The sequence below is a fragment of the Saccostrea cucullata genome, unplaced genomic scaffold (genome assembly GCF_032062105.1).
Source record: "Saccostrea cucullata isolate Sc308-1 unplaced genomic scaffold, CSIRO_AGI_Scuc_v1 ctg455, whole genome shotgun sequence".
Taxonomy (NCBI): Eukaryota; Metazoa; Mollusca; class Bivalvia; order Ostreida; family Ostreidae; genus Saccostrea; species Saccostrea cuccullata.
This window is the reverse complement of record NW_026923574.1, coordinates 1-54583: the sequence shown is the minus strand read 5'-3', so window position 1 is coordinate 54583 and position 54583 is coordinate 1. Positions and strand designations below refer to the sequence as shown.

Below are 54583 nucleotides of genomic sequence, written 5' to 3'. Positions count from 1 at the left end.
TTTGGTACAACCGTCGTACTTGTACATGTGAATTCCTATGTAAAACTTTGCTTGTATATTGTGGTCTTGCCCTACTGCAGAGGGTCATGAGTGAATAATTAAACACGAATCTACATAACTCGGGGATGCTTTCATATACATGTAAATATGACCAATCATGGCTTTGCAGTTCTTGATAAAAACAAGAGGCCCAGGGGCCACAGCGCTCACCTGAGCACATCAGGCTTGAATTTAACCCCCCCCCCTCAGGCATTCATCATTTGAGCAAACTAGAATCTACACTAGCTGAGGATGATTCCATATAAATATCACTAGTCATAGCTTTGATGTACTTGAAAAGAAGATTTTAAAAGATTCCCCTATATATCCATATGTAAAATTTGGGTCGGCCATTTTGGCCCCACCCTAGCTCCGGGGGTCATGATTTGAAAAAAAATGAATCTACACTACCTGAGGATGATTCCACATGAGTTTCATCTTTCCTGGCCCAGTGGTTCTTGAGAAGAAGATTTTTAAAGATTTTTCCTATATATTCGTATGTAAAACTTGGGTCGGCCATTTTGGCCCCACCCTAGCCCCGGGGGTCATGATTTGAACAAACTAGAATCTACACTACCTGAGGATGATTCCACATGAGTTTCATCTTTCCTGGCCCAGTGGTTCTTGAGAAGATTTTTAAAGATTTTTCCTATGTATTCCTATGTAAAAACTTGGGTCGGCCATTTTGGCCCCACCCTAGCCCAGGGGGTCATGATTTGAACAAACTTGAATCTACACTACCTGAGTATGATTCCACAGGAGTTCCATCTTTCCTGGCCCAGTGGTTCTTAAGAAGAAGATATTTTTAAAATGCCATTAATTTTTCTCTAATTCATAATTATCTCACCTTGGGAAAGGACATGGCCCTTCATTTGAACAAACTTGAATCCCCTTCACCCAAGGATACTTTGTGCCAAGTTTGATTGAAATTGGCCCAGCGGCTCTTGAGAAGAAGTCGAAAATGTGAAAAGTTTACAGACAGACGGACAGACGGACAGACGGACAGACAGACAGACAGACAGACGGACGCCGGACAAAATGTGATCAGAAAAGCTAACTTGAGCCTTCGGCTCAGGTGAGCTAAAAACCCATATATATTCCTATATAAAATTTTTCTCGTTCACTTTGGCTCTGTCCCATCCCAGTGAGTAATGAATTAAACAAACTTGAATCTACACTTTGTGAAGACGCTACCAAATTGAAATGACCAAATTTACATTTTTCGTGACACAGTGGTCATTGAGAAGATGATTTTAATAACATGTCAGCAAATTTTCACTTTTTCTGAATTATCTCCCCCTCAATGGGAGCGCAACCCTTTATTTGAACAAAGAACTATATATGATCAGACCCAAATTGGGCCACCTAAAATCATCATTTTAGAATCATATTCCAATACCTTTGATAAATATTTGTTTTGTAGAAGAGATATTTTTCTCATTTATATACACTCATTGGCTGTAAATGACGTGAAATAATGCTATTTTGCTATCTAACGAAAAAATCCAAAAATGTGCCCTATTTTTTATTGTTTTTCTTATGAGAAACAAAGAGCACAGTGAAGAACATACATGAATTTTCTGCCACTAACTAGTATTTGATAGATAAATCTTTCTTAAAAATGTAAAGTTTGTTTTATTCTACGCTCAATATTTTCTAGAAGAAAAACTGCTTGAAAATAAGCAGTTTTATACAAAATATGCTAAAATGTCGGAAGAACTTTATGAAATCGTATTTATAAATCAACGGCATTTTGATTAAATTGAAAATAACCAATAGATGATGCATGTTTATCTGTACAAATAAAGCTATATATAAATTAAAATTACATTACAATGCTTAGTGGAAAGTTTGGTCAAAAATGGCTCAGTGATTTTGGAAGAGAAGTAAAAAATGTGAAAAGTTTTTAGACGTACGGACAGCTTGACTGACTGACTAAGGACAAAATATGATTAGGAAAGTGCACTTGAGCTTTCAGCTCAGGTGACCTCATATATAAATAAATAAATAATCATAATGTCCTATTGCGCCCCCACCCTTTCCCCTGGGTCATAATTTGAACAATGTAAAATCTACACTACATCAGATATATTTTCACCTAAGTTTTAGCTTTTCTGGTCCAGTGGTTCTTGAGATGAAAAATTTTAAATAACCCATTTTAATTTTTGTCGTTTCTTGATTATCTTCTCTAGGAAAGAAGACTCATTTTTTTTTTGCATTTTATGTTTTACATATCCCTTCACCCAAGGATGCTTTGTAGAAAATTTGGTTCAAATTAGCCCAGTGGTTCCTGCAAAGAAGTTGAAAATATGAAAAGTTTACAGACGGACAGACGAAAAGCTAGACGGAAGGATGGACATTGGATGATCAGCTGCGTCACTTTCTTCTAGTAAATTATACGTGCCAGTAGAAGATACCCCAGTAAAAGACTTCATTATCTTTCTTATTCCGACTATAGTCATAAACAAGGTCATTATCACTATCAAAACTGTGTTAAATATTGTCAAAACTAAAACATAGTTGTATCCGCTGATGTTCTGAACGTCTTGTCTTTGAATGGGTCCAGCACTAAAAAGAGAAACACAATGTTTCATTATGTAATTACAAAATTCGTATACAGGTTTCCGTACAAACCGATATATATGAGAATATTTTGTCTATCTTATCATGACCAAATTTAATTCATGATGTTCATGAGTATGGAATCCGGATAGGGCCATGCAGTTCACTATCGCATCATCGCACCATCGATAGTTGGGTTGATAATGCGATGACACGATAATGCGATGACGATGAAGCAATGGTACGATAAAGATGAATAATTGAGAATGCAATAATCATGGAAAGAATTATTGTAAAATCATCAATATATTCAGAAACTGAATCTCAACTCAAATCCAGCTATCATTTAAAACACGTGGGACAGCCAGAACATATAACTTACTTGGAAAAAAACGAAAAAGAAACTTTCATGTTTGTATTTTTTTTTCACGTCAGAAATCTACGGGAAAAAGTTATCGCAAGGGCATAAACTTGTTTCTTAGAAAATATTTACATTTGTTTATATCTCTCTTAGATGAACCTATTGAAGAGAAAACATGTTCAATTCTATATGAACTTTATTTGGGGGTCAGAGGTCATAGCACGATCGAATCGATCGGCGAGTTGATATCTTGTTTACATATATTTCTGTCTGTTTTCGGAACTACTAAGTTAAAAGCGATGATAAAGGTAAAATATCTGACACATATAGATATTTTTATTCAACAGATGTTCAATAGATCTTCCTTTGGTGTGAAGAATGTTTTAAAGACTATAATAATAAATAAAGCCGAAAAATGACTTACCTTTTCAACCCTAAATTTCTTTGAAGTTATGTTAAATAAAACAAGGGTTATCAACGCTTTTGACTTCAAATATATTAAAAAATCATAACATAGTAAGATTATTCTCGGTGGGGATCATTGTTCTTACATTATAAACACAGAATTCTTGAAATGGACTGCTGAACATCATTGTAAATGTCCAAATGTTGAAGCAAAACGAACTTTTAAACTAGACAAGTTCTAAGCCCCCTAGGTCATTGCGCGTCACAATATAGCAATGCAGCGGCCCGTTAGTGTAACAAACACAGTTTTATTCGTCTCAAATGTTGATATAAGCAATAAACAACAATGTTAAAAAGTTCACTAGGAAATGAACTTTTAGTTGGTACGTGATCAAATCTACTGAGAAGCCCTTCGGGCTTCACAGAGTTTGATCACGTGACCAACTAAAAGTTCATTTTCCAGAGAACTTTTTAACATTGTTGTTTATTTCTTAATTAGTTTTCCACTTTTAGCTGCAACTTAAACAATTCGCAAAAAGTCGATAAAAAAGGATATCAACTGTTCCTACGCCCTTTGAAGTGAAAACGTAGATGGTGAATATCTTGGGTATCTCCACTTATGTATTCGGATTTGAAAGGGAGTTAGCTGTAGTAGTTTGTCCCCTTTCTGATATTTAATTAAGGTTGTCGGCATGCATTTAAATGTTTTGAATGTATTACTTGATAAATAAATCTCTCACCAGTTTTTCTATCGTCCACTGGTTTCTCCATTTTCTGGCTAATTTCAAAATAGTTCATTTTATTACTTCCGTTTGATTTCCTCTCAATAGATCGCCATTTGCGTAATTAATTTTAAACACAGTTTCATCGAAATATGATATTTGGTTTATGAATATTTCTTTGAAATTTCTTTTGTGAATTTCAAACATTTAAAACAAACGAACATACACTGCTTTGTTCAGCTTTATCTAACATGCAGATAACTTCCGTCTCCAATTATAACATCTCTCAGCAATTTAACTTCTGGGACAAAATTTGCAGCTCGCGGTGGTGGCGTCAGTATATGGGTGATAATACTCGTGAAGGACGTCAAACAATATGCAACTTATTATACCAACTCTTCCAAACACTAATCTGTACGGTGAAATATCTGTCGTCTCATGTGATATAGCATTATACGCAAGATTGCCCCAGTCTGTCTGATTTGCACTCATATACGAGGGTCGTTAAAAAATTACGCGGACTCTGCTAGTATTTACTCTTACAGACGTAACGTAATTATAAATTTTCACAGAGATATGTATTTTAATGATTCCAATAATTTTTTGGCAAATCTTCTGTATTTTAAAAATTCTTCTATAATTATCGGTATGATGATATCGCTGATGGAGAAGTACGGAGAAGGACAAAAGATTTGAAACAAAAGCATGCAACAAAAATTAACTAGTTAATTTTAAAAAATTAAACTCGTTAATTTTCTATAATTCGTGATATTTTTTGACAAAGGTCACGAATGCATCTTTATATTGTTCAATTATTATGTATTTAGATTTCTGACGTGATATTTGAGGTACTAACTTTTTCTCCAAAGTGATTCCAGAGAAAACGACTGTGAAAATGACATCTCTTGAATTGACGGAGCACCACATTTGTTAAATTATGTGTAATGCTCAAGATATCGCCAACATAGATGCAAAATATGCATAATAAAACATGTAGTAAATTAGGGTATTTGTGACATTTGTCTACAAATAGCAGATCGGATTTTTAGAACGTTAGACCTCTGTAAAAAGTTATACGGGAGGACGGGAAGATTATCGACGAAAACTTTATCCGAACCGTAAAGAACGTGATTGAAAGTCACCAATGTCTTACTATATCTCATAAATACCTGCAGATTTTGGTTTCAAAAAAAATGATTTACCTGTTTAATAGATTTTAAGCTTAGCAAGAAATGGTGCATGGATGTTGAGTATAGAAGGTAACCCAAACTGTACAGGAACTCTTGGGAAAATGTTGAGAAAATGAAAGTTAAATCAAATATTTTTATAATGCCTGTGACGTCGAAGATTTTGCCGCTCCATGACTTAATGATATGTCCTGATAAATCCCCCAGATATTAGTTTACAACATTTAGATATGAAATTTTGAAGACCATATAAGTAAAGATTCTTTTATTTTATGTGTGACAATTTTGCCGTCAAAAATTTTTTCTGTGCGACAAGTCCGCTTGATTTTTGAACTGCCCTCATAGTTTTACTGCATGTCTTTAATTGTGTGATCTATTATGTCCACCATTACGTCAGACTGCAAAACTGTGATGTTCTCAACAAATGTACTAAAACATTACATATTCGTGCTCTGATTTCGGAAATGGTCCTGCAGTGTGAACTGCAATTCTTTTAAGGTGGCTCATTAAATCCAGAAATTATTTTAAATTTCATTACAGCATCATTTTTAATGTAGATGTCAAATATCCAAATGGAGGTATTGATATCATAAACATTTTTTAGTGAATTTTTAAATCTTTTTTTTTCTAATTTTAGTGTTTTATTTCAAATTTATTATTACCAAAATTCAAAACTTTCAGTGTCAATTGCTCTTCTTTAAATAAGTACACACAATGAAAATACTTCATAATACCTAATATCAATTGTATTAAAAGAATTAATTAAGTTCTCCTAAATAGTTCTCCTATTGTCATTTTCTTTTTAATCTGTGCATAAAATATTAAGAAAATTAGCTCTGAAGGGAGAAGGAGAGTATTTCAATAAATTGCATGTGTCAAATTGAATGAGTAATGTTTTAAGAATAAGCATAATAAATCCGTTACTTTGTTTGAATTACTGTTTACATCATTGCATGTTTCGACTATATTTAAAGCGATTTTAATGTTAAGGTCATATTATAAAGGTACCTGTACAATTCGTCCCTAGAGAAAAACAGCCGAAACACTAGAGATTTGTTTTTTGTGTAGTAAGTCATCAGAAAGTGGTGTAATGAGCCTCCTTACATGTTTTTTTCTTAGCTCAGGAAATTGTTCATGTGTGATATCTCTTTTCCTCACCTAACAAATATTATAAGCTGATACAAAGTCCTGATTATACTGACGTATTATAAGAAACAATAATGTGGATTTCTTACTAGTATTCTCGTTATAATGCTTTTTGTACTCCTATATGTCATACCACAGCACATGACAGATGTTTCGAATTCGTAGTTAGCATATTTTATTTCCTCATTTTTGTCTACGAATACACATCACACCACAGATAATGCACAATAAGTCCCATCTTGATTACCAGAATTTACTCCGAATTTTCTCCAGGTATCACTGATACTGGAGTTTTTAAAAATTATTTTCCTGCCATTGAATTGATTATTACTTGCATTCACCTGTGTTTACCCCGATTCTTACGTATATATCATCATGGGCTGCGTACGTGCTTTTGCTCTGCAGTTCTGTTAGATTTTGTGTTTAGAGAAAGCGTATCATCAGAACATTACGAAGTATTTAAATGAACATCGTTTTTTCCTCATCAAATACTGTAAACATATTACATTTGGTGGTGTATTCTTGTTATCGCTTTTGGCGGAAAGATACTCCCGCTAATTCAAGTATATCGCTAAATGTCTTAAACATTGATAAACATCGAATAAGAACATCAAGAAATATGCTAAATAAAATCTACGCTAACTTGTTTAAAAATCATTATCCGCTAAATATCGTACACGCCAATATAATACATTTACAGTAACAGGTTAAGTTTTAACACACTTTCATGGTCATTATCTGTAGAATAATTCCTTAGTTCTTTCTTACATAGAAAAAGAACCTCTGATTGCCGTTGTTTTTTTTCCGAGTTTACATTATTTGTAGTTTACTACTTATTTACTCGAGATAATGTATCAGCACTTCCATGTCGTTTTCCTGTCCGGTGTTCGATCTGGAACACGTATGGTCCAAGTTGCTGTATCCAACGCGCAATTTAACTATTTGGTCTATATCTATATCTATGGAGCCAGATAATCAAGAAAATCTGCCACTCGGTCAAGTTTGCATCCTTAATAGTTAATGCATTCAGTCGAAATAATCAACACATAATCTCCAAGATTTTAGATTTTTTTTTCGGTACTTACACAAGAGGTAGGACCACAGGCTATTAGATCTCTAAATCATGTCCTGTTCTTCCAGTTTTCGGAGGTCCTAGTTCATGTTTTTTCTCTTCAAATTCTGAACTCCGAGCAATGGTTCCTTCAAGGGTACAGTGTACGTCCTCTTTCAATTTGATGAAATGCCTTCCAATCGTACATGTAGCAATTTCTACGGGTTTACTGGGATCTGCAAATGAATCTACTCCAGAGAAAAAGTTTATAAACTTTAAATTTTGATCGGTTGTCATATTTTACTGACATCACTGAAAACTTATTCTAGATGAAACAAATGGAGATATATAAATGCAATTGACTATCCTCTGACGTCCTTTTAATTTGTTCACTTTCGGGATAGTCACAATTGAAACAGCATCCTACGAATCAAATACTGCTCTTCCAGAATTCTTTCTCACAAGGCCGCTTAACTTACTTCTGTGCCGATGCACTGTCTCGACACTTTCAGGTTTAAGGGTTTCTACTACCTACTTTTATTTGCATTTTTCTTTTAAGGACAGTTTCCATAAAAGTGATGTTTTGAATTATAGTTGTAGCAAATTTCATTCTTAATGCACCTTCATTAATTTGTAGCTCACTATGATGCGTGGGACGATTTACAGAATCATTAAGTCTGTAGAAATGTCTGTAGACAGTCAAACATGATTTTGACTATTTCTAGAACTTCTGCCTTCTGTTATTCTAAATGCATTGCCGAGGCTACAGTTTCTTGTAGCGTACTTAGTCTCATTCGCTTTAAAGAAAGGCGGAATTCCTCGTTACAATCACAGCTGTCTACGAATGTCTTTAGAGTGGCTGCCTCAACATAAACAGGGGGGGGGGGGGGTTAAGAAGGATGGGAAGGGGCCATAGGGTGTAAAATTCAATTTCAGAATATCAAAAGCTTTATGAGATTTCGCCTGGAAGGAAAGTTTTGCACAGAATATATTCACAGAAAGTATGAATTTAAGACCTTTACCTTTTTACCTCAAAATGAATGGAGGTCTTTGGCTACAGGGAATTGTGGTATAAAGTTATTTAAGGTAGGACAAAACACCCGTTGATTCTATTTTAACCTATGTCTTAAAAAGTACTGGAAAAAAAATATTATTATATTGACAACAATGAATGATCCCTGTAAGAAAAATAATATGTTTTTGGCATGTTTGACTCATATTTTGTGAAAATATCAGAAAATCCTAAAGTATATATTAGTCACTTGAGGGTTTACATTTTGGAATGTTTTTTATGCTACAGTCCCTGTAACATTCTACTTTCCCACCAGAACGGTGAACGAACGCTGAACGAACGGTGAACGAACGCATAGCGAACGGTGGGTGAACGATGTGCGAAGGCTGAACGCAACTTGGTGAACGATGTGTGAACGGTGAACGGTGAGTGAACGCAGAACGCGAACGGAGCGCGCACGCGAGATGAACGATTTATTCAGAATGCCTCCGATCTTTTCCTTGCATTGAGTTTATTCTATCATTCTATAATTCTAATTTCAGGCTCTTAAATATAAATTAACAATAAATGAATGAATAAATAAATAAGTACTTTAAAAAAATTTTGTTCTGTACATATATGTACCTATGTTTTAAATCGATATTTTTATAACACGATTTTAATTGCCGTAAAACGTGTTAGTTTCCAAACGCGTGTAGATTAAATATAAAATTAATCTATTTATATAGTAAATATGCTTATTCTTTTCACTAATAAAATAATGTGGACTTCTGAAGATAAAACTACTACTGATAGAATGAATTAATTACATTGTACGCGGTTGAAACAACCAAACATGTATTTCCGTGCCAAGGCAATTCAGGGTAAAATAACGGATTTTTTTAAATTCGCAATTATCTGTTGACGTTGACTGTTATCGTACTCTCGTTTTATTTAAATGCTAATGAAAAATATTCCATATTTATGTGCCTTTTGTATTCTTTTATGACGATTATTTTAGCTAACTTCTTCATGTATCTGTAGACATTCCTCGATCGTGATTATACTCGGTCAAGATTTTGGAAAGAGGCATTCAATTTATTTGTAATAGATTAAATTTTCAAAACTAAATAAGTAATGTGCTGTCATAGTTTTTATTAAACAGAGAAATGTACGAGAGAGAGAGAGAGAGAGAGAGAGAGAGAGAGAGAGAGAGAGAGAGAGAGAGAGAGAGAGAGATAAACCCCTCGCTTCTCAGGTATCTGTAGTATCAAATAAAAATTCTTATTATTTTTCCTAAATATTCCAAGCAGTAAAAATAATCTTTTTTTATATTTAAAAATCCATTTGACAGAAATCATTGGCTTTTATTTTCTATCATCAAGTTCACACAGTTCACAGGAAGTTCGTGTTAGTAGCGTGTTTGTCCTGTGAATCAAAATAATTCGACACAGTGGAGGTTTGGAAATCGCGTTTCACCGAACATGCCGAAGGCAAAGGGTCACTTAGTATTTTATTTTTAAATTTTCCCTATCATTTCTGATTTTTGCATTCCTACAGAAAAAAAAAATAAATAAATAATGGGAAAATATACGTGGAAGGATTAAGTTTTAAATTGAATTCGAAACATATTCCCTGCCAATTTAAAATATTACTGTCTGCAAAAGTTTATTCTAAAATACTATAAATTTGTTTGATGACTTTTTGATGTTGGTCTTAAGACTGGTTTTCTTGTGTTACAATACACATTAAATTTTTTTTAAATATACTGAAAAACTCTAAGAATTTTATTTCGAGAGAAAAGGCACCGGGGGGAGGGGGGTCTAAATTATACTTAATGGCAAACATATATTTAAACATATGTTTAGGTACAGTGAAGGAAGGGATTTTCCTGCTCTAATAATAGACTACTTTAAACAGTTGGTCTTTTCAAAAATTCAAAACCACACTATCAATTTAACTAGCTCTAGAGATATTTAATTAACTGAATATTTGCAGTACTGGTCATAATTCTCAAACCTTCGTGTAGTTTAAAATACGTATTACTGTAGAAATATTTTTTATGCATTCTTGTCCTGTAAAAGACTTGGATTAATTATCATACATGTACATCCATTAATAATTTGTCCTCTTTAAAATTACAACAAATTGATGCCGTGCATGAAGCATTTAATTGTACATTGCCCCTTTTTTAGTTTAATATATGAGCATCGCTCTACATACGTGTAGGTACTTAATGTGTTATTTTCCAGGGAAATTTCATGAAAAAAGTAACAGCTGAGTTATGAATAATAGAAATATAAATATCATAGATAATTTTTGCAATGAAATAATTATTCTTCAAACACGATATCAAAGTTATTTAATTAAAAACGTGTAAATCCTTACCATCAAAAAGATAAATCCTTCCACTTCGGAGTTCCGAATGACAATGAAAACTGGTGGACGCTGAACGCAAGGTGAACGCAAAGTGAACGGAACGAAGAGCGAACGTTGAACGTTTTGTGAACGGTGAACGCGAGTGCACGGTGAACAGTGAACGCAATACTGTGAATGAAGAGCGAACGGTGAACGCACGCTGAACGAACGTTGAACAAATGGTGAGCGAAAGAAAAAATGTGAAAGTAGAACATTTCAGGGACTGTAACTAAGTGTAATAAAAAAAGCATGTGACAGTCTGTTATTAAATGTCGTGTAACTTTTTATCCATGCAAAGTAGAGGAATGATATTTGGACACGTATATAAGGAGTCTCCATTCTTTATGTACTACAAAGGTCAAGATCATATCAAGAGGTCAAAGGTCAAATATTCTGACGTCATCTACTGAATCTTTTAGTTTTTTTGCCATTGAAATTTTTTTGATCACAAAAATATCTAAAACCGCCGGTTTAATTTTCTTAATTTTTACACATTTCATTCTAGGACCCATTTTGATAATTCTGTTGATTTTTCGTAAAAATTGAATGATACATTTTCTCTTTAGAAAACTTAAACTGTGTGATATTTACATATGAATTTTCAATTCCGACGCTACATATGTTCTTTTATTACTTAATATTTTACTTAAATTTTCCAGTATCAAGTTGACTTACTAGCTTAAAGCAACAAAAAGTATATCTTTATTAAAAGTATTACACAAATTTGCAAAAGACTAATTGATAATTCTAAAAAAAGGCTCATTCTCAAGTCTAATGTCTGATTTCACAATCTTCGTACGGGGATCTGATAGGCCATATATCAAACTATGTGGGCAAAAAATGTGCGGTTGAATTTCTTTCATATCATACCTAAAGAGAGATTTTGTATCCTAGAACAAAAAATCTAAGTTTCAGACAAATTGAATTTGCGGAAAAATTTGGCCTATCTATTGTGTCCTACCTTAAATACCATTGCAAAATCTCAAAAACTTCTCGAGATATCGCAAGAAATGAAAACAGGCATTTTTTAAATTTGTGACCTTGACTTTTGACCTCAAAATCTAAAAGGATTTAACCTAATCCAGTGGGGGTTATTGTGTAAAATGTCATTGCAAAACTTTTAAGGCTTTGCGAGATAATGTGTAAAAACTAAAGTTGGAAAAGACAGACAGAACTTCAGAGATACAGAAAGATGGGTCTTCAGAAAAAACTAAATGAATACCCCACCCACTTTCAACAGGGGACACTAATAATACATTTATGTAAATTCATATTCTTGTATGTTGATAAAGCTCCCATTATACTTTTAGCCTGAAACCTCATCCCTACCACGTCTCGCCCATTGTAAACGGTTAATAAAGACAAATCAAATTTAACCTATATTGACTGTCTTTTTTTAACAATATCAAGGAATACAAATAAAATTAAAATATCCTAATGCAGCCACAACGGGTTCTAAATTATTTGGCTGGATTAAACAACATCTCGGATTACAAAACATTTATTAGACCTAAGATCATTGAAAGTGATTATAAGTTTATTTAAGAAAAACCCACAATGTTAAATTGTTCTCTGGGATATGAACTTAGTTGGTCACGTGTTCAAATCCTGTAAAGCCTGAAGTGCTTTTCAGTAGATTAGTTCAAGTACCAGCTAATTTCATTTGCCAGTGAACTTTTTAACAGCTGTGTTGTTTATTGCTTATATTTACATTTGAGACGAGTAAAACTGCATTAATTAAACTAACCGGCCGTCGTATTGCTATGTGGTGAAGTGCAATGACCGAAATGTTGTTTGGTCTTGAATGTTTGTCTCGCTCCGACATTTGAATGTTTACATTAATCGTCAGCAGTCCAGACTAGGAGATCTCTGTTTATAATGAAAGAACAATGATCGCTTCTAAAAATAATCTTAAATGTCTTATTGCATGAGTTCCTTACATATATTTGAAGTCAAAAGCGGTGGTATCGCTAATTTTAATTTTATTACATAACTCTAACGGAATTTCGGGTTTTAAAAGATTAGTGCGGTTTTAGGCTATTTATAGTATTCAAAACAAATTTGCATCGCAAGAATCTCTTGATTGAAGATTATCCAATAAAGAATGGCATTTGTGTTTCAATCATGTTTTCTTTTTTGTAGCTAATAATTTAGAAATATTTCAAATCTACTTGCACCATGACATAAATATTTCGGCAAAATATCATCTCGCCATGTGATTCTGTCACGCTCTGACCTATGACCCCCCAAAAAAGTTCATACAGAATTGAATATATCTTCTCTTCAATTGTTTATCTAAGAGAAATATTTTCAAATGTAAATATATCCTATTTGACAAGATTTTTGAATACACAATATAAGGATTAGACCAGCTTCACGGTACAAGATATAAATAACATATTTTAGTGATACGAACTTGACATTATCAATAACTATTGCTCCATTGCCAAAACAAGTAATATGCCAGCAGAGAAATCGCTATTCAGATATATATCTATTCAATGAATAATCTTATATATCTTTTTAAAAGAATCAAAGATAGCTTACCTCTCTGTCGTTGAATTAAAAATCTCTTCACTTTGTTTCGTCACAATATCATAACATTCTTGATCTGTTCAAAAATATTTCATTTGAAAAATATGACACTCCTGTAATAAATAAAAAAAATCTTACCTATACTATGTGGCAATTTCTCTACAAACACATGGGAAACATTGGACGCATTTATGAAGAAGCCAAAAAAAAAATCAAGATACCTGTTTAACATGAATTTGTTTCTCATATCGCTAACGTGAAAGATATTAAAAATCTAACAATCCGTACTTGTGAATTGAGACCTGTTCAATCAAATGAAATAAGGAAAGTTTTTTTTGTAAGAAAAATGTAACTGATTTGACATTATACTGGTTTCAACTTATGAATTACATTTATATGCATCTGTTGATCGGTACGTCAAAGGACAGGTCTTACATTTAAAGTTTTGGTGATCTTGAATGCTTTTTCTCCCGTAATTGTATTCTGCACAGTGTCCTGTGTGAGAAAAAAATAACACATACCTTTTGACAATCCTTATGCAAAGTATACTTGAAAATAATGAAGAAGATCTTGCAAAAAAAAAACTATGAATAAGCAGTCCATTACTCAGTAGATTTTGTGCATGCATTAATGCATTTAAAAAAACGTACACGAATATGCATCAAATACATATTTCTATCTATCTACAGCCACATACCGATGATATTCCGGACAGGAGCACATACTTCGACTGTGGCATTAGCATAAGGGTTGATTACGCAGTGGTATTGAAAATTGTCTGCAGTAGAACAACTCTGCTCTACAACATCACATTGTTTTCGTTTAGCTGCAGCAAACCATTCTTCCTCCGTTTTTGGACATTCTTTTACGTAGGCGAGAGTAGGAATAGATTTCTCACATGAATTAATTGCCTGAAAGAAAAACAGTAAATTTTGTCTTCATCAAATGTACATGTAGTACTTTGCCTAACTATGACACGCCATTTAATGAATTATTTTCATTATGTGTGCATAATCTAGTTATTATTTACCGTTCACGGTAGCCTAGTGGTAGAGCGTTCGCTTCGTGATCGGGAGGCCCGGGTTCGATTCTCGTTCCCGGCGCCGCGTCAAACCTAAGACGTAAAAATAGGTAGCGACTGTTCCTTCGCCAAGCGCTCGGCATCAGAAGTGAAAGTCACGGGTCTTTCGGATATGACCTTAAAAACGTAGGTCCCGTGTCACGGTAGGCGCTGGCACGATAAAGAACCCTCACTGCTCAATGGCCCTGAGTGCCGAGCATAGGTCTAAATTTGAAGCCCTTCACCGGCATACGGTGACGTCTCCATATGAGTGAAAAATTCTCAAGAGGGACGTTAAACAATATACAATCAATCAATCAATCTAGTTATTATTCCCTGAGGATAATATAAGAAATGTTCATAACTACATGTAATAAATTAAAGGTGCCCAAAGTATCCATGATATTATGTTGAAGTTAGAATATTTTTATTATAAATTTAACTTTATTCTATAAACACTATACATAGGTAATCATTCATTGCAGACGTCTTCATTCTTTATGCATGTATGCGTGTTAACGTTTTTGTTTTTCGGGATTTTTTATACGCCTGTCTTAAGACGGGTGTATTATGTTATAGTCTCTATGTCCGTCCGTTCGTCTGTTAGCCTTTTAATGTCTGCATGGGTCATATCTTTGATACATTTAGGTCTCCAATTCTCAATCCTGTCAGTTGATACATTTTGGTTAGAATGTATGGCACGCACTAAAAGTAGCTAAGTCGCTCTGACCTTTAATTAAGATGCTTTAGCCAAATATGAAAAAAATCTTTTCGGTTTATAACTAGAAAGACCTGAAACTCATAAACTTGTCAAATTTATAAATCTCCGGAAAAAGGTGTGTCGCAACCTATGTGAAATATAAAAAAAATGTTCTTTAGTTTTTGACACAATCTTAAAATATAGGTAGTCATAGATTATAGAGCTTACCTCAACGAATGTTGTCTTTAAGTAAGACAAAGTCACACAATTAGCCAACAAAATGTGTTCATCCGAAAATGAAAAAAATTATGCAATTTTGATTTGATACTATGGAATAGACCTTTATAAAAACTTCAAACTACTTCATCATCATGAAAACATAATTAAAACCCAGCATCTGAAGCAAGTTTGAGAGTTTTATTTCTTGATACATCAGTTTGGTTTATATGAGCGCTATTGTTAATTGGTAATAGACCTGCACCCATAACTTTTACCAGTCAGGTCCATTATCTGAAAAATGTATGTCGAATTCAGCATCTGAAGTCCATTAGTGTGCATTTTAAGATGTATCATCCATGCAAGTTTGCTTCACACATTTCTCAAAGTTACTTGGAAATGAAACCTGTATAAAAAACTAACCTTTTCACTAATCCAGAAAATATAGGTTAGAATCAGCATCCGAGCCAGCCTGGTAAAATGCACCCTTAGATGTATAATCCATGCAAGTTTGTTATTAAAAAGCTCAGTTACTTGGAAATGAATTCTGCACCAAAAACTTTGACCTATTCACTCATCCGGGAAATGTAGGTCAGATTCAGGATCCAAAGCAAGTCTAGTTGTATACATCCTATGATGTATCATCCATGCTAGTTTAGTAATTATAGGGCTCATAATAACTTCGATATGAAACCTGCATCACAAACTTAAACATTTTTTTAACTGGAAAATGTAGGTCAGATTCAGCATCCGAAGCAAGTCTGGTAGTATGTCTCTTAAGATCCACGCAAGTTTTGACATTATAGGGCTAATAGTATCTGTTAAATGAAACTTGCACCAAAGACTAACCTGATCACTCAACCGGATAAAAAGGTCAGTTTCAGCATTCGAAGCAAGTCTGGTAGTATGCATCCTAAGATATACCATGCATGCAAGATTGGTCATAATAGGGCTCATAATATCTTTGAAATGAAACCTGCAACAAAAACATTAACGTGTTTACGCATGCGGAAAAGTATGTCAGATTCAGCATCCAAAGCAAGTTTGGTAGTATGCATCCTTAGATGTATCATCTATGCAAGTTTGGTCAACAGATGGCTCTCGGCTATGTTAAGGACCGATATGGAAAATGTGACCTTAGCACGTACTGTTTTAATATACATTATTTCTTTTTTAAAATTGTAACAAAGCTACTGAATACCCGTAGAAAATGTAATATAGTCAGGATTCTCCACATTTGGAAATTTAACCAAGGAGGAAGCTGCGCGAAGGTTAAATGTGACCAAAAACACGAAAACGTGTTAGTCATCCCAACCTTCAATAATCAAAGATTGATTTTTAATTTTTAAACTTTAACCACAGAAACACCAAAATGTTGAAATAGCCAACACTTTCAAAAGCTGAAAATAATTTTAAATTTAAAAAAAAAAGATTATTAAGCTTACTTCACAAATGTATCAAAATTTGCCCAAAATTGTAGTTACCTTTTGAAGGAATTTAAAGAAAAACTTTTGATACAGTAACCATGGCAATTTTATTCAGACTTTTTGCAGCCTGTTGTATGAAATGTTTTGTTTAAATATGACTAAATCTGATGATTGGGTAGTATTTCATTTAAGTTAACACACAAACGAAGATTTGGACCAGTGTCCCTTTTCTAAATATTCTATTTTTCTTTATATTGCAGTGTTTGTTTTAGCAAAACCTGGTTTTTCCTCGAGGCATGCGAGGTGTATGGCAGTCGTAGTATAAACACAATTAACTACTTAAGTCATTAAAAAGTAGGTGTCAGGACTGAAATGCAATAAAATTTAACCATGGCGGCAGCCGATTTTAATCATGCATAACGCACATAGATTTAACCATGGCGGGCCGCCATGGTTAAACCCCTTGTGGAGAATCGTGATAGTTATCCATAATGGACAGGACTTGGCCCTACACAGCACAGTTATATCGCATGTTTAGCTTTTTGTCACGTGACTTGTATAAAAATAGAATTGTTAAGTTGAATGAAGGAAATGGGGATAGTGCAAGGGCATACAGGCCTACTATGAGAAATCAAGGGAAAATAGATGTTCAAACAAGGGTTTTTTTTGGAAACTGAATTTATTTTAATTAAGCTGTTTTATTATCACAGAACTTAAATACTTATAGCATAGAATAACCCACTCTGTACTGTATGAAGTTTGGTCCCATCGATGGACAGTCACGCGGTGAATGCATAATTCGGATACTATATTTAGGTCATGAACAAAGATGGTGTTGCAGAAACTCGTGATTATTCCCTACATATCGAGAAGGACATTTAAATACCCTCGTTATGTCTAAATATAGAAACAGCTAAGTAGAGGACTATGTTTACGGCGAGTATTTCCTGCCTGAAACAGCAAAACACTTTAGTTATTTTTAGGGATGTCAACGAATATTCGAATATTCGAATATTCATTCGATGAGTTGATATTCGAATATAAATTTATGATTCGAATATTCGGATTTTAAGTACACAAGCTCTTAAAAGATAGAAAAAATTGGCAAGTTTTCTCAGAAATTGAATCAAATTCGTACTGTTGACAAGCAATATGAGTTAAAACAAAATTAAAAGACACTACTCTTGGATTACCCTAAAGGTGTGAAGAGTGTATCTATTAATAAAATATTTATTTTATCATATATTTAATTAGAGGTATAACAAAGTCCACTACTTTTAATTAGTTTGTATTGTTAAAAGGACAAATTTTTACAGTAAACACATGACTTCCTTGTTTATATATACGTCATTTAAAATCATAATCAGGAAATTAATTAGCTAAAATTAATTAGTATTAACTTTTCTCCATTAAATAATTGATCTGTGTTGTTTAAATCAAAAGGGGTTATCAATGTTTACTTTGTTAAGACGATTAATTAATCTGGAACTTCTGTAAATAATCCATTGCATTTTCAGAAAAAATCATTACATTTTGGATGTAAAATCTTCATATATTCCGTAAAATATTTCAGAATATCATTACACTGCATTAAAAACTCTAACTGAAATTTTATTCCAAAATAATGGGATAAAACGTTTATTGCTTGACAAAAAAGTGAAGATTTATAAATTGTACAATGAAGGATGAATTTATTTTATCGAATATTCGAATATATTCGAATACTGCTATCGAATATTCGAATATCAATTATTGACGATTTTGACATCCCTAGTTATTTTGCACGAAAAAGGTTGGAAGAACAAAAAGCACAATGGCTAAAGCAGCATTTTGAAAGATATACATGTACTGTAGACATCATTCAAAAATATTTTTCGTGAAATAGAACTGCGTCTCATTATCACACTGTTGGTGCTACATCCAAGACATTTCATTTGTTTCAAATCAAATCTTAGCTACTAAATAAGAGACCAGAATTATTCAAAATTCCAATAAGTACAGTATGTAAAAAATAAATTATTTAAACAATACAGTAACTTTCTTTTCCAAGACAAAACTAAATATAGTTTAAAGTCACAGCATACAAAGGAAAACAATTTTACCCTACATATAGTTATTACTTAATTAACTTCTTGACATTCCCTCTCTTTCAAAAAATATATAATTGCATTACACTACCATTACATATAAAAAAATAAGAAGAAAAAAAATATATGCAAAAAAATGATCCATTCTGGGACCCGAACCCATGCTCTGTTAATTGTACGAATTGGTAATCTACCAGCATATACACTAGACCATTTCGGACACGTTAAATTTCAAGTGTTATTTAGTGTACACATTTTGGATTTCGTTTGTAGAATAATTTTTATTCAATTTTTGCGTTTTTCAAAAATGTGCCTCTTTGAAACAAAAATCGGAAATGGCAGTTTTGAAGAAAATTCCTGCCTCTTTGTGTATATATCAAAATTTTTTTGTTTCAAGGAGGCACTTTTTCAGAACAGTGGGAATTCCCTATTCAAACCAGAAGTCTCTGTGAGACTGTAGCTCTACTGGTTTGTATCAAAAACCATTGCACTATTTTATGTATCTTTGTGTAGTCTACTTGTGTGCCAACTTATTTTGAAATCAAACTAAAACTGTAGAAGGAGTAGCATTTTAAAGGAATTTCACAGAAAATTCTATTTTTAGTAACCATGGTAACATCATTCATCGAAATCTAAAACCGATGCACTATTCTATGTATCTTAGTGTAGTCTACTAGTGTGCCAAGTTATATTGAAATCAGACCAAAACTGTAGAAGGAGTAGCGTTTTAAAGGAATTTCCTAGTAATTTCTATTTTTAGTAACCATGGCAACACCGTTCACCGAAATCAAAAACAGATGCACTATTCTATGTATCTTAGTGTAGTCTACTTGTGTGCCAAGTTATATTGAAATCAGACCAAAACTGTAGAAGGAGTAGCGTTTTAAAGGAATTTCTCAGAAAATTCTATTTTTAGTAACCATGGCAACACCGTTCATCGAAATTAAAAACCGATGCACTATTCTATGTATCTTAGTGTAGTCTACTTGTGTGCCAAGTAATTTTGAAATCAGACTAAAATTGTAGGAGGAGTAGCATTTTGAAAAATTGTTTACAGACAGACGGACAGACAGCTAGACAGATGGACGGACACCGGACGCATTACTATTGCATAAGCTCTTCTGATCTCTGACCAGTAGAGCTAAAAACGGAAAATCTGATATATTTTGCGGTGAGATTAATTTTCACATCATTTTATGGCAAAATGGAAGTTAATACGCAGCTTCCAAATATTGTTTCTCGTTGTGCTATAAATTGATGCATTTGAAAAGAATTAATATGACTTTCTGCAACATAAAAATTCTTCTTTTAATCTGCTACACATTTAGGGAAAATAACAAAAGAACTGCAACACCCTCTTTTAATATCGCAAGGGCATACCCTAGTTGAAATTATAAATTCAAGCTATTAATTCTTTCTGCATACTTTGTGGCTTCTAAAAAGTGCTGCTACTTTGACTATGATTCGCGTTTACATAGTTAAATTTTCAGGTAAATAAGCCAATGTCAAAATGTTTGATTTACCAAATATTTTGTGTACTTATAAAATCACGCCCTCTATTAAAAGAAAGCAGCAGCACTTTTCAAGTTAAGAAAAATATCCTTTAAAAATCGAAAAAATGGTTCTGATCTATTCGGTGTAGGCCCTTGCAAAAGTACGATTTTATGAGGCATCTCATTGTAAAATATACGTAACCTGTACATTAAAAACACGACATAATTAATAAAATACATTCTCTTGATAGTTAATGAATAATTGCACTAAACAAAGGATATACATTGGTATTAATCGACTAGTTGAAACCTGTAAATGATATTCCGTTCAATAATAAAACGCATTTTTCATTCTTAAAAAATTCTTCAGTCTGCCTCTCATAGCACATGAAATACGTCATTTTTACCCAAATGACGTCATGTTTACAAGTTCATAGCGATCAGTGCTTTGTTTATAACCAGCTACTTGGGATTTAACTAGCATTTTTTTAATGCATTGATTTTTTTTTTTTTTTGCTGTTTATTATTATGAGAAATACATAAAGTCATATTTTTTTGTGACGTCACAGTTATTTTTCCCGTATAAATTAGGCCCCTCCCCCTTAATTAATTTTTTGTGGCACGTTAAATTGTCCATGACGTCACAATTAAACGTCTATATAGCGTACAATGAATTTGAGCTCTGACCTTCCTACACATAGCTGAGCTTCAAGTTACTCGACAATGAGACCTAGACCAAAGACTGCACAAAAAATGTTAACCTGCTCTAAAACATTAACCTGGTCATAATTTTGCTGAAACTGCAACATCTGAAACTTTGACTGGTACAATGAAACACACTAGAAACGTCTTTCATGCATGTCTAATCAATATAGGACATATAAGTACTTAAAAATAAAATGCTCCAAAAAACTTCATCTTAACCCTGGACTCCGACACTGACGCCGACGCCGAGGGTATTACATAAACTTCCCGAACTTCATTGAGGTGAGCTAAAAATGTTAAATTAATGCAGTATTCTTGTTCAAAAATGTTAAATCAGGCAAAAAAAAAATTATAATATACTTCATAGCAATCTGTAATAAATGTTTTGTTATGAAAGAAATTCCATCTCTCCCATGGGCATGATTATCAAGCACTGGTCAAGAAGAAATTTGATAGCAGAATTTGCATGCCGAATAAGGGAGAAAGTAAGGAGTTTATTGTCAGGAGCTAATTGGTAGAGTGTTTCTGATGATGCACTGCTATATCTTTTGGGATTTGGGCAGAAGAAATTGGCCTGAAAATTTTTTTTGTAAAAAAATTCTTGATGGCTTGTTAAAATTTCATGATAAATTTGGTATAATGTAATTTACACAAATTTATGTTGCAAAATACAATGGATGATTAAAACCGTGTTAATATTGTATAATAATATTATTAATATAAGTAAAACGTGAAAATTTGGCGCATACGTATTTTAGCGCAAATGCAAGTAGGGATACATTGGCGCAAATAAATGTTAGTGCTTGCACGTGTCATTTAAACGTACAAATGTGATATTTTTTTTTTTTATCCCCACCCGTATTTGACTTTTTAGTTAGTCAAGCACGGAAACACAATAGCACTCCGGGCCCCGTATATAAGTAAACATTTGTCAACTTTACCGTGGTGTTGCAATCACATGGACGTGACACAATGTTAAAGTTTGTTTTATTTTTTTTTTTCATTAAAGGAAGTGGAGAATTATGACAATTTGTTTTTCATATCAAAACGATACATGCACCAAAAGAAAGTTACTTGGATAAACGGTGATTATAATCAGGTATTGTCTGCAAGCTCAATCGGCATGCTTGATTGTATTATTTACCTCGAGGCGATAGATGATTGACACACCGAGAAGCCGAATTTTGAGGGTGCTAATGAAAAACTACCAGGTTAAGAATTATAGTTTTATTAAATTATAATTTGGCAGAACTTCCTCGATCGAACCTACCATGTACAGTGCTAGTGTGTATATAAAATCCAACGACCCTTCTACATTACGTAATCGCGCATTCTGGTTTAACACACACACAAAAATAAATATTTAGAAATTTGTTAGCGCTCAATAAATTTTAGCGTTCAGAGGCTTTTGCGCCAAAGGAGCTAAAATTAGCAGCGCGCAAAATATTCTTGTTTTACAATATGAAGTCCCTATCTGGTTAAAAAAAAATGGCAAAAGTTTGAAAACGCTATTTTTAGGATAAAGGTCACTGTCAAGGTCACAAGGTCAATGACCTAGGTGTCACTAGACACTAGAAGTCTCATCTTTCACTGTTTAAAAGTTATGGCAAAGGATAAAGTTGACAACAAACAGACAAGCAGACAGATAGGAAAAAACAAAATACGCCCCGAATCTATCTATTCGAGCGCATAAAAATTGCAGAGTGCCATGTGACTCACTCAGAATTTTATAGTCTGAATATAGTCTAAAAATATTTTTTTTTTAATTTTTATTGGGCTTTAGCATAAGGAAGGATATGGAAATAACGAACAGTATTCAATCTCAACGTCCATTAAACAAATATACAAAATAAGAGCAGAGCAAACACGGACCTCCGAAACATCAGAGGTGGGATCAGGTGCCATGGAGGAGTGAGCATCCCCTGCCGACCGGTCACACCCGCCGTGTGCTCGTTGTCATAATCAGGAAATAACGGAAAAAATCCGTGGTCAATCATAAAAATCAATCATAAAAAAGTCATTATTAAACGGGTATTTGTTAAGCTTTAAAACAGTCAGTTGATAATTATATGATTTTTTTTTTGGTTTAATTAATACCTACGTACATCAGAGAATATGTATGCAAACCAAATACGATAAGGAATGGAAAAATCATTAAAATTTGTGTATCAAGGTTACCTAATTTTCTTGCACTCTTAACAATTTATGATTATTGAACAATATTTGACGGACGTATCATGCTGTGGCGGGGCACTTTATTTAGTTTTTTTTTTTTTTTTTTAGAAAAGATGGCATTTCTCATGCAACCTGAAACAAACAAAATAATTATAATCTGAGACATTAAAAATGTTTAACAATATTTAATTTCCATTGCAAGTGTGGATTTGCAATAAAACAAGGGTCTTTTTGTCCATAAGAGTGAATGCCAGTTTATTGGATACTGTTGTTATAAATATTTCAAAGAGCTCGGTAAACCGTTCACTTTTTGCATAAAATGGCCTTGTAGATACACATGTATGGCAGTTGATGTTCCATTCGAAGCATTACAAAAATAAAGACTTGATGTTTTCATTTCCTATTAATTTTTTTTTTCTTTCAAGTCCGGGTCTTGGAGAACTGGCTTTATGAAATAACATTGTTCTTGAATTTAAATGTAAACAGGTATAATTGATTAGTTTCAGTGAAGAAAAAAATATGAGCACACCCTCTAATCTAATAAAACAAAACATGCCTTTTAATACTCAGAAACAGTTCTATCATATACAAGTTTAGATCAGAGGTTGCACTCTATAATAAATATCAAAACGTTGCTTTGAAAATTGGCCGTTTTTGTAGACTTTTTCAGAAAATGAGGAAATTGACGCATTTCCTGACGTCAAAATGCATGGACTAGCCAGAAAATTACGTCATTTTATATGCAATCCCAAAGATCTAAGTCAGATATTCAATGCATTGTTAACTAAAAGCAATTTCAGATTTTTTTTTCAGAAATTCACAGAGCCCAAATGGCAAAGGGGAACCTTGTTCCTAAAGGATATGGAGTTAACGAACAGTATTCAATCTCAAAATCCATAAAACAATACAGAATAGGAAAGACTTAATTAAAAAGTTACTTCTGAACTAAGACATAAGTACATAGACAATATCCAGTGACCATGGAAAAACGTCGACGGGAGCTCATACCAATCATGCGCCAACTACGTAGCGAGGGGGCGCATGTCAAACTTGTGCGCGATAAATTAATTGTGAACGGTCGGCAGTATGACCCGGACAATCATAGCGACATGTACGCAGAGGAAGAAGACTGGGACACGAACGATCCTATGGACTATGATATGAACGCAAATAATAACCAGAGCCACGCTCCATCGCAGGGAACTGCAATGGGTTTCAGATAGGAGTGCGTGGCCGCCACAGCCGAGCAGCGTGACGTTCTTCATCGCGAGTGCGGCCGCAGCAATCATGTGACTGATCAACTTTGTAGAGGTAGAGAGGTCAGTGACTTCACTTCTAACCTTTCGTTCATAGTTTGGAATGTAAATAAGGGTATTAGACAAAAGCTGAAAGAAGGAGTTTGTAAATATTGTAAATAAGTATGATATTATAGTTCTTTTAGAATGCTGGATCTGTGCAGGTGATGAATTATGTATTAATTTAGATGAGTACAATTGTTACACTTTCCCTAGAAATTGTGGAAGAGGGGGAGGTATTGTCATTTTTTATAGAAACGTGCCCAGTATTAGTGTTAATATTATAGAATGTTTTTGCAATACTGTTATCTGGCTAGAAATTAGAAAAAAAGTCAAATATAAATGAAAAGCCTATTTATTTAGCTTCTTGCTACATTCCACCAGAAAAAAAGTACTTTTTATAAAAAAGAAGATGTAGATATTTTTCAGTATTTAGAAGAATCAATTTGCAGATTTGCTAGCAAGGGAAAGGTTTATTTAACAGGAGACTTAAATGCTAGATGTGGTAACTTAGATGATTTTATAAGGAACGATATGATAAATAAATCGATAACAGATAACATACAAGCTTTTACTGATTACGATTTAGATACAAACGAGTCTACAAGGAACAACAGTGATAATTTTGTGAATAATTTTGGTAGAAAATTGATAGATTTGTGTAAAACCACTGGTATGCGAATAATCAATGGAAGACATAAAAATGATCAACATGGGGGTATCACTTTTTATGGTGCAAACGGTATGAGTACTATTCACCCCTACTAATGTTATTGTGATATAAATTCAATGCACGTGGTTTAGGTTGATCTATTCAAAGGTTATAGGGTAGAACCGGTTTTATAAATAAAATTGGCAGTAAACATGATATTGCTATAGCCTGTTTCTTTTGAAAACATGTCCTGTTATAAATGTTTCCAGACCTTTCTGAAAGACTTTCATATTTTCAACTGATAACGGGTGGCTAAAGTAGGGGGTGTTAAAATAACAATATATCTTATCCTCTTCGGCGAAAATTAAAGCCCACTAGTGACCAATTCGCTGGTAAAAAATGTGCACTATCATCTACACTGACAAACCTTTGTTTGCCTTATATGGCTATTTTATAAATGCGCACAGAGGATCTTACCACGAGCAACTGACCAATCGTTGAATGAATAGCAACGTTTACGCCAAATACATGTTTACATTTTACTTCGAACACGTAGTTCAGGTCAATCTACGATCATGTTAATGGAAGTGCAAAATAAAAAAAAATGTTCTTACGAACAAAATACAAAGATAAGAAACTATGTAGTTTGTGTCTAGTTTAGAACATCAGCGCTTCAAGGGTAAGGAAAACGAGCAGCATCTTTTATGCATTTAAATGGACAAAACTTGGTTTACGTTCGTGATCACGTGTTCAGCCAGGGATTTCACCTGGCAATTGTATTCACCGATAGTACAACAAAGGAATTAAAACAGACGCAAATCGCTTGTGCAGTATCACTTTCAGAAACTTAGACTTAAGCCGTTTATTTAACAAATGAATTGTTTGTTATTACAAGCATGAAAATAATATTTTTAAAAATGCTTTTCAGTTACCATAAGATTTTCCTTTTTTTCAAGCGTAAAATTCCTGTAGTATTCGTAGTAACCCATAATGCAATACTCATTCAGCTGATTGGTCAGTTAAAATAATACTGGTGCCTCATTTGCTAATCTGACGCCAACAAATATAGTCCCGGTTCCCATGCAAAAAATATTTGTCCAAAAAGAAATTTAATTCATGACTGCAGAAAATTGTATTATAGAGAATACTAGCTTATGTAAGTTTGAATGAATGTAAAAGAGATCGATTGATTGAAGTACATTTCTACCTATATTATCAGCTGATTCTAGGGTGGTGAAAACTGAAACGTAACATAACTTTTCTGAGTACCATGCTTCCACGTGCTAGTCACTTCCTAACCACATTTCCGTGAATAATTTACCCTATCTCGCTGAAGTCTCGCTTATTCTCGCCAGAGCCACTGCCATAGCTACTCTGAACTCATCGGGTTTTATAATTTGCAGAACACCGAAAAATAAAAGGTTCCGAACACATTAGTAGGGGTGCTATTGATTATCTAATAACAAAGAGTGAAAACGCTAGTAATATTGTAGATTTTACTTTAGGAGATTTTTCTATTTTTTCAGACCACGCACCAATTATTTTTTCTATAGGTGGTGCATATAAAGAAAGTGAGGTTGTTTGTGGTCAAGAGCAATCAGGTAGAACGGTTTTTGTCCCCCGCTTGAAAAGTGGGGGATATTAATTTGGGTTTGTCCGTCCGTCCGTCCGTCCAGCTGTCCGTCCGTCCGTCCGTCTTTCTGTCTGTCTGTAACGCTTTCGTTTCCACACGATATCTCGAGAACCCTTTGAGCTTTTGCAATGAAATTTAGCACAGCAACTCCCAATGGACTAAAGAAGACCCCTATTGATTTTGAGGTCAAAAGGTCAAAGGTCAAGGTCATAAATAAGCAAATTCTGTCTGTTAAAACACTTTCGTTTCCACACGATATCTCTAGAACCATTTGAGCTATTGCAATGAAATTTTACATAACAACTCCCTGTGGCCTAAAGCAGACCCCTATTGATTTTGAGGTCAAAAGGTCAAAGTTCAAGGTCGTAAATTTATACATTCTGTCTGTGTGTAACACTATCATTTCCGGGCGATATTTCAAGAAGATTTTGAGCTTATGCAATGTAATTTTATACCAAAACTCCCTAGGACGTCTCTCGCCCCTCTCAAAGTGCCCCGCCCCGTTTGTTGTCCCCCGCTTGAAAAGTGGGGGATATTAATTTGGGTTTGTCCGTCCGTCCGTCCGTCCGTCCGTCTGTCCGTCCGTCCGTCCGTCCGTCCGTCTTTCTGTCTGTCTGTAACGCTTTCGTTTCCACACGATATCTCGAGAACCCTTTGAGCTTTTGCAATGAAATTTAGCATAGCAACTCCCTATGGACTACGGAAGACCCCTATTGATTTTGAGGTCAAAAGGTCAAAGGTCAAGGTCATAAATAAGCAAATTCTGTCTGTTAAAACACTTTCGTTTCCACAAGATATCTCGAGAACCATTTGAGCTATTGCAATGAAATTTTATATAACAACTCCCTGTGGCCTGATGAAGACCCCTATTGATTTTGAGGTCAAAAGGTCAAAGTTCAAGGTCGTAAATTATACATTCTGTATGTATGTAATACTATCATTTCCGGGCGATATTTCAAGAAGATTTTGAGCTTATGCAATGTAATTTTATACCAAAACTCCCTTGGACGTCTCTCGCCCCTCTCAAAGTGCCCCGCCCCGTTTGTTGTCCCCCGCTTGAAAAGTGGGGGATATTAATTTGGGTTTGTCCGTCCGTCTGTCCGTCCGTCCGTCTTTCTGTCTGTCTGTAACGCTTTCGTTTCCACACGATATCTCGAGAACCCTTTGAGCTTTTGCAATGAAATTTAGCATAGCAACTCCCTATGTGCCAAAGGTTTTCAGTTTTGTCTGAATTACCAGCAAACAATAAAAATATAATAAATTTGGAATGAATGAAGAATTATAAGAAAAACCCAATAAAATATGGACATTGGGAATAATATCCAATAAGATTTGAACAGTTACTACCCAAATAATGCATTCTCGTATGTACACTTTTTTTGTATCCAATAAGCAGTATCCAATAGGACTTGGACTTGATGTACCCAATATATAACCAAATGTGTGTCCGTCCGTCCGTCCGTCCGTCTTTCTGTCTGTCTGTAACGCTTTCGTTTCCACACGATATCTCGAGAACCCTTTGAGCTTTTGCAATGAAATTTAGCATAGCAACTCCCTATGGACTAAAGAAGACCCCTATTGATTTTGAGGGCAAAAGGTCAAAGGTCAAGGTCATAAATAAGCAAATTCTGTCTGTTAAAACACTTTCGTTTCCACACGATATCTCTAGAACCATTTGAGCTATTGCAATGAAATTTTACATAACAACTCCCTGTGGCCTAATAAAGACCCCTATAAATTTTGAGGTCAAAGTTCAAGGTCGTAAATTTATACATTCTGTCTGTGTGTAACACTATCATTTCCGGGCGATATTTCAAGAAGATTTTAAGCTTATGCAATGTAATTTTATACCAAAACTCCCTAAGACATCTTACACCCTTCTCAAACTGTCCCGTCACGTTTGTTTTATGAGTATTTATTGCATTACATGTCGCTATTTTTAGCGCAGGGGCATAAGGAGAGTTACTGCGTATAAAACAGGTTCTCGGCGGACTTTATGTTCTTATTACATCTATTAGAACTGTTTAATAAAGGCTAAATAAATCAAACACCATGGATTATGTAAAAATTTGAGAATATCGAACATGAAAACATGAATATATACATGTATGTGACTTCAGTTCTGCATATACTTTGCACCGCGTAAAGCGATTCCGTGGTCTAGTGGTTATGTCTCTCGCTTCAAATGTGAGAGGTCCCGGGATCGAATCTCTGTCGAATGTTCATTTCCTTTTTTTTTTTTTTTTTTTAAATACTTTTTTTTTTAACTAAATGATAGTATTCAGCATGTGAAATGAAAAAATTATGAGGTTATAAAATCATCATTACAGTGTGATAAATATTCCATATAAAAAAATCTTCTATACACAAAATAAAGATAATAAAGAATAAGCAATCAAATCTTTATATGAATATTGACATACATGTATTTTATTTGCTTCAGTATACATGTATACATTTAATAATTCTACAAATTCAGTCAGGGGGAGCCGACTTTTTCCCTAAGCGGGGGACACGAATTCTCTGAATTAGCTTGTTAAATCAGTAAAATGGGTTGAAGAAAATGTAACGCAGATAAATACTACCCTCAATAACAACTATGAGTTGCTTTCTGATTGTCTGATTCATTCGTTTGATAGCACAGAAGAAGAAAATTAGTGTGTTGAAAATTTTAGTAAAACACTATGTGATTTAATTCTACCATACTGTAAAATTATACAGAGTAATAGATCTATTAATATGAATAGAAATATTAATTCAAAACATACTGAAGATAAACCATGGTTTAATGAAGAGTGTAAGACAAAGTACATAGAATATGAGACAGCTCTAAACCATTTCAATATTCAGAAATCTACTGATAATAGATTATTATTAGTTAATAAAAAAGCAGCTTACAAGAAAGTTATGAAAAAATGTAGACACAATTATGAGAGACATCAAAATAATAAAATCGAGTATATTCGGAAGTATAACCTCAAAAAATTTTTACAAATTGTTTGAACGTAAGAAGGGGCAAGTAAGTTCAGATTTATCGGCTAACGATTTCTTAGAACATTTCAAAACCTTGCTTGAATGAATACCGAAAACAACAGGAATAATGAATTTAATTACGTAGAGACACAATCATCAGTATACTGTGAATTAGATCAGGAAATTACGGAACAAGAAATTGAATATGCTATTGATAAATTAAAACATGATAAAAGCAAAGCAGAAGATTGCATGATTGACGAATTCTTCATTCATTGTAAACAAATACTCATGCCTATTTTATGCATGTTGTTTAATAAAATCTTTACGTCAGGCCATTATCAAGAGAGTTGGGCTACTGGGTGTATAGTGCCAATTTTTAAGAAAGGGGATAGTAATAATCCTAATAGTTATAGGGGAATTACACTTGTTAGTTGCATGGCTAAATTATTTACAAGCATATTAAATAATAGACTGATGAATTGGGATAAAGAGTATAACATAACTATAGACGCGCAATTTGGATTTAAGTCAGGTGCAAGTACCATTGATGCAATATTTGTTCTACAGACATTAGTTAACAAATTCTTAAGGAACAAAAGAAAACTTTATTGTTGTTTTGTAGATTATCAAAAAGCCTTCGATTATATCAATAGAATTAACTTGTGGCTTAAAATTAGTACTCAGGGTATTCAAGGGAAATTATTTTGTATTATTAAATCTTTATATGATAATATTAAGGCATGTGTAAAATATAACAGTTTACTAACAGAGTATTTCAAAATTACGTCTGGTGTGTTACAAGGTGAAATTTTATCACCATTATTATTTTCTATGTATTTGAATGACTTTGAACGTCACTTTATTACAAATAATTGTCCATCAATCGAACTGCAGATGATAAATATATTTTTACTGATGTATGCAGATGATACTGTTTTGATATCTGACTCAGCTGAGGGTTTACAAAGAATGTTGGATGCATTATATACATACACAACGGAGTGGAATCTATCTGTTAATGTTGAAAAGACAAAAATATTAATTTTACCGCAATAGTCGTAAAATACTGGAAAATGAACGTTGGATATACAACGGTTGCAATGTTGAAGTTGTTAATCAGTTTAATTATCTAGGTATGTTATTTAATTATAATGGAAAATTTACTGAAACACAGAAACATTTTTCATGTCAAGGTAAAAAAGCTATGTACGGTGTAAATAGTAAATTCAGGGACTTGCATTTTAATGTAGAAACACAATTAGCTGTATTCGATACTTATGTTAACAGTGTTATGAGTTATGGAGCTGAAGTATGGGGATTTCACAAGGGTCAAGACATAGAAAATGTTCACTTAAATTATTGTAAAAGAGTCTTAAAGGTCAGACAAAGCACTAGTAATGATGCAGTTTATTGTGAATCAGGTAGATTTCCACTTATACTTGAAAGGAAAAAGAAAATTTTGAAATACTGGGTGCAATTAAAATACAGTGATAATTGTATATTACAAGCATGTTATCAAAATATGGTTGAAAATTATGATGAATGGATTGTAAACATTAAGAAGGAATTCCAAAGGCTTGGTTTAGCTGACATGTATACATGTAATAGTGATTGTATTGATAATATTACTCTGAACATTATATTTCAAAGAATGTATGACTGTTGTACACGTAAACAAGAAATTATGGCAAGAATTTGTAATTCTCCTAAATATTTTCTATTTCAACATTTAGTGGAAAATGTTGCATTACAGGCTTATGTAAGAAAACCATTGCATTCTAAGTATAGAATACCTATCAGTCGTTTAAGGCTATCAGCTCATGATTTAAGAATAGAAAGGGGAAGGTATAGTAATATAGAAAGAAAAGATAGAAAATGTGAAATATGTATGTCAGGTGAGATAGAGGACGAATTTCATTTTGTATTAAAATTTCCTCGATATAAAGAACTTAGAAATAAATATATTAAGTGTTATTATTTTAAAAAACCATCAGTATTTAAATTAGTACAGCTATTGAGTTCTACAAATACTAAAGAACTATGTAACCTGGGCAAATTTTTATATTTTTCTCATCAATTAAGAAATGATGTTCTAAATAATAATTAAATGAAATTGTTATGCAATTAATACATGTATATTGTATAGACTGTACAAATCTTATGTTTGAATACTGTATACCTATGAGATGTAATGTCTCCGGTTCAAATAAAATACAAAAGACTTGAAAATGTGACGTAATGGGCTTCTTTCCAATAAAATTATTTCGAGCAATCCAATGAATTGCCCTTCAAGTGTTTCAAAATGAATAGGTACAGGTACATGTACTACATAGTACATTACATATCATATTCGTATAAATTAATTTTGGTTGTAATGCGTCGTTTGATTGGATAAAAATTAATCTAAATTATATAACCTAGCTTGCCTACGTCATAATCATATCAATTCGCTTGAAGTTACGCTTATTATGAACAGTTTGAATTTGTCTTTGTTTCCATACATATTGGTTGAAAATTAAAGTGTAAGAAATGTTTTGTGGTTTATAAAGCTAAAACTACTCCAACCTAGATTATAAAGAATAACTTGGGTTGCTATTTAATTCATTCCATTAATAAAGCATATTTTTGCCCCTGCTGAAAGTGATGCAACGTTGTCAAGCCTGCATCAATAAGACGGGGTCTAATTTATACGGGAAATGTTTGCTGCGACATCGCACAATCATCGCTATTCCTTTTACAATTAGAATACTAGAAATTGAAACAATTTGCAATCAGGTTACAAAAAAATAATTTCGGTTGTAACAAGTCATAGGGTTGCATGAAATAATTAACCTAAATTGTAAAATCTGGTTTGCTTACGTCACAATGACTTATCATCAAAAACGTATCAATCCGTTTGTCGTTACATTCAAAATATGAATAATTTGAAGATATTTTAAGGGAGAGTCTGTCTTGTTTAATACTTGACGATAGGAAATTGAATTGTTAAGAATGAATTAAATAGCAATCAAAGTTATACTGCTATAACCTGGGTTGGAGCAGATTTTATAAACCGCTTCGCGGTTTATAAAGCGTAAACTGTTCCAACCAAGGTTATACATGTAGTGTTTAAGTGAAGTTGCTACTTAATTCATTCATCAAATAAAAAAAACAAATTTAGCGTAATAAGCATCATGCAATTTTACAAATGCATTAATTTGTTGCTGGTTAAATCCCACAGAGCAAGTGATAAACAAATTACCGATTTTGAACATATAACATGTCTGATTTTCATCAAAACACACTCTAAAATCTCTTTTAAAAATTAAGGATAGATGATAAAAACAATTTTTTCTTTGGAAAACATTTTATATCATGTCACAAGTTCAGAAAAGTGCATGGTTCTTATAATTTTTTTCCCCTAAGAATTGAAATATGAAAAAGACTTGTAAAATATTTGTAATATTTCAATGAAAAAACAAATATAGACAAATCACATTCAGTAAAGGTTTACAGGTGAAAACAATCTTCGGAATATGTTATCTTGTCGCTAAAAGTGTAATATAAACCTTATAAAAATATACCAAGCCAGGTGAATTTTATGAGGAAAGGCGAAATGATAAAAATCAGCCAATGTGATATTGCTAATTTTTTGTCATTTTTGTTCTTCCTCTTAAAATTCAAGTAAGTCTAAACATGCTTTTTCGTGTGTATTTACATGTACATAGTACGTGAGATCAATTAGACTGACCTGTTTGGTCGCTCCAAACCTTAAGGGTCATGATTTGAATTCTGAATTCTATACATGCACTACCGGAGAATGCTGCCAAGTGAATATGACGAACCATTTCGTTACAATATATCAACATATATTTACATATCCACTTCTCTCTCCCACTATGAACATGTAGAGATCAACTGCATTCATAGCGCTATAGACGCAATTGCTTCTGCTCTTTAACGCTCATATAGTGTAAGCTCTACTACACTTTTATAGGTGTGTTGAGAAGTATATATATGAAATGTTTAGTAAAAGGAATAAATATAAGTTTTTAATAATATCTATTTGGGAAAAAGAAATTCAGAACAATTTAAAATTGCTGATTTATATGTTTAAAAATTTAATTTTGGTCGATGTATTCAATCGTATAATAAAACTTTTAAAATTTGAAGAGAACTGCCATTATTTATTTTTTCTTATCGTAGTTTTGCATGTTTGTACAAAGAACGATAACTCTTTACACTTGGGTGATAAAACATTCATAAAAAGCAAAATTCAAGAACGATTTCAACTTTTAAAAAAAAAGATATTTTTAAAAAAAATCATAAAGAAAAGCATTCCGGAGTTATAATGATTATTAAAGCTTTCTCTTTTTTATCATAAGGTTAAATTACAGACAGTATTGATTTTTGTCAGAGGGTTTCAATAACGTTGATCGATGACGTCACATCTGCATCAAAACAAAAATTAAGAGAATATGACGACGGCGCAGCTTGTAACTGATAACTGTGTTTTAAAAAAGGCTAAATGTATGTGATTTATTATAGAAAAAGTGCAATGATCAGGTATACTAATCTTAAAGCCGTGTGTTTTTTTACTGAAGACATTAAGCCACATCCTTATGTATACCGGGATTTTCTCTGATATTCTTTAGAACCATTTAAGAGTGCAAATATAAGTAATAAACAAGGATTATTCAGTGAACATGGCATTATGAATAGCAATTGCTCTGCTGGCATAGTTTCCATGATGCGCGCTATGCTATTCATAATGCTATGTTCACTAAATAACGTTGTTTATTTCTTAGATATTGGATGCAACTACATACAGCTGTAAAGAAGAGTAAAACTCTAATTTGAATCTAAATGTTAATATAATCCATATTTACATTTCAAACTATTAACGTTAGACAATTGACCTGGCACTCTTAACCTCTTGTTAAGGGAGCCGACTAGGTTTTTTTGTGTGTGAAAACTACAATAGAGAAACTATAAAAATTTATACCACATGTAACGTATTAGGACTTAGTGTACATTCTACATGTTCTAAATTTCGGTGAAAGCTGGATTGTTTAGGTATTTTAGGGACCGTCTCAAAACGCATTTAGGCCATTCCAAGTTTTTACTCTGTTTAGCGTCCACCCATCTTTCTAAAACCTACCTACCTATTCGCAAAAAACACACAAGCCAAACATAAAACCCAGACTTAATTAAAAGACATAAAAATGACGCCATTCAAATTATTTGATCTAACTTAACTGCTTTAATAGAAGAAATATCTATTCCTAAGCAAATACAAGGGATTAAATGCTTAAAATACACCATGAATAACTTACTGTACAGAATTATTTGGAGAAATTGACAAAATTCAAAAATTTCGACTTAATTAATCAATTTCAGGACTCCTAATGTTGTTTTTTTTCTTATATGGGGTGTCAAAACCCAAGGCGCACGTACACGCTAAACATAGAAAAAGTGGAATGGCCTTACTTGGAATTATATATATCGGCCATTTTTGCATTTTAATCTTTTTTTTTTAATTCAGTAACATGAAACTTCTTATTAGATTTTTTGAACCTGTTATTCCTAGGTTTTGTTACATTTTTTCATTATGTAGAAATATTGCTTTAAAACAGAAAATACGTTTTCTCAAAGCGCAATTATGATGCGCTAGTTTCTTTGCGCAATGGAAACCCGGAATTCATAAATATGATCATAAATTAATAATTATAAATTTGAAGTTGTGAAATACAAGAAAGTGTTTGGCTATTCATTACATACATGGCGTTAATTCTCTCAGTATTGATTAGTTATACTTGAACTGCATTGTTTTTGAAAACAAAGTAAGTAACACATGTTAGGGCGTGATGCATTTATGAATGCAACGTATATATTTAATTCCCCCCTTAGATCCTCTTCAATATAAAAATATACTCCAAATTAACACTTGTTAGGCGAACATAACTTCTGTGATTAACATTCCAATACGGAATTTGAATGCTTTTTTTCTTAAAATTTATAATTTGCCGTTAAACTCCAAGTTTTCTGAATGTATTTTGGCTTCCTGTTCCTAACAATAAACACATAAACATGTTCTAGCATAGAGGCTCCAAGGGGATATTAAAACTTGATGTCTTGTTAGAATTATTAATAGACAAACCCGAGTTGGTGAGTTGTTGAAATACAGAGGGAATATAACAAAATCTTGGTTGAAGCGAGGAAGTACTCCAAAATGGCGTTCTCCCTTGTGTTGTTGTATAATACATTTAATATTATTTCTGAATAAATAATTGTATAATTACACAATGTTACACGTCGAGGTTCGGGATATTTTTATTGTTTTGGAGATTCCTAACTTTCCAACGTAAATAATAAAGAATGAAACATGGATGATATGCGTAAACAGAACTGTGAAATATATAACATGAATATTTACCTTCGTTCCAATTAGAAGATTCAAGACCAGATGCACCGTAAATCTAGTTTCCATATCTTCAAAACGAAAGTAAAACTTAAAGGGAAAAACATTATTTCTAAGCACCATATTACATGTGTAATTAGGGAAAAAAATATCAGTATTTTTGCTGGACAACAAATTTATGTACACCAGAAATTTTTAAATATATATATTAATATATATTAATGTTAAAAATGCACTTTACAGAAATCGCACTGGTATGCACAAAAGGTCACGCAAAAAAAAAAATCAATGTACTGGAAGTACTTGGAGGCCATAAGAATACGAAATCTTCGACTCCTTATTCGATTAATATTTAATGCCGAGTACCTGTACATATACAGAAAAATAAGTTTGATCAATAAATCATTTTCGTCACATTGAATTTTCACTTACAAATTTTATCAAGCAGGTTATCAGAAATGTCAATTATCTTCATGAATTATGTATGCTGCGACCTTTTTAATCTCAGAAAAGTAAGATTTATGGAAAAATTATAATATTCATCACTTTTTTTTTCATTTTCCAAGTAGATTTGGAAAACAAAAATTCTTAAGGTGATTAAAATTAATGATCCGATAGTCGAATCAAAATTTAATTAAAAAGTCGTATAACTTTGTCTTTTTTTTGGTAAATCTCTAAATCTGTGAAAAATATTCAATTTAACTAGCTATATATTAAATGAATAAGCAGTCAGTCATTTGAAAAAAAAAAATATTGAGGATTCCAGTCAAAATGCTCTTAATATAAACAAGAAAACAAAACGTTATGTGGTCTTTTTTTTACAGCTCAAATATAGATATCATTATTCTTTTGTCAATCCAACACATTATATAATTTTTTTTCCATCAAAATTATCTAGTATAATTGAACAATAAAAGAGATTTAATATCATTTACATCTTTTCTGGAAGAGCCTTAATATTATAAATCTCGTTTCTTAATTGTCAACAACGATCTTAAATCTTTGACACAAGAAGAGGTACGTCGCTGATAAGTGCTTCATCCCAATAAAAGATGTGTAATTAATCAGTTGTCCCCAAAATCCATGCAACCAACATAGATTATACAAAATATATACACATCGCAGCTCCTTGATACATGTACAACAGGTGATCCGAGTGTTTTATCGATTTCCACAAATTTATTGATTTTAGGAAATTGAAGCTCTTCGTCTGTTTACTTATCTTGGTCTCAATCTGTCATAGGGGTGGGACGATACACAGATCTTGCGATACGATACGTATCTCTATATATTAGCACGATACGTATCTCGATATTATGATAAATTATAAAACTATTTAAAAAATTATTTTATTTTATTTTTTGTGTTGACATTCAATCATCAATTTTCTATATCAAATCATATGTGCTTTGAAATTAATACATGAAGTTTATCAATTTCATTGACTTATACTTTACAAAAGAATAAAACATGTTTGGGCTTTAAATTAGAAATGAAATATTCTGTTCTGTTCTATACATATTATTATTATTACCAATTTGGAAACATATTTGAAATTAGTCCAATGACATTGTGTATAATGAGCTTTCAAACTTTAAAATTTGGAGTGGGTGTGAAAGTCGTATTAAATAATCATGAATAAATTATTTACCAAGTGCAGTCCTGGCATTCGATTGCGCTGTTTATACATGTTGTTAATCATTATGTCATAAATCATTCAAATACTTTCTGCAATATATCTTGCTTTTTATAAATCCGGATAGATCTGTATGTATTTATTTTTTTTAAAGTTTATTCGTTAGGCTTTACACCCAGATGCAAATTTAAAAATAACATTTTAAAAAAAACTAATGGGGCGCATTAAAAAAAAAAATCTTTTGGTTTCCATTCTTTTGATATACATGTACAAGTAATATTTTGTAATCTGAATGAAAATTGCATTGATTAATTAGCATTATTTACTGGCTTGTGTAATGACTCAGAATTAGTTAAGTGGATTGAAATAGTTTTTTAAATCACCCAATCAAATCATATTATGTGTAGTCAATCAAAGTTGATATTTTAGCCAATCAAATCATTAGAATTTATTAACCAATGAGTAGCAATTAGGCATAGGAGATATAGTATAAACACAGGGATCAATCTTGTTTCGGTTACTTTTGGTGTAACTCTTTGTCGGAACAAGCTAATTCAGAGAATTCGTGTCCCCCGCTTAGGGAAAAAGTCGGCTCCCCCTGACTGAATTTGTAGAATTATTAAATGTATACATGTATACTGAAGCAAATAAAATACATGTATGTCAATATTCATATAAAGATTTGATTGCTTATTCTTTATTATCTTTATTTTGTGTATAGAAGATTTTTTTATATGGAATATTTATCACACTGTAATGATGATTTTATAACCTCATAATTTTTTCATTTCACATGCTGAATACTATCATTTAGTTAAAAAAAAAAGTATTTAAAAAAAAAAAAAAGGTAAGGAACATCCGAGATTCGATCCCGGGACCTCTCACATTTGAAGCGAGAGACATAACCACTAGACCACGGAATCGCTTTACGCGGTGCAAAGTATATGCAGAACTGAAGTCACATACATGTATATATTCATGTTTTCATGTTCGATATTCTCAAATTTTTACATAATCCATGGTGTTTGATTTATTTAGCCTTTATTAAACAGTTCTAATAGATGTAATAAGAACATAAAGTCCGCCGAGAACCTGTTTTATACGCAGTAACTCTCCTTATGCCCCTGCGCTAAAAATAGCGACATGTAATACTATAAATACTCATAAAACAAACGGGGCGGGGCACCTTGAGAGGGGCGAGAGACGTCCTAGGGAGTTTTGGTATAAAATTACATTGCATAAGCTCAAAATCTTCTTTAAATATAGCCCGGAAATGATAGTGTTACACACAGACAGAATGTATAAATTTACGACCTTGAACTTTGACCTTTTGACCTCAAAATCAATAGGGGTCTTCATTAGGCCACAGGGAGTTGTTATGTAAAATTTCATTGCAATAGCTCAAATGGTTCTAGAGATATCGTGTGGAAACGAAAGTGTTTTAACAGACAGAATTTGCTTATTTATGACCTTGACCTTTGACCTTTTGACCTCAAAATCAATAGGGGTCTTCTTTAGTCCATAGGGAGTTGCTATTCTAAATTTCATTGCAAAAGCTCAAAGGGTTCTCGAGATATCGTGTGGAAACGAAAGCGTTACAGACAGACAGAAAGACGGACGGACGGACGGACGGACGGACGGACACACATTTGGTTATATATTGGGTACATCAAGTCCAAGTCCTATTGGATACTGCTTATTGGATACAAAAAAAGTGTACATACGAGAATGCATTATTTGGGTAGTAACTGTTCAAATCTTATTGGATATTATTCCCAATGTCCATATTTTATTGGGTTTTTCTTATAATTCTTCATTCATTCCAAATTTATTATATTTTTATTGTTTGCTGGTAATTCAGACAAAACTGAAAACCTTTCGGTTTGAACACACAATTTTGTCAATTTCTGTGATAGGTTTCCATTGTAACCCCTAACATTGATCTTTGCAATTAAGATATATATTTTACAAATACCTTATATTGAAATATATGAATACCTAAATACAGTAAACTGAATTCTGCAAACAAAACTTAATACATCTCAGATTATGTTCAACCTTTCTTGAATACCACAAACAAGCATTTAAGGAGAAACCTTTTTAAGTCATGTCCAATATTTACAAGTATAAATAAGAAAATTGGCCAATGTCCATTGCATGTTGGGTGGAATGAAGCTATCCAAGAGGAATTGGGCAGGTGTCCAAAACCTGCTGGGTTGTATTCTGATGAAGGGATTAAATTTACCCAAGAACAATGTGTACATTACCTCTTTGATGGGATGCAAAACCCAACAGGTATTAGACACCTGTCCAACTCCTATTGGATATACCGGTATACATCCCACCCAACACATAATGAACACTTGTCCAATTTCTCTTGAGTTTCTTAAATTGCTTCATCAAAATACAACCCAACAGGTAATGGACACCTGTCCTACTCTTCTTGGATATCTGCATCCCACCCAACAGGTGATGGACACGTCCAATTTTTCTTTGGTTTCTTGAATTGCTTCATCTGAATACAACCCAACAGGTAATGGACACCTGTCCAACTCTTCTTGGATATCTACATCCCACCCAACAGGTGATGGACACTTGTCCAATTCTTCTTGGGTTTCTTCAATTGCTTCATCAGAATACAACCCAATAGGTAATGGACACATGTCCAACTCTTCTTGGATATCTACATCCCACCCAACAAGCGATGGACACTTCTCCATTTCATCTTGGGTTTCTTCAATTCTTTCATCAGAATACAACCCAATAGGTAATGGTCACCTGTCCAACTCTTCTTGGATATCTACATTCAACCCAACAAGCGATGGACACTTGTCCATTTCTTCTTGTGTTTCTGGAATTGCTTCATCAGAATACAACCCAACAGGTAATGGACACCTGTCCAATATTTCTTGGATATCTACATCCCACTCAACAGGTGATGGACACTTGTCCAATTCTTCTTGGGTTTCTTCAATTGCTTCATCAAAATACAACCCAACAGGTAATGGACACCTGTCCTACTCTTCTTGGATATCTACATCCCACCCAACAAGCGATGGACACTTACATGTCCATTTCTTCTTGGGTTTCTTCAATTCTTTCATCAGAATACAACCCAATAGGTAATGGACACCTGTCCAACTCTTCTTGGATATCTACATCCCACCCAACAGGTGATGGACACTTGTCCAATTCTTCTAGGGTTTCTTCAATTGCTTCATCAAGATACAACCCAACAGGTAATGGACACCTGTCCAACTCTTCTTGGATATATACATCCCACCCAACAAGCGATGGACACTTACATGTCCATTTCTTCTTGGGTTTCTTCAATTCTTTCATCAGAATACAACCAAATAGGTAATGGACACCTGTCCAACTCTTCTTGGATATCTACATCCCACCCAACAGGTGATGGACACTTGTCCAATTCTTCTTGGGTTTCTTCAATTGCTTCATCAAAATACAACCCAACAGGTAATGGACACCTGTCCAACTCTTATTGGATATCTACATCCCACCCAACAAGCGATGGACACTTACATGTCCATTTATTCTTGGGTTTCTGGAATTGCTTCATCAAAATACAACCCAACATGTAATGGACACCTGTCCAATATTTCTTGGATATCTACATCCCACCCAACAGGTGATGGACACTTGTCCAATTCTTCTTGGGTTTCTTCAATTGCTTCATCAGAATACAACCCAATAGGTAATGGACACATGTCCAACTCTTCTTGGATATCTACATCCCACCCAACAAGCGATGGACACTTGTCCATTTCTTCTTGGGTTTCTTCAATTCTTTCATCAGAATACAACCCAATAGGTAATGGACACCTGTCCAACTCTTCTTGGATATCTACATTCAACCCAACAAGCGATGGACACTTGTCCATTTCTTCTTGTGTTTCTGGAATTGCTTCATCAGAATACAACCCAACAGGTAATGGACACCTGTCCAATATTTCTTGGATATCTACATCCCACTCAACAGGTGATGGACACTTGTCCAATTCTTCTTGGGTTTCTTCAATTGCTTCATCAAAATACAACCCAACAGGTAATGGACACCTGTCCTACTCTTCTTGGATATCTACATCCCACCCAACAAGCGATGGACACTTACATGTCCATTTCTTCTTGGGTTTCTTCAATTCTTTCATCAGAATACAACCCAATAGGTAATGGACACCTGTCCAACTCTTCTTGGATATCTACATCCCACCCAACAGGTGATGGACACTTGTCCAATTCTTCTAGGGTTTCTTCAATTGCTTCATCAAGATACAACCCAACAGGTAATGGACACCTGTCCAACTCTTCTTGGATATATACATCCCACCCAACAAGCGATGGACACTTACATGTCCATTTCTTCTTGGGTTTCTTCAATTCTTTCATCAGAATACAACCAAATAGGTAATGGACACCTGTCCAACTCTTCTTGGATATCTACATCCCACCCAACAGGTGATGGACACTTGTCCAATTCTTCTTGGGTTTCTTCAATTGCTTCATCAAAATACAACCCAACAGGTAATGGACACCTGTCCAACTCTTCTTGGATATCTACATCCCACCCAACAAGCGATGGACACTTACATGTCCATTTATTCTTGGGTTTCTGGAATTGCTTCATCAAAATACAACCCAACATGTAATGGACACCTGTCCAATATTTCTTGGATATCTACATCCCACCCAACAGGTGATGGACACTTGTCCAATTCTTCTTGTGTTTCTTCAATTGCTTCATCAAAATACAACCCAATAGGTAATGGACACCTGTCCAACTCTTCTTGGATATCTACATCCCACCCAACAAGCGATGGACACTTACATGTCCATTTCTTCTTGGATTTCTTCAATTGATTCATCAGAATACAACCCAATAGGTAATGGACACCTGTCCAACTCTTCTTGGATATCTACATTCAACCCAACAAGCGATACACACTTGTCCAATTCTTCTTGGGTTTCTTCAATTGCTTCATCAAAATACAACCCAACAGGTAATGGACATCTGTCCAACTCTTCTTGGATATCTACATCCCACCCAACAGGTGATGGACAAATGCCCAATTCTTCTAGGGTTTCTTGAATTGCTTCATCAGAATACAACCCAACAGGTAATGGACACCTGTCCAACTCTTCTTGGATATCTATATCCCACCCAACAGATAATGTACACTTGTCCAATTCTTCTTGGGTTTCTTGAATTGCTTCATCAGAATTCTTCATCAGTATTGGATATCTGTCCAACTCCTCTTGGGTATTTCATTCCGTCATTAGAATAATTCCCAACAGGTAATGTTTACTTGTCCAATATTTCTTGGGTAACTTATACCTTTCATTAAAATCACCCTCCTCCAAAAGGTTTTATGTCTTGGATATCTATACTCTTGCAATATACTGCAAACCCAATAGGTATAGCATTTGTCTCTCCCTTGTTGAATTCATATTTATCTGCATAAGTATACAAAAGTCCAAAACATCTTGAATACGGTACTTTATTTCTAACATTCAACATATCATTCAGTGTACAATTTACAAATGATAGGAAGATATAAGCATTTTGTGCCTAAACTATCTGGCTGTAAATAAAACCATTTTTATAACCATGATTGTAAAATCTAAGTTTTGCAACTTTGCATTAAGTATAACTCATTACAGGTAGAGCAAGATAGTGAGAAAATTTCTTCCCTAAACCTTCATTTTATCTATGATGAAATATCTGTTAGTAAGTAAGTACCAAAAAATTCAGACTTAAAAACCACATTGGTACATAGATAAATAAATCACACCCTTGAGTAAATATTTTCCTTCAAGTTGCTCAGATTGTGTTCTATTATATGAAAAAAAAAATCTTGAACCGATTTAAAGCTTGTATAAAATATTTTTAAATATCCTGTTTATTACAGATACCTGTACAATGTATATTTTCCCTGTAATAAAAATACTTCTGATATTTATGGAATGAATTGGGTTGGAAATCACAAACAATTTTTCAGCCAATAAAACAGTGTGTTGCACCAGGACCTAAACTTTTCATCGTTAACTTAAACTCAGTTCCAAGTACAATGAATGAAATTTTTGTATCAAAAGGTTACAAAAAAAACTTACGCACAATGCCACTATGTCAAAATCTTTTCGACAAATTGGGATCAAGATGTTCAATCAAATTCTCACTGTTAGTAGTCTTAGAGCAAGAGAAAGGTCATTACATGCCAAAATGTTACAGGTAGGGCATTAATCCCTTATCACAATTATGTCAAAATGATTTATTTTTATCTCTGTTCCATGCTTTCTTCTTCAGTGTCTCCCATGGCCTATACTGTATGATACCTCCATTGACCTGCTCTTTTATATTGCAATACTGCTATCTTGTCTTCCAAGAGTAGTGGTTTTGTTCGGACATTCTTTGAAATATTTTTCATTTCATGCATCTCCTTTAGTTCTGCTTCTGTCCATTTTATTCATTCTCCAATTAGATAACGACATTTCTAGTCCGTATAAAATGTATTTTACTTGGCCACAGCAAGATCATCCTTAATGTTGATCTAACCCAACCAAGAAGGAAAAGTATATTTCTTATTCACAAATATGTATTGATAATAAATTTTATCAACTCTTTCTCTCTCTCTTCAATGTCTAATAGCATCTTCATCCTAATACCCCCATTGCCATTATTTTAGCATATTGAAATCATAATTCAACACACAAAAAGATGCTGCATATTTATTAAACAGTTTTTAGTTTTCTTATTATTAAGGGGGATTCTGAAAAGATTCTACACCTATTCAATGAAAATTTAGACTTCTAATGCAACACTATCAGTACAATAGGGGGCCATAATCTTCAAAAAACATCTCTACACTACATGACAAATCTTTCACATTATTACTGTGTTTAGCCCAATGGTTCTACTAAAGAGGATTTCAAATTGACCCAAACCTTAAGCAATACTTTCATATTATATTGGCATGGACAGAAACACACTTGACCCCCCTCCCCTTCCTGAATGATGCTTCGAATAAAGTCTAATTAAAATTGACTAAGCTGGATAGAACTTGAAAAGATGAAAATTAAATTACAGTAAAGGAAAGATATTGAGATAACAAACAGTATTCGATCTCAAAGCTCATAAAACAATACAAATTAGGAGCATAGCAAGCACGGACCTCCGAAACATAAGGGTGGGATCAGGTGCCATAGAGGAATGAGCATCCCCTGCTTACCAGTCACACCTGCCGTGTGATCCTTGTCATGATCAGGAAATAATGGAAAATCCGTTGTAATTCAGTGTACAAATAATGGACTAACAATTAGTATGAAAAACGCCAGTCAGCATTTGACTTAATGATAAATTGTATTTGCTGACAAGGTCATTGTGTCGACCATAGAACTTACAAAATGTGGCAAAAGTAAAGGGCATCAAAAGATACACTACAATAAATATATACTAAGGAAATTTATCAAACTGAACATGAAAACTAAAGAGGTTTTTTGTACTTGCATGACATTAACAATAGCTTTCCTGGGTTCCTGATTTTTTTTTACTGATTACTTACAACTTTCCGATTCCTGAGCGTCATCTTCTTCTGTTTTTTCTGCAATGTTCAAACCTGAAATTGACCTGTTATATATTGAAAATCGTTTAATTCTTAACTAAACATAATTATGATTTTAAATTTTATTGCAATCATTGGTAACTTCAATAAAAAAATCCAAACCATTTTATTGTAACATAAGTTAGGAAAAATATGAATTAAATATCATGAGGGAAATGAATCTTAAATTTATATCCAAGTGTCCTAAAATCACAAGCAAGCATTAATCATATAAATTCGCATATGTAAACCTAATAGCTCTTTGTGCCATTAAATCATATTCAGGGGTGTGCAATTAAAAAATTCAAGTAATAGCCAACAGTCTGGTGGCAGCAATAAAGTTACTATCCCCAAGTAAAAAGTTACTAGCCTAAATATAGAGGCAAAAAATAAAAAGTAATATTGAAAAAAAGTTAATAGTGAAAAAGTCAGGATACTAACTAAAGGTAATTCTTTTAAAATTTAAAAAGTTTAATTTTAACATGCAAAATTTAATAATATATATATATATATATATATATATATATATATATATATATATATATATAATAATTATGATAGAAAATGAAAGTTTTTTTTAATCTTCGTTTTTCTTATCATTCACTAGCTCATCTAAAACGAAGCAAAATTTAATTTGTTTTCATCTTAATTAAATCATTAAAAACACTGCAAATATATTTTGATTTAATTGCATGGCACTTATCTTTCAGTGGATTGAGTGAATGTAAATAATTTGCTACTTTTACGTTTGTAATACTGTCTACATGAACCGAATAATTTACAGCTGATTTATGGAAAAACGATTGTTAAAATCTTCATTTCGCTTTCCAATATACCTTGTCAAAATATACTAAGTGGTGACTATATAAAACTAAATAATTAACACTTACCAAGTTATCAAATATTATTTAACAATATACGATAATTTTCTAAATACTTCTCGCGCTAAAGAGAGTTAAAAAGGCAGAGGAAATTCAAAATACATACAAATGCTACTTAGAATGCATTGTTTCGATACTTATTTTTAATTTTGTGCACAATTACTTTTAAATTACATTAAAATCAATTTTCCTTAAGCAAGAATCTAGCATTTGGTAAATATTAATCGAATAAACTTAACTTTGCTCTTGTCAAAGAGACAATCTTGTTGACATTGTGTGTTTCTTAGTCGCCATATATTTCTTCGTGAAAACAAACGCAGTTATGATCATGACTACCGGAAGTTGATTTTCGGAACTCTCGAGAATTTAGAGTTCCGAGTGTAAAACCGAAACGCAAAACATGGTCTGTCCATAGAAACAACTTTTTTAGACACTTTTTTGGACAAATCGTCGTGTCCAAGTTTTGTTGGGTACTTACCGGCAAATACCCAATTAAGGTGTTTTAAGCACATTTAGCGACACTGCTTATTGGGTATACCCAATAAGCAAAAAGTACCCAATAAGTACAAAATGAGCATGAAAAATACCCAATAAATGCACTCTCGTAAACACGGACGGACGGACAGACGGACGGACAAACCCAAATTAATATCCCCCACTTTTCAAGCGGGGGACAACAAACGGGGCGGGGCACTTTGAGAGGGGCGAGAGACGTCCAAGGGAGTTTTGGTATAAAATTACATTGCATAAGCTCAAAATCTTCTTGAAATATCGCCCGGAAATGATAGTATTACATACATACAGAATGTATAATTTACGACCTTGAACTTTGACCTTTTGACCTCAAAATCAATAGGGGTCTTCATCAGGCCACAGGGAGTTGTTATATAAAATTTCATTGCAATAGCTCAAATGGTTCTCGAGATATCATGTGGAAACGAAAGTGTTTTAACAGACAGAATTTGCTTATTTATGACCTTGACCTTTGACCTTTTGACCTCAAAATCAATAGGGGTCTTCCTTAGTCCATAGGGAGTTGCTATGCTAAATTTCATTGCAAAAGCTCAAAGGGTTCTCGAGATATCGTGTGGAAACGAAAGCGTTACAGACAGACAGAAAGACGGACGGACGGACGGACGGACGGACGGACGGACAAACCCAAATTAATATCCCCCACTTTTCAAGCGGGGGACAATTAGATTACTTGGGAAGGGTACCTGGACTGCGTCTGGAAACAACTGAATTGTTAGTTAGACCACTCAGCCCAGGGACCCAGTTCCCTAGTGTGTTTGTGACTAACTATGGTGTCTCGGTGACTTTAGCTTGTGTCGTACCAAAAGTCGTGTCCTGTTGACAGCTATGGTGTCTTGGTGACTTTAGCTTGTGTTTGTGTGTCTTTAGATGTATCTGTGACCATGTGATTTTAATAGGGTGTGTTTTAGGTAGTTGCAGACTGTGTCGGGAAACAACAGAATTGTTGGTTATACCTCTCAGTCTGCGCTGCAGCTACAGAGATAGGTTTTTGATCATTGGTTTGATAAATTATTGGTTATTCTTTTGTTACAGTTCGTTTCATTTCGTTTGCTAATCATTATCCAGATAGGACCAAGGAAAAAGTATATATAGTGAATTTCAGTCAGTTGTTCTTTTAGTGACATTGATTTTGAAAGGTTTTTAATTCGATATAAACGTGATTCTTAGGAAGGAAACCTAAACGGACTCAATAAATAATCATTTGTACATTTGTAAAAACGTTACACTTGTCACAAATATACTATATGTAATATCTTTCCAAAGGGACTTAATAAACTCGCTAGTAAATACATCCTGTCCCGGACTTTCCTTATTTTTCATGTTTTCCAAAAAATATATAACTTCATCTTTAGTTATTGGTCCCTCTTAACTTGTTGATTCCATTTCCAGTAGTATGGGTATATCATAATCCTTTCGTCTATTGTAAAAACTATCATTGGTTTTAAGGAGGAATGCCACACCAACTTTTTATTTTATAGATCTCTGAGTCAACCTTTTAAAACAATGGTTTCAGCACTGAAAGACTGACATTAACTCTTAATTATTTTATATGAATTTTTTAAATATTTTTTCAAAGAAAAGGAAAAAAAGTAATTACATCCAAATTAGATGCTTTCTTGAAAAAATTTTGCTGTAAATGAATGCATCACATGAATACCTAATAAAATATGTAAAGAAAGTCTGGTTAGACTTTTTATTTTTTTTATAAAAAATTATTTATGAAAATAAAACACATAATTTGTGAATATTTTTTAAACTTGTGGTAAAAATCTTCCTAAAACCAGCCACAACTGGGGAGAACATGTTCATTTATCATATTTATAAAAGAAATTGAAACGAAATAGCCACATTTTAGAGAAATTAATTTTTTTTAATTTTGGCCAATCCCGATCAAAATTAAACCGATCCCGACCATAATTGTACAATTATTGGATATACAGTGGCTGGAACGTTATTGTTGACAAACCAATCGTGTAGAATCGTTCGTGTATCGTGAGTGATCGTTCGTGTAACGTGCGAGATCGTTCGTTTATCAGACTCAATCGTGTGCGTTTATAATCGTGCGAGATCGTGCGTTTAGAATCGTGTAAATTTCGTTTTGTAAGTTTTTATCGGAATGTTATTTGTAAATAAGCATTTCCCTTGTTTGTTTTTCTTAATCCAAAATAAAATGAAAAAGCGCAATTTACATAATAGAATGTAGAACGAACTAATTATCGCCCGTAAACAAGCAATAAAGTAAGTCGTACAATATTAAGTTCTCGTCAAATAGCGCGATCAATATTGTGATAAACCGTACTTAGATCTCTAACGCCTTTTTGAAAAATCTGATTGTAATTATTATTTACTTCTTATTCTGGTCAAAATAATCTTGAAATCAATTTATTGAAAATAAATATATTTTTTTACAAAGAAATAAACATTTCGCAATGCTTACATAACTAGTTAGTCGACAAATATACATGGACACGGCATGATTTTAGGGAGTTTTGATTATCTGTTATTATCTCCTGAGCCTATTTGTAATTAATTAATTTTAAATTTCTGCAAATAATTTTAAATTTCTGCAAATAAAAAAGTGGAATAATCGGCAAGTTTATCAGACATTGAATCATTGGAAACATAAGGATAAAATTTGTAATTATAATTTAAGTCATTCCATGCTGCTATTTTTGTTTAATCGTATCCCCCTTTCTGCATATCATGATATTCAATTTAATCAAATTATACGACCCACATACATGTACATCGTCTAATAGAGCGAACACATTTTTTTTAATCGGAGAATTACCTTAGAAATAATAATTTTTAATCTAAAATATTAAGTCTTGCATATATTTAGTTACAGAAATATCATTTTCCGTTTTTTTTTCTTCAAAGTCTATGAAATAATATTGATTATTCTTTGAAATCTTAAATATTTCGTTTTGAAAATACTGATTCCTAAATATTTTGAACTATTTTGAGTGAATAACCGTGCGTTTGCGTTAACAATCGTGTAAGATCGTGTAACGTGTAGAATCGTGAACGTGAAAGATCGTTCGTGTAACAGGTTTAATCGTGCGTTAATCGTGCGGAATCGTTCGTGTAACGTGATCATTCGTGTAAGTTGTCAACAATAACGTTCCATCCACTGTAAATAACATTTTCCTAAGAACACTAGGCTGATTAGGTGTTATAAGGGTTAAAACATTATAGAACCTGACAATAAAATAGATTTCTTCATTGTTAATACATGAAGAGGCAATAAATTAGCATTTTATTCATTTTGTGTTAATTTGGATCGGGATCGGGATCAGTTTAATTTTGATCGGGTTAGGTCCAAATATTAAAAAAATTAATTTCTCTAAAATTTCTCAATTTCGTTTCAATTTCTTTTAAAAATATGAGTGACAAACATGGTTGCCTTAGTTGTGACTAGTTTTATGAAGTTTTTAATCATAGGTTTAAAAAATATTCACAAATAATGTGTATCATTTTCATAAATAATTTTTAATAAAAAGAATTAAAAAGTCTTACCAGACTTACTGTACATATTTCATTAGGTATTCATTTGATGCATTCATTTACAGCAAAATTTTTACAAGAAAGCATCTTATTTGGATGTAAATGAATTTTTTCATTTTTTTTTTTTTGAAAAAATACAAAAAAATTCATAAAAAATAATTTAGAGCTAATACCGGCCTTTCAATGCTGAAACCATTGTTTAAAAAGGATGACTCAAAGATCTTTAAAATAAAAAAATGGTGTGGCATTCCACCTTAAATTCTCTCCTTTTCTGTATAAATTTTCCTAGAATTTATTTGTTTTACTGAAAATATCCTCTTGTTAGGATATCGTAAATCAATTTTCTTTAATAATTATTTTGGTGGTGGAATTGTTTACTGATATAAAGGTCAGAGGTCATCGAACCGGTAAGTCGATTCAACTTGGGCTCCGGTGAAATTCTTAAAATTATACCATTTTACTGCATAAGAATAAAAATAAATGTGCAAGAATACGTGAAATTCATTGATGAAGACATTCATAGAACAATTTTGGTGAAATCCAACGTTAAATCGATAGTTTCTTTTTGATTTGTTTGTGCTATGTGTAACCAGTGTGAGTTCAGCTGTAAGTTCAGTTCACTTACATTCACGCGTACGTACATTCTATGTTGTTGATCCGTACATGTACCTGTTAACTCTATGTGATTTCGATTCTGTCTTTGTCTTTGTCATCCTGTACCAAAATGTCTGAAACATCTTTTATTCTAAAGAGAGCCACCCTGTAATTTACGGCAAGCCAGAGTCGGAATGTGACATTGCTAAAGAGCTAAAAAAAATCAAATCACATTATCCTCTATACACACCCTATTGACCCAAATGAACTGTAAATTAACGGACATCCAACACAGGAGTGATTCATTCGAATCCATACTCAGTGCTATTGAAAATAAAATGGCCTCCTTTAATGAATTACAAGGGTCTGTGAATATGCTAAAATCGCAAGTATCAAAACTTGATGTAAGAGTGACAAGTGTGAAGAATGATGTCCAAAACTTTGACACAGATATGAAAGCACTGGGAAATGTCTTCGATTCAGTCAAAGATGCAACTGAGGCGAACAAGAATCAAATAGTGAACAATGTGAAAGCTACAGAGCAGTGTCTTCGTACCCAAAAACACACAAAAAATGTATTAAAAGCTGTGACAGATGCTAACGAGGCTCTACAAAACTCAGTTACAGACGCTCAATGCGAGACAATCTTATTTTCTCAGGAATACCAGAACGGAGATTCGATGATACTGAAGCTGTTCTTCAAGATTTTGTTCAAAGAAAATATAGACTAAATTACGAAATCCCGTTTGAACGTGTACATAGAATGGGAAAATGGAACGAGTTCAGCGAACACCCAATTGCAAGAAATATTGTCGCAAAATTTACGTTTTACAAAGACAGAGAGTACATCCGCAGCCGAGCACCACAAAAATTAAAACACAGTAATGTTTGGGTAAATGAGCAATTCCCTCCAGAGATTGAGGAAATAAGAAGAAAATCTATCCGGTCCTACGGCAAGCACTGAAAGACCATAAGCGCGCCAAGCTTCTGAAGGACAATCTGTACATCGACGATAAAGAATACACACCATCAGCTGGATCCGCGCCCAGCGCACCTGTACAATCGTTACCCACCTGGAATTCGACCTCGAGTTATCAACCGATGGATCAACAGAGCACGCCGCAAAATACCGACCGCCAGGCACTAAAACGACAGCGACAGGGATCTACACCTGAGCAGGCATAGGAAATCGCGGGAGAACAAACTGACAAGGATAAACCCCTGAAAATTTTATCCTTAAATGTATGTGGACTTAAACAACGACTTAATTATCCAGAGTTTTACGATTTCATCTCTAAGTATGACATAATCGTACTTTCAGAAACTAAAACCGATGATTCGGACAATATACAAATAACCGGCTACACAGTTTTCATAAAAAAAATAGACACAAATTATCAAATAGAAGATCTGGTGGGTTAGTTATAGCAGTACGAGACGATGTTATGAAACATGTAAATATTTTGAAAACAGATTGTAAATTCATTTTTTGGTTCAAACTTAGCAACTTTCTTCTTAATACTTGTGAAGATGTCTAATGTGGAGTTGTATACATTCCACCAGAAGGGAGTAGATATTCCTATCCCGACTGTTTTTTTTAGAAATAGAGCATGAAATTTTAAACATGGCAAAAAACTGTAAATATGTATGCTTATTTGGAGATTTCAATGCCTTAGTTGGTAAATTACACGACTATTGTACTTCTGACGAATTTTTTACACAGGTAACTCATAGACCGATTCATTCAGAGATTGCTCTTTGATGTTCGATATTTAATGACCACAAGATTCCTTTAGAAAGAGTTGTACAAGATTGTACTGTACATGTAAATAATTATAGGCATACATTTGTTGACTTTTGTGAAAATAATGACTTGTATATTGTGAATATCCGGGTTGGCAGAGATAAAAAGACAGGTAGTATCACATGTAAAAATAGCAGCACTGTTGATTATGTTGTAGCCAGTGCAAATATTTTTGAAATTGTGGAAAATTTTGAAATTATTGATCTTTGTAACCTTTTTTTAAGATGTACATAATCCAATAACCTTTTCGTTCACTAATTGTAACAAAGAGGTCAAAAGTTGTAGAACAGGTAAAAATCAACCAAGTGTAAAATTATGGTGTGCGGACAAAGCAGACGATTTTCGTAGCAATATTGAAGTGATTTCTGTATTAGCCATAGAAAATGATCCAGATAGACTATCTACTAATATTGAAAGTATTTGCAGGGATGATGTTACCAAAATAGCGAAAAACATTTCTGAAGTATTTATTAATTCAGCAAAAGAAACGTTTGGTATGAAAAAAAAAATATAGAAAACCCCTCAATGGATAATAAAAGGTGAAGCAAACCCTGGTTTAACCAGGAATATAAAACAGCAAGGAGAAAATTCCATTTAGCAAAGCGAATTTACAATAGAAATAAAACAATTGAAAACAAAGGTGACCTAAAATCAACTAGCAAACAATGCAAGAAAACAATGGATAACTGCTTGAAGGGTTACAGAAATAAAATAACTCAAAAACTTGCCCATTTACGTTCAACAAACCCGAAAGATTATTGGAGAATTTTAAATGCATCAAGTCAAGATAAAAAATGCGCTGTTGAAATCCAAGATATGTTTCAATTTTTAAAAGAAATGAATGAAGGCAATACTAATGATGCTAACGATGACGAAAATTATGACTTTAGATTAGATGATACAAATGATAACTCAGACCATGTAGACAGTATTATCAATTGTGAAATTGTCGAAGAAGAAATAATAGCGGTTATTCAGAAACTTAAGAATGGTAAAGCCGCAGGGTATGATAACATTCTAAATGAACATATTTCTACAACATTGTCAACGTTTTTACCATTGTATAAGAAGTTTTTAAATATAATTTTTGAAAGTGGTTTCGTTCCAGATGAATTGTTAATTGGTATTGTTAGACCGATATATAAGAATAAGGGCGACCCAACTCTGCCTGAAAACTATCGTCCTATATCTCTGCTAAGCTGCCTAGGCAAACTTTTTACCCGCATATTGGCGAATAGACTAGAAATGTATGCAAACGAGATTAACCTTCTAAATAATAATCAAGCAGGTTTTAGGAAAAATTACTCAACATTAGACCATACTTTAACTTTGCAATTTCTATCTCATATCCTTATGAAAAGAAAAAAGAAACTTTTTTGTGCATTTATTGATTTAAACAGGCATTTGACACTGTATGGAGAAACGGTTTGTGGAATAAGCTATTCAGAAATGGTATTAACGGAAAATGTTTCAATTATATAAGGAATATGTACATGGGAATTAAGTCTTTAGTAAAACAAAATGGAATGTCCTGGGGATTTTTTGAATGTAATGTCGGGGTAAGACAAGGCGAAAATCTGTCACCTTTTTTATTTTCCTTGTACATAAACGATCTTGAAGAATTTTTGGTAGAAAAAGACATAGTCTGGTTACAAACTATTAGTAAAGAAATCGAGGATGAATTATTACTATATTTAAAACTTTTGATTTTATTTTATGCTGATGACACTGTTATATTGGCAGAATCTGCTGATGATTTACAAAAGGCATTGAAT

The 54583-nt window shown here is 33.2% G+C and overlaps 1 protein-coding gene across 1 annotated transcript; it reads right to left on the bottom strand.

The window, feature by feature from the left end:
* Positions 1–1791: 1791 nt before the first annotated feature.
* On the bottom strand, positions 1792–36305 carry LOC134264392 (uncharacterized). Its single transcript, XM_062746684.1, has 5 exons — positions 36252–36305; positions 14115–14328; positions 13853–13912; positions 13430–13493; positions 1792–2607 (listed from the first exon to the last, which is right to left on the bottom strand). The coding sequence occupies exons 1-5, from the start codon at positions 36303–36305 to the stop codon at positions 2358–2360; spliced, it is 642 nt and encodes a 213-aa protein (XP_062602668.1). The 3' UTR covers positions 1792–2357.
* Positions 36306–54583: the final 18278 nt, after the last annotated feature.

Bases quoted from the DNA above. Each gene is read 5' to 3' on its own strand.
- LOC134264392 (XM_062746684.1), bottom strand. From the start codon at position 36,305: ATGGAAACTAGATTTACGGTGCATCTGGTCTTGAATCTTCTAATTGGA. The intron at 13,913-14,114 runs GTATGTGGCTGT...TTTCTCACACAG, and splicing joins TCCTGTCCGGAATATCATCG to GACACTGTGCAGAATACAAT. The intron at 13,494-13,852 runs GTAAGACCTGTC...ATTTTTGAACAG, and splicing joins AGATCACCAAAACTTTAAAT to ATCAAGAATGTTATGATATT.